Below are 72,089 nucleotides of genomic sequence, written 5' to 3' on the forward strand. Positions count from 1 at the left end.
GTTGACGTCGGCAACCTCGTCGGTGGAGGGAGCCAAAAGTGGAGTAGGTCAAGGCTGACCGAACCACTCTAAATCTCTGGTTTGCGATTATTTTTGAGCACTTTATCATTACTGCAAACCTCCTCCATTGCTACTGCTCTCTGCGCTTTCACGAACAAGTTCTAAGTGCTGTTCTTCCGAATCTGCATTCAGACGTAAATTCGTATTTTCATACATTACTGTTTACGTTTACGTTTGATTCTGCAGAACTGTCTTCCGTGCTTTTACGAACGAGCTTCTTTGCAGTTTACACTTACATTTTGATCCTATTGATAACTGCAAACTTTCCTCTACGATTTTACGAACGAGTTTCAACATTTAGACGTAAAACTGCATTCAGACGTAAATCGACTTTCCTCGCTCAATCATCAGATTTCAGTTCACGTTTACGTCTTGATTTCAACTGCATACTGCCTTTTGCGAGTATACAAACAAGTTTCAAAGTTTAGACGTAAATCTGCGTCTAGACGTAAAACTGCGTTTAGACGTAAATCTGCGTTTAGACGTAAATCTGAGTTTAAGACGTAAATCTGAGTTTAGACGTAAATCTGCGTTTAGACGTAAAACTGCGTTTAGACGTAAATCTGCGTTTAGACGTAAATCTGCGTTTAGACGTAAATCTGCGTTTAGACGTAAATCTGCGTTTAGACGTAAATCTGAGTTTAGACGTAAATCTGAGTTTAGACGTAAACTGCGCTTAGACGCAAAACTGCGCTTAGACGCAATCTGCGCTTAGACGCAAACTGCACTTAGATACAAACTGAGAATTTGCTTTTGCATCATAATAGTTTTTGAACGAACGCAGCTTTTGGTTTTTAATCGCTGTAAGATTTCCGGCGCACTAATTCACCCCCCCCTCTTAGTGCTCTCGATCCTAACAATTGGTATCAGAGCGGGGTTTTTCTCATTTCGGATTTACACCCGAGAGAAATGACTTTTCAGGAGGGCTGTTCGGTCTTTCGTCCACCGTTCTTTAACGGATTGGACTACACTTATTGGAAAACTCGAATGAGAGTTTTCTTAATTTCTCTAAATCTGGATTTATGGAATATCATTGAAAACGGTTTTCAACTTCCCTCCAAACCGATGAACGAATGGTCGGTTTTGGAGAAGAAGAATTTTTCTTTAAACGCAAAGGCTATGAATGCCTTATTTTGCGCATTGGACAAAAATGAGTTCAATCGGATTTCTACGTGTGAAACGGCTTTCGATATTTGGCGCACTCTTGAAATCACGCACGAGGGAACTAGTAGAGTCAAAGACTCGAAAGTTAATATTCTACTGCTTGATTTCGAGCTTTTTCATATGAAACCAAGCGAAACCGTTGTTGACATGTACACCCGTTTTACGGATGTCGTCAATGGTTTAAAATCACTTGGTAAAAGCTTTTCGGATTTTGAACTCGTTAACAAAGTTTTGCGCTCACTTTCTAAAACTTGGGATTCAAAAGTAACTGCTATTCAAGAATCGAAAAACTTGAACCATTTTCCACTTGAAGAACTAATTAGTTCATTGATCACATATGAAATGACGTGCAATGCACGTGAAGAACTTGAGAACCACCTTCCAAAGAACAGGAAGGATTTGGAACTCTGGACAAATGAATGCCACTTGAGCGATGACTCAAGTGATGAGGACAATGATGAACAAACCAACCTTCCAAAGAACAGGAAGGATTTGGGACATAGAACATTTGAAGACCACTCGAGCATAAGCTCAAGTGATGGTGAACTTAAAATGAAACGAAAATTAAAAAGCAAAAAGAATGGAACTACTTGCTTTAAACGCAAGAAGAAGAACAAAAATTGGGATGAATCGAGCTCCTCCGAAGAAGAGAAAGTCAACAAAAGCAAGGCGGCAAACTACGCCTTAACAGCCTACAATGATGAGGTAATCGAAATCCCCCTAATTTACTTCGAAAGTACATGATGCCTTTCATGATGCACTTTTCTTTTTCTTTAAATTTTGTTGAAAATTATATTTTTAATAATTTAACAATGAAAATGCAAAAATATGATCATGCTTGTAATCTTGAAAATGATAATGAAAATTGCATGTCTTATGTTAATGCAAGATAGAAATCTAATGATTTTACACCTAGTGAGATTAATCTTATAGAAGCAAGAATGTATATTTTGATGATTTTCATATTGCTTTTCAATGACGATACATGGCTTTTGTCTGGAAGGCTTGATATTTTTCATTGTCTTTGTTTATTAAATATAATGTATGGTTTTGACATAAAAATAAAGATTTGAGCATGCTATTATAAAGTCAATCATAAATTAAAACTAAAGAAGTTTTAGGCATTTATAAGAATCATTCAAAATTATGTTCAATGAAACCTTGCTTAATGTTGCAATGAAAATATTAAAGTTATACTTGATGATTTCAGATCTGACAAATGCTACACTTTAAATATGAATCATTCTTCAATCAGATTAAATGCTTCAATCATTTTCTATCTCTAAGAGTTTTCGATTTTGGTGAAATACAAGTGATACATTCATTTATGATATCTTGTAAATCACTTGAATTATGAATGAGTTTTTCTTTTTTATGATGTGTTAAAAGAATCACTTAAAAAGAAAATGTTTTTCCCATTTTATCGAGATTAATGATTTCATGATATTATGTGAATCTCGAAACTGATTTTGATGAAATAGTAATAACGTTATTCATGTTATGAATCTTAAAAATGATAATATGCTTCATGTGATAATATGGATACATGAAACACTTATGATTTTCTGTGTATTCATAAAATATTTATCTCATCATCCAATAACTCTTCTTGATATTCCTTATGAGATGAAATGAAATAATGCATGAAATACAAATGAGGAGTTAATAATCATGCATAATAGGATGTAATGAATTCTAGATACCATCGTTTGAATATCTATGATCATGCTGCCAAAATGATATATCACGAATGCTTGAATATCATGTTTGATATGCTCATGATGATGATTGATTTTTCGGTATCATGCATAAATTTTTTGAAATGTAATGTTAATGAATCTGTGCATTGAAACTATAATGATGCACAAATAAAAATGATTACTTACCTTTGTCATGATTTAGAAATTGATGTAAAGGGTTTTTCCCTTGTTGACAATGACAAAGGGGGAGATAGCTAGCTTGTACAAGTCAAGAAGATGCAAAAACTTGATTTGCTAGCTTACCTATTTTAAGAAGCAAAGATTGCTAACTTGCTTATTTCAAGAAGAAAAATTGTCTTCTTGAACATCACTATCTTGAATATCTCAAGAAGCAAAACTTGCAATTTGCACATTGCAATAGGAAACAAGAATCATGAGCTTACACAAGAAATTTATCTTGCATTTGCTTTCGAAATTTTTGCTAGCTTATATATTGTGAAACTTGTATATCGTAAAAATTGCTAGCTTGTTGGTCTAAAGAGAAGCAAAAAGTTGTTATCTCAAAAGAAGCAAATGTGCTATCTTGCCTATCTCAAGAGGCAAAAATGCTAACTTGCGCATCTAGCAAAGTGAGCAAAATTTTCAAGAAGCAAGAGTTGCCTTCTTGAACATCTCTAATTTGCTAGCTTGCATGATGTAGAACTTGCTATCTTGAACATTACCAAAAGTGCTATCTTATATGCTATAAAACTTGCATATCTAAAACTTGATAGCATGAATGTTCTAAGCATGATGTAACACTTGCTAAATCTTCTAGCTCCAAGATTGCATGATGATAAAACTTGATACTATGTTTTTCATGCAATGAGTTGAACCAATATCACACACACTTGATTGTAGTACTTCTCCTTTTTGTTGATGACAAAGGGGGAGAAGTATGTTGATGACATGACATGTGATGCATAAGTTTATGCATAAGTTAATGTTGACGTGTTGCAAGTATTCATGATGAATATTGCAATGACTTGAATTCAGTTTGAATTCAAGGTTCTATCAATATGGCATATTGATAGGGGGAGTTTGTTTAAACTCCGGGAGTTAAGTTTAACTCCGTCATCAAGTGGTTGTCATCATCAAAAAGGGGGAGATTGTTGAATCTCGTATTTTGATGATGAAACTACTTGATATATGTTTATGATTTAATCTGCGTTTTGAGTGACGCAGGATGCTTCGATCAGGATGAGACAATTAAAGCAGGAAAATCATATTGTGCCGAAGGAACATGTCAGAAGATTGGACGTCGGGCCAGTGGATCGGTCGACGTATCGACAGAAGGCTTCGGGCCGTGGACTCGGGCATCGGGCCAAGAAGAGCGGGTATTGTGCCAAGGATATCGGAGTTGCGGAGTCAACTGGCCGATTGGGCAATAGGCTGCACGAGAGGACGATGCGCCGAAGAATCGGACGAAGCGTCGAGGGACCAATGACATGTCGGACAACTTGGTTAATTGCTTAGGATTAATTGTCTCGATTGAAGTTTTGTTTTAATTGTGCAGGATTAACTATGATAACGATGAAGACATAAAGCGAAACAAAGTGTCGGAGTCAAGCGCGAAGGATTTGTTGCGAGTTCGAGAGTTCGACGGAAGTCCGAAGATTCGTTGGGAGTTCGCGGAGCTCGCCGAGAAAGATCAGAGCTTGCCGAAGAAGCTCGTTGGAACTCGCTAAGAACAAATCGTGAAGTCTAGGAGCTTGCCGGGAGTCCGCAGAATGGTTTCCGAGAGTTCATCGGAAGACCGCCGGAAGTTTGCCGGAAGCTCGCTAGAAGAAGTCTTGACTTGCGGACTTTGTAATAGCTTAGAAAATGTCTTTAAATTCATAGTTAGCACGTTAATTAGGGTTAGGATTAGGTGTTAATCCTATAACCCAAGTAGGGGCCAATTAGGCCCAAGTTCGGACTGGTTTGGACCAAGTTTGGAGCCAAACCAAGTGAGCTGGAATAGTGAAGAGGTGCCACCTCTCCAGCCTGGAGGTGCAACCGCCTGGGCTGTGGGGTTGGGAGGTGCAACCGCCCCAGCCAGGAGGTGCAACCGCCAGGGCTGCAAGGCTGGGAGGTGCAACCGCCCCAGCCGAGAGGTGCAACCGCCCAGAGCTCAGTCTTCGAGCTAGACTGGGCGGTGCAACCTCCTCTGCCAAGAGGTAGCACCGCCAGAGCTCAAGTTTCGAGCTCTGCCAGGCGATGGAACCACCGAGCTCAGTCTTCGAGCTCTGGCAGAGAGGTGCATCAGCTTGAGCTTAGTCTCGAGCTCTGCCAGGTGATGCAATCACCGAGCTCAGTCTTCGAGCTCTGGCAGAGAGGTGCATCAGCCTGAGCTCAGTTTGGAGCTCTGCCAGGTGATGCAACCACCGAGCTCAGTTTCGAGCTCTGCCAGGTGATGCAATCACCAAGCTCAGTCTTCGAGCTCTGCCAGGTGATGCAACCATCGAGCTCAGTCTTCGAGCTCTGGCAGAGAGAAGCAATCGGCAGAGCTCAGTCTTCGAGCTCTGCCAGGCGGTGCCACCTCTCCAGTCGAGAGGTGCAACCGCCTGATCCCAGAATTCTGGGATTTGATCGATTTGATCGTTTTGAGCTCGAATTTTGAATTGGGTTGGGGCCTATAAATACCCCACCCATTCAGCACTGAAAAGATACAGACCTACACCGAAATCTTGATCTTTTCTGTGATTCTAAGAGCTCAAAAGTGTTGTAAATCCTTTAAGTCTCCTCCTTCTGTTCTTCAAGTTTTCAATTGTAAAGTGAGGAGAGAAAGGTCTGTAAAGGTTGTCTCCTGAGCCTGTCAAAAGGAGAGAAACTGTAAAAGGGCAGTTAGCCTTCGCCCATTGAAGGAAGGCACCTAGTTGACGTCGGCAACCTCGTCGGTGGAGGGAGCCAAAAGTGGAGTAGGTCAAGGCTGACCGAACCACTCTAAATCTCTGGTTTGCGTTTATTTTCGAGCACTTTATCATTACTGCAAACCTCCTCCATTGCTACTGCTCTCTGCGCTTTCACGAACAAGTTCTAAGTGCTGTTCTTCCGAATCTGCATTCAGACGTAAATTCGTATTTTCATACATTACTGTTTACGTTTACGTTTGATTCTGCAGAACTGTCTTCCGTGCTTTTACGAACGAGCTTCTTTGCAGTTTACACTTACATTTTGATCCTATTGATAACTGCAAACTTTCCTCTACGATTTTACGAACGAGTTTCAACATTTAGACGTAAAACTGCATTCAGACGTAAATCGGCTTTCCTCGCTCAATCATCAGATTTCAGTTCACGTTTACGTCTTGATTTCAACTTCATACTGCCTTCTGCGAGTATACAAACAAGTTTCAAAGTTTAGACGTAAATCTGCGTCTAGACGTAAAACTGCGTTTAGACGTAAATCTGCGTTTAGACGTAAATCTGCGTTTAGACGTAAATCTGCGTTTAGACGTAAATCTGAGTTTAGACGTAAATCTGAGTTTAGACGTAAACTGCGCTTAGACGCAAAACTGCGCTTAGACGCAATCTGCGCTTAGACGCAAACTGCACTTAGATACAAACTGAGAATTTGCTTTTGCATCATAATAGTTTTTGAACGAACGCAGCTTTTGGTTTTTAATCGCTGTAAGATTTCCGGCGCACTAATTCACCCCCCCCTCTTAGTGCTCTCGATCCTAACAACCATAACTTCTCTACTCCAAGAAATCCTCAACAAAATGGGGTAGTAGAAAGAAAAAATCGAAATTTGCAAGAAATGGCAAGAACCATGTTGAATGAACATAGCCTACCCAAATATTTTTGGGCCGAAGCTGTAAACACTGCATGTTATATTTTAAATAGAGTCCTAGTAAGACCCTTACTCACCAAAACTCCTTATGAGTTATGGAATAACAAAAAACCCAATGTCTCATATTTTAAAGTCTTTGGGTGTAAGTGTTTTATCTTGAATGAAAAGGATAACTTAGGAAAATTCGATGCTAAATCTGATGAAGGAATCTTTCTTGGTTATTCTTCGGTTTCTAAAGCTTTTCGCATCTTCAATAAAAGAACCTTAATTATTGAAGAATCCATCCATGTTGTTTTCAATGAGATTTCAGAAATTAAGAAAAATGATCTTGATGATGATATTAATTTTGATTCCTTGAATTTAAACGAAACCCCGTCTCCAACTAGCAACTTGGTTGCATCCACTTCCAAAACATCCTTACCCAAGGATTGGAAGTATATAGATGCTCATCCTAAGGAGCTAATCCTAGGAGACACATCAAAGGGGGTTCAAACACGATCTTCTTTTAAAAACTTTTGTGCCAACGCCGCTTTTCTCTCCCAAATTGAACCCAAATGTGTTGATGAAGCCATGAAAGATGATTCATGGATTATCGCAATGCAAGATGAATTAAATCAATTTGAGAGAAATGAGGTGTGGACGCTTGTTCCTAGGCCAAATGACCATTTAGTAATTGGTACTAAATGGGTCTTTAGAAACAAGCAAGATGAAAATGGTATCGTGGTTAGAAACAAGGCTAGATTAGTGGCCAAAGGTTTCAACCAAGAAGAAGGTATCGATTACGAAGAAACCTTCGCACCTGTGGCTCGATTGGAAGCCATAAGGATGCTCCTTGCCTACGCTAGTTGCAATAATTTTAAGTTATTTCAAATGGATGTTAAAAGCGCTTTTCTAAATGGTTTCATTTCCGAAGAAGTTTATGTTGAACAACCTCCTGGATTTGAAAATAATGGCTACCCTAATCATGTGTTTAGATTAACTAAAGCTCTCTATGGTTTAAAACAAGCCCCAAGGGCTTGGTATGAGAGACTTAGCTCTTTTCTCATTGAAAATAATTTCATAAAAGGCAAGGTTGATACTACATTGTTTATCAAGAATTTTGAAAATGATTTTCTCATTGTTCATATTTATGTTGATGACATTATCTTTGGTTCTACAAATGAATCTCTTTGTGAATCCTTTGCGAAAACTATGAGTCATGAATTCGAAATGAGTCTAATGGGAGAGTTAACATTCTTCTTAGGCCTACAAATCAAACAACTAAGCAATGGCATCTTTATTAGTCAAACCAAATATGCTGAGAGTTTGCTAAAGAAGTTCAAAATGAATAATTCAAAAGCCATTGACACCCCTATGAGCACCTCCACTAAGTTAGAAATTGATGAGAATGGAGAAAGCTTCGATCAAAAAACCTATAGGGGTATGATAGGAAGTTTACTTTACCTCACTGCCACCAGACCGGACATCATGTTCAGTGTAGGACTTTGTGCTAGATTTCAATCAGACCCTAAGATATCTCATCTCAAAGCAGTCAAAAGAATACTCAGATATCTTAATGGAACTACCAATCTAGGATTATGGTACCCAAAATCAGAAAACTTTGAATTAACAGCCTATGCTGATGCGGACTTCGCTGGCTGTAAACTAGACAGAAAAAGCACATCAGGATCATGTCAATTTTTAGGACATGCTCTTGTATCCTGGTCATCTAAGAAACAAAACTCGGTTGCCCTATCAACAACCGAAGCTGAATACATTGCAGCAAGTGCATGCTGTGCACAAGTTGTATGGATGAAAAACACTTTAGAAGATTACAAAGTGAATCTTAAAGATATTCCCATTAAATGTGATAACACGAGTGCAATATGCTTAACTAAAAATCCTATACAACACTCAAGAACAAAACACATTGATATTAGACATCACTTTATACGAGATCATGTCACTAATCATGATGTAACCATAGAGTTTATTGATACCAAACATCAACTAGCTGATATCTTCACAAAACCCCTATGTGAAGAACAATTTGATTACATAAGAAGAGAATTAGGAATGTTGATGTGTCCGAATACTTAAATTTATTTTTCAAATGTTATTACTATTACATGCCTTGACAACGCTTGATCAAATAACATGTTGCAAATTATGTGACAAATATTTTTAAACCAAATGCATGTAAGAAGTTCATTTTTCGGGTTGTATGCTAAAAATGGGATGTTCCCGTACACTCTTATGAAAACTCTTTGGAAAATGACTTTCCTTCGTCAAGCAAAAAACAATAAAGAGATATATGTGTCATGACTTCCTTTATATGCTTGAAAATGCTATCATGCTTTTTGTTGATGACAAAGGGGGAGAAAAATATGAATTGATAAACACTATGTCATAGCTGAACTGCCATAATCATATCTATGTCATAGTTGCAAATACTTGAGTGATGCTATAAACAATGTTATGCCATCCTTGCATCACCAAGAGATATGTGAACATGTACTATAGTTTGCATCATATCTTGATTTGATATTGTGAAGAAAATGCAAACTTACTAGAAAATCTCAAATGTGAGCATCATGTAAAAAGTCCTTCGTAGCTTTATATGATTACATGATGAATGGTTACAAACACTATCATACAAACTTGATGATGTATGTCATGCCTTGACATAATTCTTGAAGAGATACATCATGATAGGCATCATGATGGGAGCATTGATAAGTTTAACTGATCTAACTTATCAATACGTCACTTGAATTCTTAGGTCTTGAATTCAAGGTTGACTTATCTCAACTATGGCATATAGATAGGGGGAGTTAAGGACAACTCCTTTATCAATTGATTGTCATCATCAAAAAGGGGGAGATTGTTGAATCTCGGATTTTGATGATGAAGTCAATTGTCATTTGTTATCTAATCTATGTGTTGAGATAAGTGTGCAGGATTAACTACGATGAGAGTAAGACAAGCAGCAGGAGTTGCGCCGGAGTCAAGATCATGATCACGTTGGGAGTTCGAGAGTTCGACGGAAGTTCGGACGGTCGTCGGAGGTTCAGAGAGAACAGATCCGAGAAGTCCAGAAGCTTGCCAAGCGAAGCTCGTCGGAACTCGCCAAGTGGATCGTCGCAAAGTCCAGGAGTATGCCGGATGTCCGCAGAAGGATCACCGAGGGTTATCGGTTGATCGACGGAAGTTGGCAGGAAACTCGCCGGAAGAAGCGATTGACGCATCGGAGCAAAGTTGCAGAAATTGTCTTAGAGTTAATCGTAGTTAGCATGATGATTAAGCATGAAAATGGGAGGTGATCCCATTAGCTTAATCCTGGGGCAATTGGGCCCCTGAAAAGATTCAAAGTGGGCCGAATGGAGTGAACCATTCGGACCCTGATTGCACCAGGAGGTGCAACCGCCCCAGCCAGGAGGTGCAACCGCCTGGGCTGTGGGGTTGGGAGGTGCAACCGCCCCAGCCAGGAGGTGCAACCGCCAGGGCTGCAAGGCTGGGAGGTGCAACCGCCCCAACCAAGAGGTTGCACCGCCAGAGCTCAAGTTCCGAGCTCTGCCAGGCGATGCAACCACCGAGCTCAGTCTTCGAGCTCTGGCAGAGAGGTGCATCAGCCTGAGCTCAGTCTCGAGCTCTGCCAGGTGATGCATTCACCAAGCTCAGTCTTCGAGCTCTAGCAGAGAGGTGGATCAGCCTGAGCTCAGCTTGGAGCTCTGCCAGGTGATGCAACCACCGAGCTCAGTTTCGAGCTCTGCCAGGTGATGCAATCACCAAGCTCAGTCTTCGAGCTCTGCCAGGTGATGCAACCATCGAGCTCAGTCTTCGAGCTCTGGCAGAGAGAAGCAATCGGCAGAGCTCAGTCTTCGAGCTCTGCCAGGCGGTGCCACCTCTCCAGTCGAGAGGTGCAACCGCCTGATCCCAGAATTCTGGGATTTGATCGATTTGATCGTTTTGAGCTCGAATTTTGAATTGGGTTGGGGCCTATAAATACCCCACCCATTCAGCACTGAAAAGATATAGACCTATACCGAAATCGTGATCTTTTCTGTGATTCTAAAGAGCTCAAAAGTGTTGTAAAGCCTTTAAGTCTCCTCCTTCTGTTCTTCAAGTTTTCAATTGTAAAGTGAGGAGAGAAAGGTCTGTAAAGGTTGTCTCCTAAGCCTGCCAAAAGGAGAGAAATTGTAAGAGGGAAGTTTGGCCTTCGCCCATTGAAGGAAGGCACCTAGTTGACGTCGACAACCTCATCGGTGGAGGAAGCCAAAAGTGGAGTAGGTCAAGGCTGACCGAACCACTCTAAATCTCTGGTTTGCGTTTATTTTCGAGCACTTTATCATTACTGCAAACCTCCCTCATCACTACTGCTCTCTGCGCTTTCACGAACAAGTTCTAAGTGCTGTTCTTCCAAATCTGCATTCAGACGTAAACTCGTATTTTCATACATTACAGTTTACGTTTACGTTTGATTCTGCAGAACTGTTTTCCGTGCTTTTACGAACGAGCTTCCTTGCAGTTTACGCTTACATTTTAATCCTATTAATAACTGCAATCTGTCCTCTACGATTTTACGAACGAGTTTCAACATTTAGACGTAAAACTGCATTCAGACGTAAATCGGCTTTCTTCGCTCAATCATCAGATTTCAGTTCACGTTTACGTCTTGGTTTCAACTGCATACTGCCTTCTGCGAGTATACAAACGAGTTTCAAAGTTTAGACGTAAATCTGCGTCTAACTGCGTTTAGACGTAAATCTGCGTTTAGACGTAAAACTGCGTTTAGACGTAAAACTGCGTTTAGACGTAAAACTGCGTTTAGACGTAAAACTGCGTTTAGACGTAAATCTGCGTTTAGACGTAAAACTACGTTTAGACGTAAAACTGCGTTTAGACGTAAATCTGCGTTTAGACGTAAATCTGCATTTAGACGTAAATCTGAGTTTAGACGCAAAACTGCGCTTAGACGCAAAACTGCGCTTAGACGCAATCTGCGCTTAGACGCAAAACTGCGCTTAGACGCAATCTGCGCTTAGACGCAAACTGCACTTAGATACAAACTGAGAATTTGCTTTTGCATCATAATAGTTTTTGAACAAACGCAGCTTTTGGTTTTTAAATCGTTGTAAGATTTCCGCTGCACTAATTCACCCCCCCCCCTCTTAGTGCTCTCGATCCTAACAAATCATACACATATAAAAATATACTTCGATCTAGACAATTAATACTATGCATGAATCATGTTGTCCGGCATGTCATTGGTCCATCGATGCTTCATCTGATTCTTCGATACATCATCCGCTCTTGCGGCCTATTACTCAATCGGCCAGTTGACTCTGCAACTCCGATATCCTTGGTGCAATATCCCCTCTTCTTGGCTCGATGCCTGAATCCATGGCCCGAAGTCTTTTGTCGATACATCGATCGATCCTCTAACTCGACGTCCAATCTTCTGACATGTTCCACCAGCCCAACATGATTCTTCCTACTTTAATTGTCTCATCCTGATCGAAGCATCACGCGTCACAAAAAATACAGATTAAATCATAAATACTATCAATTGGTTTCACCATCAAAATACGATATTCAACATTGAGTGCTCTCTTCTTCTTTGGTAACTTCTTTTTAAGTTCTTTTTTATTTTTTAGTTCTTGTTTAATAAACCTTTTAAATTTTATAGTGAGAAGTTCGAGTTCATCATCACTTAAGCTTTCACTCGAATGGTCTTCATTTGTTCTAAGCGCCAAATCTTTCCTGTTCTTTGGAAGGTTGTTCTCAAGTTCAAGCGTCACTTAAGTCATTTCATAGGTCATCAAAGATCCAATAAGTTCTTCAATCGGAAAATAGTTCAAGTCCTTTGATTCTTATATTGTTGTTACTTTATAATCCTAATTTTTAGAAAGTGATCGTAAAACTTTATTCACAAGTTCAAGATTCGAAAAAAATTTTCCAAGAGCTTTTAGGCCATTGACGACATCTGTAAAATGGGTGTACATGTCTCCAATAGTCTCGCTTGGTTTCATACGAAATAATTCAAAATCACATATCAAAATATTCATTTTAGAGTCTATAACTCTACTAGTGCCTTCATGTGCAATTTCAAGAGTGTGTCAAATATCGAAAGTCGTTTCGCAAATAGAAACTCGATTGAATTCAATTTTGTCTAAGGCGCAAAATAGATCTAGAATTTAAAGAAAAAGTTTTCTTCTCCAAATCATTTCATTCTTTCATTGGAGAAGAAGACTTTTCAAAATCATTTTCGATAATATTCCATAAATACAATCCATAGAAAGTAAGAAAACTCACATCCGAGTTTTCCAATAAATGTAGTCCGCCTCATTAAACATGGGAGGACGAATGATAGAAAAACCCTCTTGAAATCTAAAAAGAGCCATTTCTCTTGGGTGTTAAACCAAATAAAAAATAATATGGCTCTGATACCAACTATTAGGAACGAGTCGACACTAAGAGTGGGGGGTGAATTAGTATAGTGGATAAAACACATCAGGTTTAAAAAAGCTCGTACGATAAAAACTGATTTTGGAAATGTGAGTTTAACGTAAAAGCATACGAAAGAGTGTAATAAAAAGGTAAAGCAAGTAAAGCAATTTGCAAGGAAAGGTAAATTGCTCAAAATGAAATACAAACCAATTTATAGTGGTTTGGTAGTCGTGACCTACATCCACTCAATCGATTCCTCTTCCGTCGAGGCCATCGGCATCCACTAATGATTTTCCTTCAATGGGCAAAGATCAACTACCTTTTTACACACTTTCTCCTTTTCACGGGGTTAGGAGACAACCCTTATAACCTCTCTTTCTTAGACCTCACTTCTCCCTTTAGAAGAACTTTCTAAATACTAGAAAGAAGGGACTCTAAATCTTAAGAGAGTTTTCTATTTTTCTTTCCCCCATTTTCAACTCAATTTCATGCTCAATTCTGCTTATGTTAACCAAGGATAAGATGGGTATTTATAGGCCTCAAATGGATTCAAACTTAGAACCTAAAAGAGTCTCATCCCGGGTTTTCCAAGTCCTGACGGTACCACCATCGGGTCTAGCAGTACCACCACCTGGGAGACTGTGTTCGGGCGGTACCACCGCATGACATAGTCTTGGAGACTATGTCATGACGGTGCCACTTGTTGGGTCACTATTTGGGCCTGTCACTTAGCATAACACAGTCCATATATGGGCCCAACTGGCCCATAATTGGATTGGCCTAATTCTAATCCTAATTATGCGCTAGCTACAAAATTTAAGGCATACACTAAGCAAATTCGGTTCGATTAGTTTAGGTTTCTTCTGGCGAGCTTCTGGTGATCTTCTAGCGAACTTTCAATAATCTCTCGGTAATATTCCAATAGACTCCCGACAAGCTCCTGGACTTCACCATGATCTTCTTGGCGAGTTCTGATAAGCTTTTTTGGAAAGCTCCTGGACTTTTCAATCAATTCCGACAGAACTTTCGATGAACGTTCGGACTTTCGACGAACTCTCGAACTCTCAACGAAGTCTCGTTCTTAACTCTGGGACTTCATTTTGCTTTATGCTTTGATCACTATCATAGTTAATCCTATACAAATAAAACCTACTTCGATTTAGACAATTATTATAAAGCTTGAATCATATTGTCCGGTATGTCATTGGTTCATCGACGCTTCGTTGGATTCTTAAGTGCATCGTCCTCTCTTACGACCTATTTCCCAATCGGCCAGTTGACCTCCGCAACTCCGATTTCCTTAACGCAATTTTTGTTCTTCTTGGCTCGATGCCCGAACTCATGGCACAAAGTCTTCTACCGATACGTCAACCGATCATTCGGCTCAATGTTCAATCTTTTGACATGTTTCTCTCCGGTTCGACATGATTCTTTTTGTTTTAATTATCTATTTCTGATCGAAGCTTCCTGTGTCACTCAAAATGCAAATCAAATCATAAATACTATCAATCATTTTCATCATCAAAATATGAGATTCAACATATATAAATCTTGTATAATCATTTATGAATAAGATAAAATATCTATGACCATTAAGCGTCATTACATATTAGTATATATGATTTCTAAAGCTCGGAACTTTTAGTGGACTTGTTAGATAGTTTACCCTTTATACAATCTACCTAGGTTTCAAAAATCACTAAAATTTGAAGTTTTTAAAAATTTATTATTTATTAATCTCTTTTTTTAATGGAGATATGACATAATATATTATATCATAAATTAGAAGAATGATCATTTATAATACCATGCTTAAGTCCAGTATTTTGAACATGCATAATAAAATAGTTAAGTTTAAATTTTGAATCTAGATCAAATTTTAATAAATCATCAATTAAAGATCCAGTACTAATGACTCTTGTGAAATGCTAAACATAGAGTTTTGAAAAAGAAAATAAAAATCTACTTACATAAGTTTTAAAATAGAAACCAAATATCTGATAATACCCGTAGGTCTAAAAAAATTAAATACTCAAATTATCATCTTATTCCAATTAATTGATACAAGATAATTATCTCCTTGTAGAGCCAAGTGCTTATCCTTCATGAGTCAATTACAATCTTATTTGATGTCATTTATTCCTTTATAGTCATTTTAAAATAATTATTTTATAAAAGATGTGACTATCATCAATCAATATTACATTATGACTCTGCATGCTGTCGCTATTACTAAGTTACAAATATTAAAACTTTATATGATGTAGTCCTAAGTTACTAAGCCTTAAGGTATTCAAATAAAATTTTGATTCCCTTGATCTTTCCTAAACGAAATAGGTACATCACCATTAAACTAGTTAGAGTAGCTTTAGTATATGGCTAACGGAATAATAAATACTATAGGTAGAATAAGTTTTTAAGATTTTAATTTTTGATAAATGAATCAGACATTCACCATTAGATTAATATTTTATATATTAATTTATCATAAGCGAATTTGAATCCTCAGTCTATCGATGGGTGGATTGATATTAATAAGTATGTTAAATTTCACATTAATTGAAGAGAAATCAAAACCTTGTAATTGTTAGAGTCATCCTCTATTGTTAAATATAATTTTATTTAGGTCTTACCCTAAAAGGATAAAATTGTGTAAACTTATTTCAGGTACATAATTTTTTATTGGTCCTCGTGCTCATTCACAAATATAACTTATCAATTCTTCCCGAAGGGTCCATCGAGGCTACCCTCGTGCTCACATTGATGGAACAGCAAACATTATATATAAAGTTAGGTCCAATCATAAAAATATAAATTAAAGTCCACAAATTAAATAATTTTATTTTTTTTCCTATTGCCATCTCTTCCTGTTATATTTTGATCTCTTATTGTCATCTCTTCCTATTTATAGTTTGAAGTCCAATGGGATAACTCCTATTGTATATAAACACAGGAAAATTATAATATTGAGACATTGACATCCAAGGTAGATGAGGAGATGAAAGAATATGAAAAGAGCTATCTTCCTGAACGTTCTAAGATAGAAAGTTGATTTATTTTCTAATGAACTTAGTTTAATATTCTTATTAATTGTTGTTTTTTATAGGTTTACGAGAAACTTGATAGTGACGATGAATATATTTTCAAATTAGTTTCAAATATAAATAATTTTAAATTAAAGTTTGTTGCATATTTTTCTAGATTCAGAAAATGATTGGACATAACTGATGCAATGATAATTTTGATTAGGTTGACTGTGTAGTTTAAGTTGTTTAGGTTTTTATAATTATGATAAGCTCTGTCGTGAATATAGTTCTTTTATGAGTTTATTTGACGGTTTGCTTTCACTTTTTGATGAAGTTATTGATGCCTACAGATCCATAATATATCCTAATGCCTATGATTATTTGGTAAGGTCCGGACAGATGTTAGTTTCTTTGAATCCTCTTATTAAATTATTTACTGTATTAATATCATCACCTATTTTGTAAGATTGACTATAATTTTCAAAATGAAATATATAAATTACTTACTGTTAGGATCGGAGCGGCACTAAGAGGGGGGGGTGAATTAGTGCAGTGGTAAAGTGCGATAAACTTTTGACGATTTAAACACTTTCGGAAACTTCGTACGATAAAAGCAACATTTTCGTTTGAAACCGTTTCGATTGCGTTTTAACTTGAAGGGATAAGTAAGACGGAGACAAAGAAGTAGAGCATTAAAGTGCAAATGGTTTGCAGTAATATAAATGACAATAAGTAAATGCAAACCAGAGATCACGCCGATTTTACAGTGGTTCGGTCAAATGACCTACATCCACTTGCGAGGCCCCTCTTCGATGAGGCTCCCACCTTCCACTAGCAAATCTCTTGAAGGGGAAGGGTAAATACCCCTCTTACAACTTTTTACAAGCGGTTCACTCTCTTACAAATTTTCAGCAAGAAAGAAGGAGGTGAACACTAGCAAATTGAAAACAAGACTAGTAAAGACTTTTCTAAGATCTTTCTCTCAATCAATTGCTTCTCAAAAAGTTGTAATCTCAGCTGAGATTTGAGAGGTATTTATAGGCCTCAAGAGGATTCAAATTTGGGCTCCAAAATTTGAATTCTCTTTGGGTTCCCGATGCTGGCGGTGCCACCGCCAGACCCTTCGATTCACTGGTTGGGCTTCAAATTTAGCCCAAACCAAGTCTAATTTTGGGCTCAATTGGCCCATAACCAGGATATAGGATTATCTCTTAATCCTAATCCTAATTACAAGTGAACTACATAACAAAAAAACATCCTAAGCAAGTTTTCAACTACGAACGTCGAGTCTTGTTCCGGCGAGCTTTCCGACGAACTTCTTCCGACGGACTCCCAGCAACCTCCCGAACTTGTGATGACTTTAACAAGTAGCCGAGCCTTCTCGATGATCTCCGTGAACCTCCGACGATCTCTTCGGCGAACTCCCGATTTCTTCTCGGTTGGTTCCGGCAACATCTCCGACGATTCTTTGGACTCTTAAACGTCCATCGAACTTGACTCCGGTATTCTTGCTTTGTATTTTCTGGTTATCATAGTTAATCCTGCACACTTAACTCAATAATATGGATTAGATCAATTAACCCATCAATTGATTTTATCATCAAAATCCGAGATTCAACAATCTCCCCCTTTTTGATGATGACAATCAATTGATGACGGAGTTAAACATAACTCTCCCTATCTATATGTCATATTATAAGAAGATAAAAACACTTAAATTCCATCCCATTGAATTCAAGCATGAACCGATAAGTTCTAACCGTAGAACTTATCGTTATTCTCATTAAGCATAAGTAAATGCGAAACTTCGATGAAAATCATTTTCAAGTCGAATGATAAGAGACAATTTTTACTACGACAGGAGATAAAGATTTTCAACATGAATTTCATGATATAGATGTAAGGCATGCTTTCAATATGATCAATTAATCTTGTGATATTCTCAAGGATTTTGCAAGGCATATAAGACATTCATACAAGCTTTTGCAATTCATATAAGTCATGCTATCAAAATGGTATAAGTCATCACTTTTCTCCCCCTTTGTCATCAACAAAAAGGGAATGAGACTTGAAGCACATAATTTGTGATTATAATATTGATCATACAAAAATTTTATCATCCAAAATTAAGTATGCTAAAATATTTACGCAGAGTTCATCATAAAGGAAAATTCAACATTCATCCATTTTATCAAATCTCTTCTTTCTATAAATAACAAAAATTGTAGGTGTACAAGGAAGAGATTGTGATTAAAAAAAAAGTTTAAAGTAGTAACTCCAATAAGTCAAGATCATAATTCGAATACAAACTCATTCAAATTCAAATTGTCAACTTAAAACTCATAATCAAGCCATCAAAATCAATTTCGAGATTCACAAAATATCATAAAATCATTAATCTTAATCAGATGGGAGCGATGTTTGACTCAAGATATGATAAGATAATTTAACATGTCATTTAGAATTGAAATAGAAGGATTAGATTCACCGAGGAACGGAGAGAGGATGAAAAACTTTACGAAAAATTCATTCAAACAAGTTTATTCTTAGGGACAATTTAACATACCTAATTCCCTTCTAATGAATTCAAATTGGTCTTCATTCAAAGCTTTTGTAAATATATCTGCTAATTGATTCTTTGTGTCAATGAATTCTAGAACAACATCATTGTTAAGGACATGATCACGTATGAAATGATGCCTAACATCGATGTGCTTAGTTCTAGAGTGCTGAATTGGATTTTTAGTAAGACATATGGCACTAGTATTATCACATTTTATGGGAATGTTTTTAAAGTGAATTTCATAGTCTTCTAATGTATTTTTCATCCAAACAACTTGTGCACAGCATGCACTTGCAGCAATGTACTCGGCTTCGGTCGTAGATAGTGCAACTGAATTTTGTTTCTTGGAAGTCCAAGAAACAAGTGCATATCTTAAAAATCGGCATGTTCCGGATATACTTTTTCTATCTATCCTGCATCCACCAAAATCGGCATCTGCATAAGCTATTAAATCGAATTTTTCAGATTTTGGATACCACAGTCCTAGATTTGGAGTTCCTTTAAGATACCTAAATATTCTTTTAACACTTTTAAGATGAGATAATTTAGGATTTGTTTGAAACCTAGCGCAAAGTCCTACACTAAACATAATATCCGGTCTAGTCGCGATGAGGTAGAGTAGACTACCTATCATTCCCCTATATGTTTTTTGATCAAAATTTTCACTATTTTCATCCATATCTAACTTAGTCGCAGTACTCATAGGGGTGTTTATTGCTTTTGAATTATCCATGTTAAATCGTTTTAACAATTCTAATGTATATTTAGATTGGTTAAGAAATATACCATCCCTAAGTTGTTTGATTTGTAATCCTAAAAAGAAAGTTAATTCACCCATTAAACTCATTTCAAATTCATGACTCATACATTTAGCAAATGATTCATATAGTGATTCATCCGAAGAGCCAAAAATAATATCGTCAACATAAATTTGCACAATAAGAAAATTATTTTCAAAATATTTAATAAACAATGTAGTATCAACCTTGCCTTTGGTAAAATTATTTAAAATAAGAAATGAACTAAGACTTTCATACCAAGCTCTAGGAACTTGTTTCAAGCCATAGAGAGCCTTAGTCAATTTGAATACATGATTAGGAAGAAGAGAATTTTTAAATCCGGGAGGTTGTTCGACATATACTTCTTCGCAAATAAAACCATTCAAGAAAGCACTTTTGACATCCATTTGAAATGGTTTAAAATTATTACTACTAGCATAGGCAAGGAGCATCCTTATGGCTTCTAATCGAGCCACGGGAGCAAAGGTTTCTTCGTAATCGATACCTTCTTCTTGGTTGAAACCTTTGGCCACTAATCTAGCCTTGTTTCTAACCACGATACCATTTTCGTCTTGCTTGTTTCTAAAGACTCATTTAGTACCAATGACTAAATGGTCACTAGGTCTAGGAACAAGCTTCCATACCTTATTCCTCTCAAATTGATTCAATTCCACTTGCATTGCAATAACCCAAAAATCATCTTTTATGGCCTCATCAATGCATTTAGGTTCGATTTGAGAAAGGAAGGCGGTGTTAGCACAAAAATTCTTGAAAGAGGAACGAGTTTGAACCCCTTTTGATATATCTCCTATAATTAGCTCCTTTGGATGAGCATCTATATACTTCCATTCCTTGGGTAAGGAAATTTCGGAAGAAGGTGCATCCAAGTTGCTATTTTGTTGAGGGGGTTCATTTAAATTCAAATTATCAAAACCAAGATCATCATCAAAATTATTTTTCTTTAAATTAGAAATTTCGTTAAAAACTACATGAATAGACTCTTCTATTACTAAGGTTCTTTTGTTAAAAACCCGAAAAGTCTTAGAAACGGAAGAGTAACCAAGAAAGATGCCTTCATTGGATTTAGCATCAAATTTTCTTAAGGCATCCCTTTCATTCAAAATAAAGCATTTACAACCGAAAACTTTAAAATAGGAAATATTTGATTTTTTGTTATTCCATAATTCATAGGGAGTTTTTGATAGGGATGGTCTTATTAGGACCCTATTCATGATGTAACAAGTCGTATTTACGACTTCGGCCTAAAAATACTTGGGTAGACTATGTTCATTTAATATCGTTCTTGCCATTTCTTGTAGGTTTCTATTTTTTCTTTCAACTACTCCATTTTGTTGGGGATTCCTCAGAGTGGAGAAGTTGTGATTGTATCCATTAACTTCACAAAAATTTTGAAAGTCACGGTTTTGAAATTTGCCACCGTGATCACTCCGAATTGATGAAATCATGAAACCTTTTTCGTTTTGAGTGAGTTCACAAAATTTAGAGAAACACTTGAAGCAATTACTTTTGTGAGCTAAGAAATAGGTCCAAGTGTATCTAGTATAGTCATCCACAATTACAAACGCATATTTGCTTCCTCCTAGACTTGTCGTGTCAATTGGTCCAAATAAGTCCAAATGAATCAATTGTAATGGTCTAGTGGTGCTAATTTGAGTTTTTAGTTTGAAACTAGTTTTTATTTGTTTACCTAGTTGACATGCATCGCATACTTTGTCCTTAATAAACTTTATATTTGGAATTCCTCGCACTAATTCTCTAGATGAGATCTTAGATATTAGTTTCATGCTTGCATGGCCTAGTCTCCTATGCCAAAGCCAAGCATCATCATTTAAAGCGGAGAAGCACATTTCATTACTTAGTTCATCAAGGTTGATGGTGTAGACATTATTTTGTTTTAATGCAATCATAGTTATGTTATGGTTTGATTTTTCAATAATACACACATTTGATTCAAATCTAATGATATAACCTTTATCGCATAATTGACCAACACTCAAGAGATTATGTTTCAATCCATCAACTAGTAAGATATCATCAATAGAAAATTTTAATTTGTTACCTATGGTTCCCTTGCCAATGATTTTGCCTTGGTTATTGTCTCGGAAGGTGACGTACTCTTCTTCTTTGCTAGTGAGCATAGAGAAATGAGATGGATCTCTAGTCATATGTCTTGAGCATCCACTATCTAGATACCATCTCTTGCTCCTAGCTTGTGATGGGGTATGTTTCTACAAGAAGGGATTATTTTTAGGTACCCATTTTCTTTTGGGTGCCTTAAAAACTAATTTAACTTGTTCATCATATTGCATAGAATTGATCATGGTTCCTTTAGGAACCTAAATTAGTGTGTTCGGACTAATTTTCTTAAATGGACATTTATAAGTTTTATATCCATATTTGCAACAAAAGTTGCAATTGCTTTGGTGTCGAACATGTAAGATGGGGCCTTTAATGAAGGTGGTTGGTTTTTGGTGAGGACTTCTCACAAATCCGATTCCACTTCTTTTAGGAACATGACCCTTATTTGTAAGGATCATGTTTAAAGATTTGCTACCAACCTCGAATTTCTTCAAGGTGTCCTTAAGTAGCAAGTTCTCCTTTTGGAGAGATTCTAGATTATGGCATTTTATACATGGAGCTAAACTATCATGATATTCAGTTTTTAATTTATCGATATCACAAGTGAGACTATCATGCTCCTTTTTTAGCAATTTGTATTTTCTACTAATTGTCTTACATTCATCAAATAACTCATGGAAAACATTTAATAATTCATGATAAGGTAAATCTGCATCAATTAAATCAGTTACCTCTTCTCCGATGGCAATTAGGCGTAATGAGTAACTTGCTCGGTGTTGGACTCCTCTTCTTCGGACACGCTTGAATCATCCCACGTTGCCTTGAGCGCCTTCTTCTTTGATGTTTTCTTTTTTGCTTGAGGACAATCGTTCTTGTAGTGTCCCGGTTTTTTGCATTCATAGCAAATCACTTGGTCATTCTTTTGTTCGAATTTATTTTTTATATTATTTTTAAATTTATTCTTTCTTAAATATTTTTTAAATTTTTGAGCCAAAAGTGCAATGTCATTGTCACTGTCCTCATCACTTGATGTTCCTTTCAATGGTCTTCTTATGATTTGAGTGCCATATCCTTCCTGTTCTTTGGAAGGGGGTTCTCGAGCTCGTCATGAGCTTGACATGTCATTTCGTAGGTCATTAGAGACCCAATGAGTTCCTCAAGAGGGAATGTTTTAAGGTCTTTGGCCTCTTGAATGGCCGTAACTTTTGGATCCCAACTTTTAGGAAGGGATCTTAAGATTTTAGTTACTAGTTCAAAGTTAGTAAAATCTTTACCAAGAGCTTTGAGTCCATTGATGACATCCGTAAACCGGGTGTACATGTCTCTGATGGACTCACATGGTTTCATCCGGAAAAGTTCGTAAGAGTGCACAAGGATGTTGATTTTGGACTCTTTCACTCGGCTAGTGCCTTCATGAGTAACCTCAAGAGTTCTTCAAATATCAAAAGCCAAATCACAAATTGAAACACGATTAAATTCATTTTTGTCTAGTGCACAAAACAAGGCATTCATAGCCTTTGCGTTTAAAGCAAAAACCTTCTTCTCCGATTCATTCCATTCGCTCATCGGAAGAGAAGATTTTTGAAATCCGTTTTCAAGTCCAAAGTTCGAAATCCATGGAAATGAGGAAGATCCTCATACGAGTCTTCCAATAAGTATAATCTGACCCATTAAACAAGAGTGGACGTGTGATAGAATAACCCTCATGTATGCCGGAGTAAGCCATCTCTCTTGGATATCAAACCAAATATGAGAGTGAGCCTAGCTCTGATACCAATTGTTAGGATCGGAGCGGCACTAAGAGGGGGGGGTGAATTAGTGCAGTGGTAAAGTGCGATAAACTTTTGACGATTTAAACACTTTCGGAAACTTCATACGATAAAAGCAACGTTTTCGTTTGAAACCGTTTCAATTGCGTTTTAACTTGAAGGGATAAGTAAGACGAAGATAAAGAAGTAGAGCATTAAAGTGCAAATGGTTTGCAGTAATATAAATAACAATAAGTAAATGCAAACCAGAGATCACGCCGATTTTACAGTGGTTCGGTCAAATGACCTACATCCACTTGCGAGACCCCTCTTCGATGAGGCTCCCACCTTCCACTAGCAAATCTCTTGAAGGGGAAGGGTAAATACCCCTCTTACAACTTTTTACAAGCGGTTCACTCTCTTACAGATTTTCAGCAAGAAAGAAGGAGGTGAACACTAGCAAATTGAAAACAAGACTAGCAAAGACTTTTCTAAGACCTTTCTCTCAATCAATTGCTTCTCAAAAAGTTGTAATCTCAGTTGAGATTTGAGGGGTATTTATAGGCCTCAAGAGGATTCAAATTTGGGCTCCAAAATTTGAATTCTCTTTAGGTTCCCGATGCTGGAGGTGCCACCGCCTGTCAGTGTCAGACACTAACAGTGGACTAGCGGTGCCACCGCCCAGCTCTCGGGTGCTGGGCGGTGCAACCACCCAGTTTGGCGGTGCCACCGCCAGACCCTTCGGTTCATTGGTTGGGCTTCAAATTTAGCCCAAACCAAGTCTAATTTTGGGCCCAATTGGCCCCTAGCCAGGATATAGGATTATCTCTTAATCTTAATCTTAATTACAAGTGAACTACATAACAAAAAAACATCCTAAGCAAATTTTTAACCGCGAACGTCGAGTCTTGTTCCGGCGAGCTTTCCGACAAACTTCTTCCGACGGACTCCCAACAACCTCCCGAACTTGTGATGACTTTAACGAGTAGCCGAGCCTTCTCGGTGATCTCCGTGAACCTCCGATGATCTCTTCGGCGAACTTCCAAAAATTCTGACAGGTTCCCGATTTCTTCTCGGTTGGTTCCGGCAACATCTCCGACGATTCTTCGGACTCTTAAACGTCCATCGAACTTGACTCCGGTATTCTTGCTTTGTATTTTTTTGTTATCGTAGTTAATCCTGGACACTTAAATCAATAATATGGATTAGATCAATTAACCCATCACTTACATTTGGAAAAAGAAGCAATAGTCAAACAAGGTGATATATTGCTTTTTGTGTTGCAATGTAAGGGTGGAACTGAGTTTTCATCTATTGATTATTGGTGTTTACAGTCAAGCATATTGAATATAAGGTCAATTGTGCAATAGAGTATGATAAAAATATTGTTTATTTAAATCACTTCAAACTTGCACCAAAAGTGAACCTGATAACTTTTTTAGGTTGAATCTATAACAGAGTATAATACAGTCTATTTCAAGTCATTTTTGAGTGTAGTGAGAAAAAAATTCTCAAAACCCTCCAGAACTTTACCAGTGCCATAAGAGTCAACTATTTCAATTCAATTTTGGAGTGTAACAAGATGAAACTTCTCAAAATCATATGAAACTATCACCATAAGAGTCAACTATGATATTTATTTATTTATTTATTTATTTATTTTTTATATTTTAGGATATGTTTTATATCAAATTTAGCATGTTTTATGTTGAATTTAGAGTCAGAGTGCATTTTTGTTTATTTTCGAGTGTAACAACTTGAGTTGAAGTTTTTTTAAACCATTAAAACTTTTACAATAGAAGTCAAATACGATACTAACACTAATTTCAGTATTATTTTTATTTTATAACATTTTTTAAGTATTTTATGTCAAATAAAAATATGCTTTTAAGCTAAATATATAGTTAAGTATATGTCACTTTATTTTCGAGTGTAATGACATGATGTTTCTATAAACATCTAAAAATTTCATCATCTTTGTAAAATATGATACTAACATCATTTTATTTTTTCTAAATTTTGGAATGATTTTTATAAGTGTTTTATTTTGAGTTTGGTATATTTTCATGTCGAATATGTAGTCGAGTGTATTTCAATTTATTCTTGATTATAACGACATAAAATTTTCTTTAAAATACTTAAAAGTTTTACGAAAGAGTCAACTATTCATCATAATATAATTTCATTTGAATATGTAGTTGAATGTATTTCAACTCATTCTCGAGTGTAATGACATAAATTTTTTTTTAAAAAGCTTAAAAATTTCACAAAAGAGTCAAATATGACACTAATATCCATTATAGTATTTATTTTCTATTTTTGGATGCTTTTATGAATATTTTATATCAAATTTTGACATATTTTCCATATTGAATCTTTAATTGATTGTATTTTAGTTTATTTTCGAATGTGATGACATAAAGTTTCTCCCAGATATGATACAAATACCCTTTTAAATATATTTTTATTTTAGAATAATTTTAATGGGCATTGATACATTCTTAGTACTAAATTAAAGTTGAATATATTTCAGTTTATTTTTTAGCATAATGATACAAAGTTTGAGACTTGGTGTTCAAAACTTGAAAGATTTTATATGATCCGTTATATGCTCACACCTAGAAGAGTTTAAGAAGATTTTGTACTTGCAAAATCATTATTATCTCCAAAATGATGATCTTTTTTAAAACAGAAGGAATAAACGGAGAAGAAATGTAAGAAAAATATTAATTATAGAAAAACCTGCTTAGACTATGGACGGAAGACAAAGGATGAAGGAAAAAAACAACTAGGGAAACACATTTTACCTTCACAGAGATTGAAAGGGAAGAAGAAAGTGAAAAAAAAAAAAAACCAAAAAGAAAAAGGGTTCAAGAGGAAGAAGATTGGACCATTAAAATACACTCAAATTTTTTACCAATCATATATAATAAGACTGAAATGATAAAAACATATAAATATATATATTTTTTTGAGTCCTAGGAGTACCCAAACAAATTTTGAACAGAGGGGGCGCTCACACGTAAAAAGCCATTAAGTGAAGTTTTCGAAGGTAAATTACCCAAGAAATAAATAATATTTATATAAAACTTTAGGGTATATATATATATATATATATATATATATATATATATATATATCAACCCAGTTACCGTCAAGATCAGAGCGTGGGCGTTGCAAGATCAGAGCAGTGAAATTACCCTCGAGATATTAAGGAGTTCAAGATGTGGCAAGAACGCCTGCCTTGTTTTGACTATGATAGCAAAGCTTACATCCGTAGTTCCCATCCATAGCCTCGCTTCCGTGGGATCCAATGGATATGCCTCCTGTCCTTCCCACCCACAAACTCCGCAACAAAGCCCAACCACAACATACAACACAACCAAAATCTAGTGGTATGATGATAACAAGAATGGAGGACCCAAATGACTCCCAACAAATTCAAAACATTTGCAACAATGAAGCAGATCCTACAGATCCCCAATCCACCACCCCCAATCCCTCGACCTGCGTTACCACCACCCGACCCTTATTTCCATGTCGCTCCTCCAACTCCACTGAGGAGCTGCACCCTCTCTCGCCGAGACCTCGCCATCACTGCTTCCTCGCTGCCCCTCCTCGTCTCCTCCTTTTGGTCTCGACAAGCTCAGGCCATCGAAGCACCAACCGCCAGAATCAGCACCCAAGAAGCAGATTCTGCCACCGGTGACTGTGGCAACCAACCAGTTGCACACAAGGCATTCTTGGATATCTCCATCGATGGAGAACCCGTTGGCCGAATCATTGTCGGGCTCTATGGAGACACCATGCCCTTCGGGGCCTCCCGGTTCGCGACCTTGGTGACAGGCGCCGCAGGAATTAGCTACAGGAGAAAGGAGTTTGTCAAGATAGTTCCCAGTTATATCCAGCACGGGGGTGTGAGATCATATGGCGTTGATGCCGAGCTCGCAAAGAGGGCAGGAAGCAATTTGGAGGCAGATAACTTGGTGGCGGAGTGGGAAGCTTTGTGCAAGAAATGCCCAGGAACAAAGAATGTGGCCGGATCGCTGGGACTTGTCATCAGAGACCCGACAAAACCACCACCAAAATTGAAGTTGGTTGCGAGAAAGGGCAAGCTGGAGATTGATGAAGAGGAGGTCAGGACAGACCCAAACGGAACTGAGTTCGTGATCGCCATTAACGATTCTCCAGACCTGGATGCATCAACACTGGTAGTCGGAAGAGTGCTGGAGGGGATGGATGTGGTGGAGAAGATCTCCAGGGTGAAGACCGTGCAGGAGAATACCAGCTCCCCTTACTTCAGGTGATTGTTTGTAGTTGTGCCATTCCTCTGAATCTGCAAGTTGTTGCACCAGTCGATGCCATTTCATCTGAATTGAGTGTGCTGTTTCTTCTATGACGAGCAGGGTGGCAAAGCTGATTGGTGATAAGAGGGCTGTTGTTGCCGAGAGAGGATTTAACCGCCCATATTCCAAGGTTGTAGTCACCAATTGTGGCTTAGCAGATTAGAACAGTAACTCCGTCCTTGTTCTCATCCTCTATTCTCTCCCATTTTGTTATAGTTATAGACGATGAGAGAAAAAAAAAACTGTTTGATCCGTCACATGCTTTATTCAGTGAATTCCAAATAAGATCCTTTTTGAGCCAAAAATGAAACTATACTTCTGTCAGAATCATGATCAACTACAAATTGATTGGCTTCAGCATTGAACCGGTTTAGAGTGGATAAAAAAACCAAGGACCAAGGACCAAGGACCAAGGACAGTTTTTAGTTGTTAAAAAACAAAAAAGAAAAATATGGAAAATAATGCAGAAATTTTGCTGAAATAAGGAAAAGTAACTATTTGGTGAGATGTCAACTGTCTCGTCATCAGACTTGTTACCGCGCACTATATTCATTCATACTGGTCGGTCACGATATTTAGGATGATGTAGAAAATTTGTTGGAAGGAATCCAAGTATGAAAGGAGTTTTTGAACCTTAAAAATTAAGATTTGATTATTTTATAATGACTCTCTATGTATCCTTATATTTTACTGGTTGGAGGATGTGAAAAAATACATTGAATGTTTGCATCTCTTAAATTCAAAAAGTGCTAAAGATAAAACAAATTCTTGCTTGAGTTGATGTTAACTCACAGGTAATAATAAATTGATCTTATATAATGAACAATTTGTTCTTCTTTGCAGACACAAGCAGTGTCAAATCATGTGCATCTTATGTCGACTTTTTTTATTTATATTTGATTGTTAATCTTATTAACGAATAGTTCGATTTTCTTTGTAAATGCAGATAAGAAGTGTCGAACATACGTCTTATGCTGGTTTTTTCTGATTTATATTTGATTATTGATCTCCACATGTCAATGCATAAGAGGTGCAAACAAGCAGAAATGATGCCCAAAGACCATAACTGTTCACTTCTAACTTCATACTAATGTATACATACAAAGAGAATCAATAGCGTGAGGAGTTGGTCTTTGACATCACTCTGTTCCATATGCACTCTGACTGAAACCAAAGAGATTTTAACATGGACAAATTATCTACCAACAGAACTCATCAAAGGTTACATTGCTGAAGGTTCTGAAAGCATTGGCAGACTGAGGACTGAAGATCAAAGCTATTAATTACTACAGAATATTGCTTTGAGGTAACAAAAAAATTAACATCTTCAGATCAAATATTATTCCGGTGTGATTATTTGCAGATAGATCCGAACAATCATACTGATCATTCACGCATTTTTAACAGCTAACAAGGAATATGCACATTTTCTTTCGTTATTTTGATAGCATGAAACTTCCTGGCAAAAATCAGTATCTCCAAGAAGAAAGAAAAGAAATCGAATCTTAATCTTGTGAAATTGATGCACGGACCATCACATTTGTGTTTCAGCTCGAATCACCCAAGCAAAAAAAGGGACGCGACAATCAAAAGATAGCAGCAGCACATCTTCCACCGTAAGCTGGAAACAAATGAGAAAAAGGGAACAGAACAAGAAGAGACAGGGACGAACCCGTTTTGGTCTACCCACCTGTTGTTCGATGGAACGCCCATGAGGAGCAGCTTCACCAAGTCGTGCAGCTGTGCTAGGCGCGTTATTTCTTTTCCCAGTTTCGAGCTTATCCGGTAAGCTTCGGGCTGGCTTGTGTGTTATGAATCGACATTGCAACGTACTTGTACGACACATTCTCATTTTTAACGAACGATCTAAAAGGTTTGAAGTCGAGCCTCACGCGATAAGCACGTGGGACAAAGAGACGGCGATATCTCTCGTGATCCCCGGCTCCTTTCGGTGAATGGAATATTCCCCGCGAATCTCCTTTGCTCCGACCACCATGGACTTTATCCCCTTTGTAATTGCCACAAGTATCCCTCGACCAGTCACACTATTTACTGAACCACTGGGAACCCCAGCATGCGAGTGTCACCACTTTGCGTGCCGTGCCTCTGATAACGTGCGAAGGTAGGCCGCACGAGGCCTTTCGATGCATGCGCCAGCACACGTAGGGTCAATTCCGTCATTGTGCTGACTAAAAGTAGTAGCGGTCGCAACAGTCGTCAGGTGACGGAAAGTTCTTTCCGACCGTATCGTGCCAGCTCTGTCTCCACTAGCGGTAGCTGGAGGGAGATCCCCCATCTCCAATTCTAGGTTTCCGCGTCTCCCTCTCTTCGATCTCATTGTCTCTTCCACTTCCCGCGATTTCTATATTCCCTGTTAAGGTTTTATAAACGAATTTAGGGTTCTGAAGTCTTTTTTTGTTCTCTATTCCTTTCTTAGTCAAATCCTTGCTGGAATTCACGAATTCTTGGTCTCTTTCTTTCTAGCTTTCCGTTTCTTGATTTTTTCGGTGGCAGATATCTTTCTGTGTGTTCTTAAGGTCGGATTGGGGTGATTAGGGTTTGTGGGTATTCAATTTTGGACCAGGAGGTGTTTCGGTTGGTGGTGGTTCAGGTTTGGAAGTTCGTTGATGAGGAGCAGGGGTTCCTGATGTTTACGCCGCAGAAGAAAGGGTGGCCCGGGTGGTCTCCTTCGCCGAGGGTTGGTGACGGGGTTGATAATGGAATGACGACGCCGGTGGTGAACACTAGGAGTGGCAGTGTACTGGCCTTCCTAAAGGGGAAGGGGAAGGGCAAGGGGAATAACACAGCGGAAGCGCTGCCTCTACCCTTGCCGCTGCAGGCTTCGCTTGGAGAGAACGGCGACACAGTGGTTGTGGGTGGAGGCGATGCAGAGGTCTGGCGCAATTTCAGGGAGGCAGGATTGCTGGACGAGTCTGCCTTACAGAATAAGGACAGGGAGGCTCTCGTTCAAAGGATTTTAGCACTGGAGAAAGAGGTAACCGGTGACACTGGGTTCATCCATTAGTAAATACTTTTATCTTCTTGCTGTCGCAATAGTTTGCTTATCGAGACAACTCTAGTTGTACTGATTATTAGTATTCAAATTCTTCCACTAATTCTGGATTGCCTTATAAATTTTGATGGTTTGTTTCTGGAGCTGGTTAAGTCCCCGTTTGAGGTGTTTTTTTTTCCTAATGAGTTAGAGACTTCAAAATCTTATTCTTTAGTAATTTTATTATGATCTTCAGTGCTGCCCCCTGCCTATTTCCATTTTAGCTGGGCTGTAGTGGGTCTTTACGGTCCAATTAGTGTGCCTTATTTTTGGCAAATAATGTGTAAACTATCAAAAACTCTTTTGACTCAAGAACATGAAGCAGATGAAAAGAACACATGCAGCAAAATTCATCATCATCGTGAGCGAGAATATGGATGACAAGTCTTAGATACCCGAGCAAAAGTAGACTTTTAAGTTTTATCCACTTTTGCTTTTGTTTGAACTAGTTATTGACTTGTGCTTTGCAACTTTTAAATAGATGTTTAGGAATAACACACAGATTTTGCATCCTGTAGGATTAGCAAATGTTTAATTAGTTTGGGTCATCACATCAATCTTTCTTTTTTTTTTGAAGCTTTAATAGAACAATACAAAAGTCTTGATGCAATAAAAAAATGACAAGTGACATCTAAAAACATTGTAGCATGATCTCTGCAGTGATACCCTAACAGTTAAGGTGCAGGACACATGCTATATAAGCATGTCACACATTTGAGTCTTGTAAAAGTCAAGTACACATGCTATATAAGGTTTGAATGGAAACAAGTAAATTAAAAAAAAAACATTGTAGCATGATTTAGCAAGTGCATGTGGCAAGGATTTAACATAGTATTAATGTATAGGTGTGGAATTTTGAAGAGAGTGCCTAAATTTATTACATTGTATATATTAACTTGTCATGGTCTTAGTGCTAGACACATGGCTTTAAGCTAATGGTGAGTACCTATCTGCTGCTTCCTGTCTCTTCTTCATGCTCATATTTACAAGTTTTCCAAGGCCAAGCATTCATGTCACAGTAAGAGAGGAGTGATGAGCGTGAGGATGAAGTCTGAGTAGATGGTGAAGTCATGACAATCTCCTTCCATTTGTGTCTCTTTCTTGAAAACTGGGAATGAAATGGAGCAAATAGATAAACATGATTGGTTTGAATACTGATCTCACTTATTTGTTGTTCTTAGGAGTTAAAAGATAGAAGGTGGGAGCTTTCTGGCTTCATTTACTCCAGGAGATAAAATAGAGGGATTACAAATAAGGGATTGTGGAAAATTTTCCCATCTATATCGAATTCTTGTAAAATGAGAACATATAAGTAGCACACATTTTTTTTGGATTTTAGTTGGACTAGATTGGTCTTTGTGTAGATTGCAAGAGCAGGATACATTTTGTTGCTTTGATCTTGATGAGTATCCACTTTATTTATAGGTAATACTCTTCTGGAGTACACTGACGTAGTTCTGCAGGAAAATACTGGAATTAAATTTTCTTCTATACTGGATTTTGCTACTTATCTTAGGAGTAAGGAATTTATGCATCGAGGAATCTGGAACATCTTTGTTTCCTTGTGGATGGTTAATGTTATCAATATCCAGATGAAGTGAACTTGTTTGGTGATCTTTCTGTCTACTTTGTATATATTTGGTTTTCCACTATGAAAATAAAAAGGTTCACTTCAAATTTGTTTCTTAACTAGCATGTTTATTTGGTTTCAGAAATGTTATTGTCCAATTTATAAATACAAACTTTATTCTGAATTTTAAAGTAAAATATATTCATTATTTGATGTTTTATATGCAGCTTCATGAATATCAATACAATATGGGTCTTCTTTTGATGGAGAAGAAGGATTGGGCTTTGAAGTATGAAGAAATTAGGCAAGCACTGATGGAAGTAGAAGAGACCCTGAAGAGAGAAAAATTAGCACACTTGGCTTCCATTTCTGAATTTGAAAAACGTGAAGAGAATTTGCAGAAGGCCTTGGGAGTTGAGCAACAATGTGTTTCAGATGTATGGGTTGAATTCAATTCTCATTTATCTTCAAAAGTTTTTTGTTGAACTAGTTATTGGAAGTTGTACCAAAGCCTTTGGGGCCGTGTTGCACTCATGTATCTCCCTGAAGAGTTAGAATGATAATCGATTTTTAGCAGACTGACTAGCCTTATAGACTTGCACTATTGAATATCATCTTACTTCAAATGTTTTTTGATCTAGTAATTCACCATGGATAAACATGAACGGGTTCCATAATTTGACTTGAATAGTTAAAACAATTGTGGTTCATACCAAGGCTAAGTACTGATACCTTTGCTGGAATCTTATTGGATATATACCTATCAATCTGGTATGCCTTTGTCTATGGATAAAAAGAATAAGTAGTTGAGATATAGGTACTAGATTTGACTTGTACATACGATACTCTGTTGTAACTGTACTTATTTCCCCTTTACCTTGTATATTTCTCACCCTTGATGTTCTTTGGGTACTTCATTTCTTTTTTCTAATTGATATGTGTCTTTGGGATTAGCTTTAGCTTTTACTCATGGTAGTCTTTGGATGAGTATGTTTACCAATTTACTGAATATATTCTGATTGTTTCTGTATCTTAACAATAAGAAGCTGTTGTTCCCAAATATTTGGAATCAGCTGCATGAATTCATTTTCTTCATTAATCAGGGATACTGTTACTGGATAATTTATCTCCTAGTTTTCTTTGGATACTTTTAATCTCCTAGTCTTCACCACCAAAATTCTTGTGTGGTCGCTGTTCATTACTTTTTCCGATATTTTGTGTGGTGATTGTCCTTAGCTGGTATACACTTATATCCCTTTGTTGTTTATGGATTCGCAACATTTGCAGCTTGAAAAAGCTTTGCGTGAGATGCATTCTGAACTTGCAGAAGTCAAATTTACATCCGATAAGAAGTTAGATGATGCTCATGCTCTATAGGCTGGGTTAGAAGAGAAATATTTGGAAGTTGAACAAAAATTGCGCTAGCGGAAGCAAGTCATAAAAGTTCTGTTGCTAATAGAAAACTAGAGGATGTGGAAGTGCGTGAACATAAACTTCAGAAGGAGTATCTCTCATTGAGTTCTGAGTATGATTTTCTACCCAATTTAACCAATTTGAGATTGGTCTGCCTCATTTACTTCAAAAAAATGGATGTGGGTATTTTCTGTTTGGATTATAATTTTTCTCTGGTTGTATGTCATTTTTTGAATGATACTTTTCGTGTAGATGGAAGTTGCATGAAAAGGGATAACTGAACAAAGAGAACACTTGTGTTACTGGGAAAAAAAGCTTCAAGATAGTCAGAAGCGACTTGTTGAGTCTCAGAGATTTCTTAATCAAAGAGAGGATCAAGCTAACGAGGCAGATAGATTTCATAAGAAGAAAGAAGCAGAACTTGAAGAGTCTCGGAAGATGATTGAAGCTACCAAAAAGTCTTTGAAATCAAAAGAAGAAGATATTACAATAAAATTAAGATCCATAGCTGCTAACTAAAAGGTACAGACTTATTTAAATTTTTTTGGTACTGATATATAGTTTGCCTGTAATGGGCACCATTGTCTTTGATTCAATTGCAGGAAATAGATGTTAAGATTGAGAGCTTGGGGAAGAAGGAGAAAGACTTATTTTCAAGAGAAGAAACACTTAATGCTAGAGAAAGAGTGAGTTTTTCTCGAAGTGACACTTTATGCTTTGTTTTGAATGTTCTGTTGATTGCAAATGTTTTGTGTTCTTTCCTTTACGAGGAAATAGATATCCAGGTCTATGATATTATGATCTGAGGGTACGATACTATAATAAATTGTCGAGAATTTGAGGACAAGGTTTATACAATATCCTTCTAAATTAAATTCTACTAAGACAAATTCTTGTGTTCAATGGCTGCTGCCATTGTATATAACCTTAGAATAGTTGTACCATGATTGTAGGGGTGCCAGGATTTTAATGAAGGTTCAACACACTATTATTATAAAGATGGTTATGTAGTCATGGGTTGCAGTCATGCTCGTAATTAACGTATAAGGCCTACAAATGAAAAAGTTTTCCACCATTGGGATTTTATTGTCTGGAGATTATGCTTAGTGCATCTTGGCTGTACATCAAACTTCTTGGGATAGGTTGATTGCATTAGGGTCTGTCGTACCGAACCATACCGTCCGGTACAGGCGGTACGTACCGGTCCCACAGGTTGTCGGTACGTGGACCACCTGTTACCGGTCCGAGTGTACACATCTCGTGTCCACCTGTTAAGATTTGCATGTGGACACGAGATGTGGACACTTGGATGCCACCCACTTGCCACCATTGGACTACCTGGCACTCCTTGCCATCTCTTTCTCCTCTTTTCCTTAACAGTGTCTCGTGGATCAGGACACGCATGGAATGGACTTGCACCTATATATATATATATATCGAGTGGTACACCAGAGCATACCGCTCGGTATACTCGTACCATAGTATACCGAGCTGAGCTCGATACTTCGGTACGGTACAAAATTTGCGAACCTTGCTCTATATAGTAGTATATACATTTCTGCATGTAATGGCTGACATAATCTGTCCTGTGTATAAATGATGTTTTGGCTATACAGGTGTGTTTCATGACCTCGAATCCGGTCTGGACTGGTTCACACCAGTCTATACAACCTAATAAGGGTATTTTGTTATTTTAAAATTTTCATTAACAAAAGGTTCTCAAGAAGGCAAAAGTATCATATGATCTGAAGTAAGGTATGCAATTTCGTACCATACCGGAGTTTCGACGTTCGCTTGGTACGGTACGAAACTGTATACCGAGCAGTATATCGTTCGGTATACGGCTCGGTATATATATATACATATATATATATATATATATATATATACATATATATATATACATACATATATATATATTCTTATATATAAGGCGACGTCGTCGAAAAAGGCGACGCAACGTCACTTTTTATAAAATATTTATAAATAAATAAATAAATAAATAAATAAATAATATATATATATATATATATATATATATATATATATATATATATATATATATATATATATCGTTCCGTTCGGTAATGGACGGTCCGTGTACCGGTAAGCTGACAGACCGGTATATACCACCCGTACCGGGTGGTATTATTCTGTATTATTCTGAAGAGCTTTATACAAAAAGTGTAGTGCTTCAGAATATAGAAAAGGACATAGGAATGTTTTTGAATAATGGCAGAAAGTATATGCTGACTTTACTGTAAATTCATAACCAGAATATGGCTCCAATCTTCATTGTGTCGGTAACTTGAATATGTTGTTTTGTTGTTAATGTATTGTGTGGTTGGTTGGTCTCTCTTTCTCTACGTATATGTAGTTCTCAAAATGACCTTTTAGGTTATTGGGTGTCCAAAGACCTGAGTATGCAATTATACCATTTAAGTGTCACATTGGGATACTTGATCTTTACTCCATATATAGTCGATGTTGCATAAGTTAATTATCTATTCCATCATTATGTGTTCAGGCCATTGATAATCTTATAATAGAGTTCTCTCTTCTCTGTCAATTGCCCTCTCATTATGAATTATACTTGTCATGAGTTGTATAATTTGCATTTATTTCTTTCCTGAATTGAATTCTTAATTTCTATCCTTCAAAAAAAATTTTTTTTTATGAAGATAGATGATATTTTAATTTAGTCTGGTGATGGCCTCTTTGTTAAATTTGCATTTTCAATTTATTCTTTAAAGGTGCTCTTTAGTTCAAAGACTGAATGGTTTAATCTGGTGTTCTGATTCTTTTCTATATCAAGTGATGTCTTGTGTGATTCTCTCTTACTTCATGTTCATGTCATTGTTACTATCTTTTTCTTTTACTTGGTTTTTTATTTGAAGGTGGAGATTCAAAAGCTTCTCGATGATCATAATGCATTATTAATTTCCAAGAGAGAGGAATTTGAATTGAATTTGGAGAAATGGAGAAAATCGTTTGATGCAGATCTAGAAGGCAAGGTACATGAAGTGGAGGAGAAGAAAAGGGAAATTGACTGTATGGAGGACCAAGTGAAAAAAAGAGAGCAGGCTTTAGAAATAAACTTGCAGAAATTGATGGATAAGGAGAAGGAACTTGATTCAAAATCAAAAGCTTCAAAGAAGTGGGAGGAATCTGTCAAAAATGATGAAAGGAAGTTGGAGAAAGACAGGCAACATCTAGCCAGTGAATGTGAGGAGTTACTGAAGTCTAATTCTGAACTTGAGAGTCTAAAGGCTGCAATAGAATCAAGCAAAAAGCAAATTATTAATGAGGAAGAAAATCTTAGACTGACTAAGGTTGAGAGGGAAGACCATCTCCTGCTGCAGTCCAATTTGAAGCAAGAAATTCTAGATTGCAGGCTAATGAAGGAATTACTTCTTAGAGATACTGAGGATCTTCAACTGCAAAGGAAGAAGTTTGAAGAAGAATGGGAAGTGCTAGATGAGAAAAGGTTAGCATTAGAAGCTGAGATAAAGAAATTTAATGATGAAAGAGAGAAGTTTGAAAAATGGCAATGTCATGAAAAAGAAAGGCTGAACAGTGAGGCTCTGATAGCAAAAGCAAATTTTGAGAGGGAATTGGAAGAACTTAGTCAGAAAGAAGAAGCTTTGGAGAAAGCAATGGAGCATGAGAGATTGGAAGCTTTTGAGTTGCTCAAGAGGGAACATGCTGACATGGATCGGGAACTTGAGCTCCGCAAGCATGAGCTTCAGATGGATATGCAGAAAATGCAGGGCATGGAGAAGAAACTGTTGGATAAGGAAAATGAATTTCAGATAACAAGGGATTTAGAACTAAGCCAAATGATATCTTTAAGCAGTTTAAATCAAGGTTCGCCGTACCGATGTGTACCGCCCGGTACGGGCGGTACGTACCGGTCCGAGAGGCGACCGGTACGCGGACCGCCCTCTACCGGGCGGTACACCAAAAAAAGCCTGTATCGGGCGGTAACGGTCGAAATTTCGACCGTTACCGCCCGGTACCATTCGGTAACGGTCGATTTCGACCGTTACCGCCCGATACCACTCGGTAACGGTCGAAATCGACCGTTACCACACTGTAGCAGTGCTACAGTGCTCCAACGGTCAAATTGACCGTTGGAGCCATTTCTCCTCCTATTTAAACTAATCTTCTCTCCCCTATTTCATTATACACTCTTAAACTCTCTCTCAAACATTTCTTTTCTCTCATAAACTCTATAAAACAACGATTTATGAATTCAATCGAGGTAAATTTGGGAAGATTAAGAGGAAGAACTTTCTAATCAAGAGGTATGAGTCAAACTGCTTGAGGAACTACCGATACCCAACGGTCACACTCATCCGCCCAACGTGCAAAGGCAAAGGGGAAGGCAATAGCATCAGTTGCATCGTTGGAAAGAATCGAGTCGGGCGACGAGACACCTTCACAATCACATTCTCTTTCTCGTTCGGTCCAGAGACATGACAGCAACACGGACAGCAGTGCCTCAACAGATGATGGCGGTGATACCGGGCAGTCGTTGGTCTCGTCTGCACAACTTGAGGGTGGTGAATGGACTGAGGAGCAATATTTTACACATGCCACTCAAGATTCAGATCATGGAACTCGACAAGGTACTGGTTAAGTTTATGCGCGGAAGGGAAAGGAGAAGGGGAAGGGGAAGACAATGGATGAATATGAACAAATGCGATAGAGCATACATGATATAGACACAGAAAGAGACTCATCGTATTCACAGCCATCGTATTATGAAGAATCATATGGGCAACAACAGTATGGTGATAGTTGATCATCCTTCTCTGAGCAACAGCATGATACAGAACAACACCAATATATGCCTCAAGAGCTGCCTCGGACAAATATGATTTATGACGATCAATCTACGATCAGTACCACATTGATGCATCAATGGCATACGGTGTATCAATACACTATGTCATGGGATCAATTTCATGATTGGGTCCAACAAACGTATCATATTGATATGTATCGGATCGAGGACCCCGATCCACCACCCGTGGAGGCCCGTCGTTCGTTTTGGTGGTAGAATTAACAATCATGTATATCTAGATATATGATTATTTAATTCATTTAAATTTTAGAGTTTATATTGTAACAAAATAGTCCAACAATTCAACTGATTTTTCTATAGATATTTCAATCTATAACGAGCTGAAATACGAACCTCGAACAAGACTACCTTAAAGCCCGAAAAAGATATGTGATGCTATTTTTATCAAATTTACATTGATTTTGCTAAACTTATACTATTACTATATTTATTTGTAACTTGAAAACTCTATCCTAACTTTTTTTTTAATTTTCAGGTATTTTCGGAGGGATAAATCAGTGAAATCAGGTGTACCGAGCGGTACACCTCGGTATACCGCTCGGTACGCCGTACCGTACCGTACCGAGCCAGCGTCGAAACGCCGGTACGGTACGGTTCGGCGAACCTTGGTTTAAATGATTCAAAAAGTAAGCGGTTAAAAATGGAAGAAGATAGGTTGGAAAGAGAAAAAGAAGATATCTTGTCTCACAGAAAAAGATTGGAAGTTGAGCAACTTGAGATTGAGAAGGACATTGATGCTCTTTGTATGCTAAAAGCAGGAATCTAAAAGAACAAAGAGAAGAGTTTATGAAGGAGAAAGAACATTTCTTGGCTCAGGCTGAGCAGAAGACATGCAAAAACTGTGGGCATCCACTTGGTGATATGGGTACTTATTGTATCCAAGATGCTGGAAATGTTCTACTACCAAACCTGGTTTTTGAAGAGCGTTCAAATAACATGAATGCTAAGAGCTCCCCTAATGCTATGGTGTCTGTACCTGCAGCTTCTGGTGGCCGCATGTCATGGCTGCAAAAGTGTTCAAGGCTTTTTTCCCCAGGGAAAAAGGTTGTGGATTCTTCTGAACTTCCAGTTGACAAGTCAACTGTTGGTGCCAGACTCGACCAAGAAGCTTTTGATGCTGAGACAAGTTGTAAACCTGTATCATTCCATGGTGTTGCTGATTTTTCTTATCGCCAGGAAAACAAAGAACCAAAAAGGTTAGGTGAAGCTGGAGAGGAGCCTGAACCTTCTCTTGAAGTAGCAGATAATTCTATTGATATTATGAGGACCTGGATGGATAATGGTGCCAGGGAGGTAGTAGACGATTATGTTATGCCTTCTTTTGCTCAAAATGAGAGAGAGAATTTTGCGCCTGCCGAAAGTGACACCCTACCTGAGTCTTTGAAGCAGAGACGATCTCAACCTCGCAGGAGAGGGAGGCCTAAAGCTGTAAAGAGAACAGGCACCACCAAGGCAGTTGTTACAGATGTAAAAGCTATTCTTGGGAAGAGTTCTAATCAGAAAAATCATGGATCACAGGATCTGGTTCTTGCTGGTGGAGTAAAATCAAACCTAAACTTTTCATGACTAGATAAGATTTTGATTCAATAGCCTTGGGTGGTTAATATACGAGTTCGAGGGTCAATGTACTGATTTTAATATGACAACAAAGAGAAGAAGAGAGGAGAGAAGAGGTAGAGCCAAAAAAGATAAATTATAAATTATTATGTTGAATAAGAATCTTTTAGTTTTGAAATCTCTATGTGCTTCTCCTCTATAGTCTATAAATTTCTCTATGTGCCTCACCTCCCCGAAAAATTTTCCAACAAGAGACGAACATATGAGTCCTATCAGTGAGACGACCTGTTGTGAGATGTGTTGGTCGTCCAAGCAGCATAGTTTCAACATGCAACTATTTTAAGCTTTTATGTTCTGTATACCTTCTGTTCTTTTCAGCGAGTGAGTAATATTTTTATGGCCACAACCTCAACTACATAATGATCCAAAACTCATGTTCCATGAGACCTCAGCACATTTTTTTTAGTTGATTTTTTGTTTAAGGTATTACCTAAACCTTGACATCGCCATTAGGTCTATGACAGTCCATATTGGTCAAAGCAGAATCCGAGATGGTTATAGCATTGCCAATGTCGAACCTAATGCGATCAGTCATTCGAGACGTCGTGTTTAGGCCATCGTTTGATTTGTTGCTGAAAGATTGAAATGCTAATTATATACTCGAAATAAATAGAATTCGCGAGCAGTACCTCCAGCAACGTGCAGGTGAATCATTGCTTTTTGTCTCTTTTACTCTTTCTATCACTGTTAATGAAAATACTAATTATCATAAAAATGGGTTTGAGGTTAATAACTTCATATATTATAATGCACCAAGGTGCTCATCAATTCTACTTCTTGGTAAGCCTACCAATTTGTTATTATCACATTAGAAATTCTTCCAGGGGTCCTGTCACAAAAATTGAGTTTTCATCACTCGTAGGTCCACTCATGGACCTACTAGTCGCGACCACCTCGATGACTTGTGGACCCTACTCTCATTTAAACTTTTGTAAGACAAATGTAACAATAGGATAAGGTTGAGATCCCACCATTTGGAAGGTGAATTATGGACTCAAACACCCTAGTCTTATTTAATAAACCTTTTGTAAGACAATAAGTGAGATTGTGTTAAGTTTTTTCCTATAGTTTAATGCAATATGAGAATGTTTATTATGGTAGCCAAAGTGATTTTGTCTTATATTTATTTATTTAGAATTCTTTAGTTTCTTTTTACAAATTTCTATTACAACTCTTGAAGTGCAATGGATTGATATTGGTGGCATATATGATAATAACAAAGGCAAAGTAGATAAGGATTTTTAATCTATTCAACTTCAAAACGTGTGTATCAAGTGTAATCAATTCGGCTTCTATAGTATTCCCGACAATAATAGTATAATTAGCTGATTACCAAGAAATTGTATTATCACATAAAAGGAAATAGATCTAATCTCAAGATGATACAAATTCAATTGACATCACCATAATCCTAAAGTATAGAAAGATAATCAATAAATCTAAGATCACAATTGGAGTTAATTTTAAATTACTTAAAAGACTATCCAATGCTCTATTATATCTACTCAATCTAGATATGGCATAAGCTACATAAGCTCTAGTTTTATTTGTTAAAGTGATCAAATAATTTAAGAATATTTCTCTTGATCCAAAGCTGTATTATTCAAGAGATACATACTAGGGTCATAGACAGTAGATATTGATGAATAATTTGAAAACCTAAATTTTTTTTATCTTTTCGGATATAATGAACATTGGAATAAAGTGATCAAATTGAATTATTTTTATCTTGAATAATCTTTTCGGATAAGATGACATTAGGAGCTTTCATTTCAAGGAGTTGTTTAAAACAGGTTTTGATATGATTTAGGAGGGAATTATCATCTACATATTAGCAAAGAAGAATCAATATTTTATATACCTTTTTTTTAAATAATAGTAGTTATCGGTGTTGGGCACATGATGGATTTTAATAATTGACAGCCCACTTTAATCATTTAACTAGTTTTTTAGTAACCTAGAGAGGAAAACTACAGTAGGGTTGCTAGAAAAAACTATAGTGGCGGCTATGGGCATGGCTAAAAAAAATAAAACCATAGCAGCTGAATAAGAAAAGAAGAAAAGGGAAGAAGGCAAAGGCCATTCTTAATTATCCGATGATAGTATCATAAATATCATCGATTGATGAGTTGGCTCGATTGGTTCACTACCCAATGTGTAGGTCTATCTTCGCACCTTCTTTGTGCTGACGTAGGACTGTTAATATGGCGAACTGGCATAAGAGGTCCACATGGGAGGTCGCTTGTCGGGGAGGCTCTGGCTTGGGAGCGAAGAGGTTAGATAAAGGGATCGGTATCTTCTTGGCTACATGGTCATTTTTTGGTCGCTGGGTCACCTTCTAGTAGCGGGATCATCTCCTCGATGCCAGTGGTCCTACACGATAGGTCGGCCCCAGGTGGGCTTTCTAGCTCGACTCCTCTGATACTTAAGTTAGTGCAAGATAGAGGGGGAAAGAGAGAGTGAGCTGTTGGTGGCTTTTATACTTAGGCACTTGGCTGAGCCGATTGACTTTCGTACTGGTTGATCGAAGACAAGATTTGTTTAATTGACTGATCATGATAGTTGAAAATTTTCTCTATCCTCTTATCCTCTGATCCTAGTGCGGTGGGAGAGTTAAGGCAGGCAGCTTACTAGCGAGCTATGCCCGAAAGACTATCAGGGCTATTGCCTTGTGGTCAAACTCCCTCCTTTCATACAAGTAGGGAATGGTCTTTACTAGTCATAGTTGTTGAATCTTATATTTTGATGATGAAACCAATTGATAAGTGTTTATGATTTGATCTACGTTTTAAGTCATACAGGATGCTTCGATCAAGGAGGGACAATTAAAACAGGAAGAATCATGTTGGGTTAGAGAAAAATATGTCAAAAGATTGGACGTCGGATCGGAGGATCGGTCGACGTATCGACAAAAGACTTCGGGCCATGGATTTGGGCATCAGACCAAGAAGAGTGGATATTGCACCAAGGATATCAGATTTGCAGAGGTCAATTGTCCGATTGGGCAATAGGTCGCAAGAGAGGATGATGTGCCGAAGAATCAGATGAAGCGTCGATGGACCAATGACATGCCAAACGACATGATTCATGCTTAGCAATAATTGTCTAGATCGAAGTGTGTTTTTATGTATGCAGGATTAACTACGATAGTAAGACATAAAGTAAAATGAAGTCCCGAAGTCAAGAACGCGATTTCATTAGGAGTTCGAGAGTTCGTCGGAAGTCTGGATGTTCATTGGAAGTTCTGCCGAAATTGACCGAAAGTCCTGGAGCTTACCAAAGAAGCTCGTCGGAACTCGTCAAGAAGATCGTCATGAAGTCCAGGAGCTTGCTAGGGGTCTGCCAGAACATTACCGAGAGATTATCGGAAGTTCGCCGAAAGATCACTAGAAGCTCACCGGAAGAAACCAGACTTTTTTTGCTTAGAATATGTCTTAGAAATTGTAGTTAGCACATAATTAGAGTTGGGATTGGGAGGTAATCCCATCAACTCTGTTAGGGGCCAATTGGGCCCAAAGTTGGGCTGATTTGGGCTGGATTTAAGGCTCAACCAGGATGTTGAAAGCTTGGCTGACGGTGGCACCGCTTGGGGAACAACACCCAAGGAATTATGAGCAATGGTACCGCCAGTGGCAAGGTGCCAGGTGGTGGCACCGTCTAGTGTAGTGTTAGTGTCAGACTGACACTAGCGGTGGTACCGCTCATACCCGGGAGACCCGGGATGAGATGTTTTTAGGCTCCAAGTTTGAATTAACTTGAAGCCTATAAATATCCATCTCATCCCTAGTTAAAAAACACACAACTGAAAGTAAAAAAGAAAGAAAACTCTATTACAATTGCATGTGAAACTCCTCTCAAAGTTCTCAGTGTTAGAATAATTTAAGAGAGGAGTAAGTGGGGATATAAGAGTTATCTCCTAAACTCGATAAAAAAAGAATCGAGTTGTAAAAGGTGGTTGGTCTTCGCCTATTGAAAGAAGACTGATAGTGGATGCCGGTGGCCTTGACGAATAAGGAATCGGGAGTAGATGTAAGTCACGACGACCGAACCACTATAAACTTAGTTTACATTTACTTTCAGCAATTTACTTTTATGGCAAACTGCCTCTCCTTCTTACTATGCTTTTACTACGCCTATGCTCACATACACTTTCAAGTAAACACCTTCCAAGATCGATTTTAATCGTACGAAGATTGTACGAAATCGATATTTTTACTGCTGCACTAATTCACCCGCCGACTTGTTCATAACAGTTGGTATCAAAGCCTCGTAATTTCTCATTTGATTTAACACTTAAGAGAAATGACTCTTTTCAGCTTTCAAGAAGGTCAGTCTTTCATTCATCCTCCCTTATTCAATGGGACGGACTACACATATTGGAAAACTCGAATGAGAGTTTTCTTACTTTCGTTGGATTTAAATTTATGGAATATTATCAAAAATGGATTTCAAAGGTCTTTTCTTCTAATGAACCACTAGAATGATTTGGAAAAAACGATTTTTTCTTTAAATGCGAAAGCTATGAATGCTTTGTTTTGCGCTTTGGATAAAATTTAGTTTAATCATATTTCTACTTGCGAAACGACTTTCGATATATGGCACACTCTCGAAATCACATATGAAGGCACTAGCAAAGTTAAAGATTCGAAAACCAACTTTTTAATGTATGATTTTGAACTTTTTTGAATGAAGCCAAGTGAAACCATTGTTGACATGTACACCTGTTTTATGGATGTCATCAATAGTTTAAAAGCACTTGGTAGAAGTTTTTCAAATTTTGAACTTGTAAACAAGATTTTACATTCTCTTAATAAGAGTTGAGATTCAAAAGTAATGACTATTCAAGAATCAAGAAACCTGAACCATTTACCAATTGAAGAACTTATAGGGTCTTTGATAACCTATGAAATGACGTGCAATGCACGTGAACAACTCGAGAACCACCTTCCAAAGAACAAGAAGGATTTCAGACTTAGAACAATTGAATACTACTCGAGCATAAGCTCAAGTGATGGTGAACTTGAACTCCTCATGAAAATTTTAAAACAAGAATCAAAAATTAAAAATAAACTTAAAAAGAAGAAGAAGGCAACTTAAGATAAATCGAGTGCATCCGAAGATGAAGAGGAAATCGATGAAGAAGAAACGACGAACTTCACTTTGGTGACTCTCGATAATGAGTTAAACAACTCAAACAAAACTCCTTTAATTTATTTCAAAATTACATAATACTTTTCATGAGTTATTCTTAAATTAGTTTTTTTAAAAGAAATTTTTTTTTTAATTACATATTTAATGAAAATATAAAAATAAAATTGGATCATGCTTACCTTTCTAGTAATTTTAAAAATAATCATGTTTTATGATAAACAAACAAAATGATTTTGATTAAAAATTACCTTATCATGATGAATGTTTTGAAAAGAAATGTTTATATCATACTTGATGATTTTTATGCATGAGGACTTGAAGTAATGATTTAAAATCATATGTTTTGGAATTATGTGTTACACTTTTTGATCTTGATGATTTATGATCTTTCCGCTTTTAACATTGATGTATAGTGTTGACATAAGAACAAATATTTAGGCATGCTAATATAAAGTCAATCACTCAAATTGAAACTAAAGAAGTTTAGATATATTTAAGAATCATTCACTATTATGTTCAACGAAACTATGCTTGAAGTCTTAATGAAAATATAATAATGATTTGAAAGCATGCTTAACAAGTTTATATTTTGAACTTATGCATGATAACTTTTGTGACCTTTTGAAAGTTCTTTTTTGTTGTTAATGAATGATGCATGGATTTGAAAGAAAAAAACATTAAATCAATTAACAAGTTGAAACAAAAGGAGGAAAGCATTTTTCTTGAATTTTTTTTTTTTGTTTCTATCTTATCGATTTTTCACTAAGAGACCAATAAAATTATTTATGTCATTTTGAATCTTTTGAAAGAAATGTTGGGATTTTGATGATTTTGATGATTTGAATTTGAATGAGTTTTATCCAAATCATGATCTTGGTTTCTTGGAATTACTTGAGATTTTTTGAATCAAGATATCTTCTTTGTACACCTACAATTTATTATTCTTGGTATTTTATTTAAAGAAAAGATTTATTATATGAATAATGTCTTTTGGTATTCAAGTGGTCTTATCTTTCATGATATGATCTCTTTGTATTTATAGCTTGTATGCCTTGAAATGATTGAAATATTTTACCCCATTATGTTCTTCCTTTATTCTTTCTTGTTTACAATGACAAAAGGGGGAAAGAAAATAGCTAACATCTCAACAGAACCAAGTTTGCTAGCTTAAATGATAAACTTAGACATGTTAGATCTCTCAAATGCATAAATTCTTCTTATATTTTTTCGAATTATGATCTTGATTTCTTGAATTTTAGACTTGATCTTTCATTTTTGATGATTGAAATAATGATTGAAATATTGATGTAATTATGAATGATGATTTGGAATCATGTATGTAATGATGATTTTATATTTTAAAAATATACATGATAATTTGGTATTATGCATGCAATACTTCAACTTATAATAATGATGCATGCAATGATGAAATATTCATGATGAAAAATTGTTTTGACATTCATGACTTGAATTTTCATCTATGCTATTTACCTTTGTCATAGTTTAGAAATTAATATAAAGGGAAAAAGAGATATAAAATTGTATGCTTCCCTTCTTTTTGACAATGACAAAGGGGGAGATAGCTAGGTTGCACAAGTCAAGAAGATGCAAAAACTTACTTGCTAACTTGTTATCTTGTAAACTTGCTATCTTACTATCTTGCATATTTAAAACTTGATAGCTTACATATTTTCTAGCTTACAGCATGATGTGGCACTTGCTAAATTTTCTAGCTTACATATTGCATGATGATAAATGTAATGTTTGACATTATATCTCTAAACACTTGATAGTTGTACTTCTCCTTTTTGTTGATGACAAAGGGGGAGAAGTATGATGTTATGCATAAGTTTTATGATAATATGTTGCTTGGATTTTTGAATCCAAGGTTCTATCAATATGACATATTGATAGGGGGAGTTAAGGTTAACTCCGTTATCAATTAATTGGTTGTCAACATAAAAAAGAGAGAGATTGTTGAATCTCATATTTTGATGATGAAACCAATTGATAAGTGTTTATGATTTGATATATGTTTTAAGTGATGTATGATGCTTCGATTAGGGAGAGATAATTAAAGCAGGAAGAATCATATTGGGCCGGAGGAAAATATGTCAGAAGATTAGACGTTGGGCCGGAGGATTGGTCGACGTATTGACAAAAGGCTTTGGGCCATGGATTCGGGCATCGGGCCAAGAAGAGTGGATATTGCGCCAAGGATATCAGAGTTGTAGAGGTCAATTGGCCGATTGGGTAATAGGGCGCAAGAGTGGACGATGCGCTGAAGAATCGGATGAAGCGTCGATGGACTAATGACATGCCGGACGATATGATTCATGCTTAGTAATAATTGTCTAGATCAAAATGTGTTTTTATGTGTGCAGGATTAACTACAATAGCAAGGCATATAGCAAAATGAAGTCTCGGAGTCAAGAACGCGATTTCGTTGGGAGTTCGAGAGTTCGTCGGAAGTCCGAACGTTTGTCGGAAGTTCTACCAGAATTGATCGATAAGTCCTAGAGCTTGCCAAAGAAGCTCGTCAAAACTCACCAAGAAGATGTTCGTGAAGTCCAAGAGTTTGTCGGGAGTCCGCCGGAACATTACCGAGAGATCGTCGGAAGTTCGCCGGAAGATCGCTAGAAGCTCGCCGAAAGAAACCAGACTTATTTTGTTTAGAATATGTCTTATGAATCATAGTTAGCAGATAATTGGAGTTAGAATTGAGAGGTAATCCCATCAACTCAGTCAGGGGCCAATTGGGCTCGAAGTTGGGCTGGTTTGGGCTAGATTCAAGACCCAACCAGGATGCTGAAAGCCTGGTCAGCGGTGGCACCACTTGGGGAACAACACCCCAGGAATTCTGGGCGGTGGTGCCGCCCAGTGGCAGGGTGCCAGGCGGTGGCACCTCCCCTGTCAGGCGGTGATACCGTCCAGTGCAGTGTCAGTGTCAGACAGACATTGACACTAACACTGGCGATGGTAGCACTCGTACTAGGGAGAATCGGTAGTGGATGCTGGTGGAGGAATCAGGAGTGGATGTAGGTCACGACGATCGAACCACTATAAACTTGGTTTGCATTTACTTTCAACAATTTACTTTTATAGCAAACTGCCTCTCCTCCTTACTGTGCTTTTACTATGCCTATGCTCGCATACGCTTTCAAGTAAACAACTTTCGAGATCAGTTTTAATCATATGAAGATTTTGCGAAACCGACGTTTTTACCCATTGTTGTGCAACTATTCAAGCTCTGAATAGTTGCACAACAAAGGGTAAAATGGTCCATTATAGACCGAAAAAGCTCTCGAACGTGTCCACATGACACAACCTTTATTTACAAGCCTAAAGAGGCCACCAACCCAACTAAAATGGGACTTATAAGCCTTTGGCCGCCCCTCTACCTGCTATACAAGGCATGAACATGCCAAAAGACAACGGACAGACATAAGCATTACATCCAACATCTTGTTTAGAAGTTTGTCCGTTACATTCTCCCCCACTTATCCCTTCGACGTCCTCGTCGAAGCCTTTGTGAACACTGCAACTCTTCGCCCTTGCTGAGTCTTCAATCTTCCGCTCCAGCTGCAATGCGCCTCCTGGCTCCCAGCTGCTCTACGCTGCTGTTTTTGAGTAGTCGACCCTTTAATCCGCCATGCTGCTACAACTCACCAATGACTCTGACTCTGTTGGGGGGGTTGGCTGAGTTGTGTTGATCCTTGTCGATTCTTGCGGATCCACCAAATGAAGGAAAAGACCATCTTTTCTGCGCCAGTCTCTCAAAATTTCCACATGCTGCTTGAACTGGGTGGATGCTTGTTGGAGCTTTAACGAGCATCGCCTCGCAAACTTCTGAAGTTTTGGGTCCTTCCTCCACAAAATTTGCTCATTGACTCTTCTTTCAGTTAGTTGTCACATCCAAGTAGGTTCGCATCACTTCCGCTTTCGATTGGCATTTCGTTGGGAAATGAAGCGGACGATCTACTCTCAGTAGCACTGATCACCGTTGGTGAGGATTTGACAACTATTGTCTTCCATTATCTTCGAAGGGTCTTTGAACTTGTGCAGAGCTCCTCTGCTGGATAGATAAGAGAACTGGGGTACTCGGTTTCGCCCATTCTCTTAAGAGTTGAGAAGGCAAAGGTTACTTTGACTTCGCCCGCCTCCTCGAGGTTGTACTTCATGCATCGAGCTGGTTACTAGTCTTCGCCTGCTCTTTGCTCACACTTCTGAAGCACTTGAAGTGTTTGCACTCCTTGCGTTGAGTTGGCTACTGTGATTCACCTTCTCAATGCCATCGAACTTCTGGAATGCGGGAAGTTTTCACCCCAACGTGGAGTAATTCTCTGATAGATGAGGTCGCCTTTGGGATTGTACCGTCTTCTCCATCAACCCTGCCGCCTACTCCACCGAGTAGCAAAGGTACAACACCGCGTACTGCCTGCTTCGTTCCTTGGTCGTGCACTCTTGCTTGACCCGAAGTCCTTCACTTACGACTATCTTGATGAGAAACTTGTTGACACCGGTCTTACGAAGTTTCTTGGCCTCTGCCCTTCAGCCTTGTCTCGGTACTTGGAGATTGCCTCTGCATGCTCCACCTCCTCGGCCCCTTTTACGACCAAGCGCTCTCCCTCCATGAGAGCAAGGGATCAATGACTTGCATGGAAGTCCCGCCTTTGCGGTACCATGGCGCTGGCATGCCCATGGCCCTACTATCCGTCGCCTCGCCTCTGTATCCCTTTTCTATATGATCAGTAGAAATGTCTCTGTGGCACTCCTCTGAGTCCACCTCCATTCTGACTGATGCTTGATTTTGGGTAGCTAAGTCCCTCTGGACTCGTCATCGCTTCCTCGCCCCTTTCGACCCCCTGCTTCAACACCTCTGTGTTCTCCAAGCAGTCTGTTTGGTCGATGGAAAGACAGACTGCAACTCCCATGCATGGCCTCTGCCATCACGTTGTAGAGTTTGCACCGATTCTGTTCTCCTTAGCTTCCTTGGTAGCAACGTTCGCTTACTCGACCTTGTCCTCTGACTTGTCGGGCTCCCTTAAGCGAATATGAGCTCTGGAGCAGTCCAACTCTCCAGCTGCTTCGATCATACTTCTGTATGATCAAGTCCCTCCCATGGAACTCACTGGTACTTGCATTCGAACTTTTCCCTTGGTGGAACACAGCCCCCATATGCTGATGACCAAGGCTTTCATCCGATGCAAAATTCGATGCACGCCCGGAAGACCCGCCTCTGCGGTACCATGGCCTTCACTCCTTGAATTCATAGCCCTTCTTGCCGTCGTGTTGTTCACCGAAGTGGAGCTTCCAGTAGCTCCCGATCATACCTCCATATGACCTCATCCCTCACGGGACGGATTGTGTGTATCGCATTGCCACGAACTGTTCCACCACGATCCGCTGCACCATGTCGCCTCCTGGTGACATCTCCATTTCATTCTGATCCTTGTGGAATAAACTCCAAGTTGTGAACCCTCCATGTGTGGCCTCTGCCAATACATCGCAGGGTCCCTTCCACCTTCGATTTTGTTCGCTCCTCTGGCAATCGACCTTCATCCACCCACTCTTGGGTCACACCTAGATGAAGCACCGCTCTAGGACAGTCCGTCGCCTAGTAGCTCTCGAAGTCCACCGACTTAACTGTAATCTGTGCACCATTGTTTGGATCCTGGGCCTCTACCCCTACCAGCACAATCTCCACTGCGCACTGCTTCCTTCATAGCAACTTGAATGGCAACACTGTGGCATATTCTTCAAGAGTACCCGCCTCTGCGTCCTCTTGCCCCGTGCTAAGGCCTTCTGAACCCAACTTCGCCTCCGCAAGTTGAGTCGCCTTAGTTCCTCCATCAAATGCTCTTCCGAGTTAAGGTGCATGTGCCGCGAAGCTCCCTTCGTCTTTGGCACCATGCAAGATGAGTCCGCTCCGTCAGGATGAAGGACCCATGGAACAACATGATCCTACCCTTGCCTCTGCAAGAGTTCATGTCTTTGACCTCTGTCTAAGGAAAGCACTATGCTTCTGCTCCATGTTCCAACTTCTCTGCTGGCTCCCTTCGCGGCTTGGGTACTTCGCCAAGTTACACCCAAGTTGCTCCGCTCCTCGTTTTTGCATTGAGTCAATGGTGGCCCTCGCGCCCACCATTCCACGGGTCAACCCTCCCTTGAGTCCGATCTCCATATCGACTCTAAGTGTGCCTTCATTTAAGTTGCTTCAGGTCGCTCCCCCACTTGATCTCGCAATGCATCCACCAATGCATTCTCTCGAGCGAGATCATGCGGCAACTCCTCGCTGCTTGCTCGGTCCATTGAGCTTCGTGGAGTTGTTGTTCGTGAGGTACTCCTCCTCAACATGTGAAGTCTGTCTCACATGATTCTCCCTCTGGAGTGCCGAGACTTATCCCTCCTGGATAACTATCCCGTTGGAGCAATATCTCTCTTCGTTTTGGAGACCACCATCCCCTTGGACTACTCCGATCTGCTGAACAAACTGTGCATTGTTCTGCCTCTTGCAAACGCACTTGCTAGATTGCGCCTCCACATCAATACAGCCACCACTGCACCCCTCAAGGCCTAGCAACATGCTGAACTCGTTGCACACTTCAGCCTTCTACGGACGTATCCTTTGCATGCCGAAGAGAAAGTTTTAATGCTCCATTGGCGCCGAGTCTCGGCCGCCTTGGGATGGCCACGAACATTCCATCGTTCGCATACAAGCCCATGCATGAGTACCAAATTCTTCGAGTTAGCAATTCCCCTCACCTCTGTGAGCTTTGCATAACTCTTTTGGTCGTTGAGCAACTCATTCCACCTTGGATGGTCTCATTCTTGCCAAGCGCCTCGCCTGCCTAAAGCACCATCAAGTATAGTTGTCAACGTTGAGCCGTAGCTCAAACTCAGCCATCCCAACCTTTGTGCGCTCCAAATTCTTCCAAGCTTGCCTGTTCTCGTGGTGCCTCTGGCGCGAAGGGTTGGCCATTCCTCTGAATGCCAATCTCAGATGCTCGCTCCTCTGAGCGACTCTTTTCCCTACATCTCCATGCCCGTTTTCCCTCAAACGGTCGCGCGTGTGCTGACTGCCCTCGACGCAGCCCCGCTAGGTCCCCCACGTTTGCATGTCAAGTGTTTCTATGAGTGCTTGTCCCGACTCAACAAACAATTTACTCTTAGTGCCGACTCATTCCTAACAATAGGTGCCCAACAAGTCAATCACGAGTGATGACACATATGATATGACACACACTCTTTTTTATTATTATATTATTTGATTTTTATCACTATATATTGTTTGTTGCATATATATATATATATATATATATATATATATATATATATATATATATATATATATTGTTATGTCTATTGATCTGTGTAATGAGAATCAGATCGTGATGTGATCATGATAATGAGACTGATTCACCTTTAAACACAAACCTTAAATAATCCTGGTCATAGGTTACTCGAGAAAGACATAAATAACTAGACATACTAGTGTGCTGTATACCCATCCATATGATAGAGGCAATTGGTCTGATTGTGGGGACACTAGGGCTACAATGCAGGTGTTCATTGGAGAATGAGTTCATTGATTAATTCGCTCACGAAATGTTGGATGGTTAATAATACTTTATTGTCAAATAGCGATTCCGTTATTCTAGTGGTGTACTTGATCCTTAGACTTAAGATGTCATAGATGTCCTGTATGAGTACTCCATTCTTTGATACCGGACTTATAGGCCTAGAAGTTCTAGATCTAGTACAACCAGTTATCTAGAGTGATAACAAACCTTACGAGGACTATTGAGTGTCGATAGAGGATCATCCACTGTCAGTGTCATGAGAGAAATATTCCATGTGTTCTTACTGTTAGGACTCTAGCTAGGAGAGTCCTATTTGAGAGGGACATTCTGTTAGGACTCTAGCTAGGAGAGTCCTAATTGAGAAGGACATTCTGTTAGGACTCTAGCTAGGAGAGTCCTAATTGAGAGGGACATTCATGTAAGAGGTTTTTTCTTAGAGAAGAATTAGGAGTTGTAAGGGAATAGGAGTCTTCAGTAGGAGTCATATTAGGAGTTGGTTAGAAGTAAGAGTTTTAAGTAGGAGTCGTATTAGGAGTTAGGGTTTAGAAGCCCTATAAATAGTCATATATTTCTCCTCTTTTGATAAGCAATAGATGAATCTTTTCTGCAGCCTTTGAGCAGCAACTTAGAGGGAGGAACCCCTATAGAGTTCCAAGGAGGCCGATCCCCTAAAGAGATCAACCCCAAGTTTAGAATCTGCAAGGGTTCTATCACTTAGACAAATCCTTGGCTAGGGGCATTCAAATTGAGAGAGAAAGAGTTCTCTGGGAGAATTCGATTAGAGCAAGACTCGAGTAGAAACTATATGGGCCTGACAATACCATGCCCAGTATACGATCTCTAGGATATTAGATGGATGAGCGACTATAGGCATCTGGTAACTAAGGAGAAATAGGTCCAAAGGATTAGATTCCCTTGTATCGTTTAGGGGTTACGGCGTAGTGGCCTAGTACATCTGCAGTCGATTAGTCGAGTGAATTATTATGAAGATAATAGTTCACTAAGCTATAAGGAGTTCTGATAGGTAAGACTCATGGCCAACTCAATATTGGGCCTAGAGGGTCACATACATATGATAGACGTTGCAACAAGTAGAGGTTTAGATATAAGATATCCGTCGAAGCCCTTATCTTATTGGATATCCAATAAGCCCCTGAATTATTGGATCCTATGAATGAGATCTAATAAAAGCCAATGAGAGATTATTGGATAGAGATCCACAAATCTAAGAGGCCTAGGTAGTTGGATGAAGATCCAATACCCAATAGGCTAGGATCCATTAGGGTTAAGAAGTTAAGGGACCTTTATAAATAAAAGAGAACCAAAGACCCATAGGCCAGAGGCTTCTTGGTAGCCACCTCCTATTCTCCTCTCCCTTTCTCCTCCTCAGATAGTAGGTGTGGCGATTTAGGCAATGATTTTACAAGCGTCATAGCAGCCATATTGTGTAGATCACTACTAGAGAGGAGGACGCTTGACCTCCTTCATCCTCTCCTACAGATCTGCAGGGATTCAGGGATATACGATCTCTTTAGGTAACACAACTATCTCACATATGGTTTTCAGTTTTACGAATTTTATGCACAAATCTTCACATGATGATGACTATCTTTTTGAAAAATTTGGGGTTTTTATTTTCTATTCTTCCACAATGCATGTGATGTCGCCCCTAGATTTCCCTATAGTCTTCGTATCCTTCATATGGTAGGAAGGATTACTAAGGCCGTATCATGCCACCAGCCATTAATACGGGGCAAATTAGGGCATGCTCATGATGTGGCATTATCGAGGAGTTGATGACTTAGAGTCCTGCTTAGGTATTTGCTTCCATAGTGGATGATCTGGTATGGGATGATTATCCCTATCATTTGTTGCCCCTAGAAAGGCATCCTTCAGGGCTTTAAATGGAGTCTATGAAGGATGCTATTGTATAACTCAAGCATGGTCTTTTTCACTAAGGTGCATAACTTGGATGGACATTTGCCTTAGTGTTAGGACCGAAATCGGCACTAAGGAGATGGGGGGGAGTGAATTAGTGCTTTCAATAAAATTATCAGTTTGAAAATCTTTTTATTGGATAAAGCTGTATCAGAAAGATATTTAACTTGAAAACGTTCATAAGCATAGTGAGTAAGTAAATAAGTAAATCAGTTAGCAATACAAATGAAAAGCATGAAGGAAATGCAAACCAATTTTATAGTGGTTCGGTCGTGATGACCTATGTTCACTCTTGATTCCTCTTCACTGGAGGCCACCGGCTTTCACTACCAATCTTCTTTCCAATGGGAGAAGATTAACTACCATTACAATTCTTTCTCTTTTTTACAAGCTCAGGAGAGAACCTTTACAAGTTTCACCTCTCTTGGAATGAACTCTAAACTCTAAGAGGTGGAGGGGAACACTAAACACTTTTCAAGCTTTTTCAACTCTTTTTTATCAAGGATTCTTTCTCCCTTTCTACCCTTTTTTCTTCCTACTTCAAGCAGGAATAGGTGATACCACTGTCAGTACTATCTAGTGGTATGAGATAGAGCCTTGTACATTAGGCTCTGGTGGTACCATCGCCTGCTTAGGCGATACCATTGCTTGTAGGCATTAATGATTGACGGTACCACCGCTTAATCTATGCAAGACCACCGCCCAAACCACTTGGGAGGCTAAGCCTTAGGCAGTACCATTGCCAGCCCTGGTGGTGCCACCATTTGGGCCAGCTAAGGGTCACTGAATGGGCCTTTCTCTTGGCTCAAAACAGCCCTAGCTCCGACCTAATGGGCCCCTAATTGAGTTAGCCTGATTACATTTGAAACTAACTCAATTAGACTTAAACTACTTTAATCTAGATAAATTATTACAAGCATGAATCCTATGTTGTCTAGCATGTCATTAGTTCATTCGGTGTTTCGTTCGATCTTTTGACGCTTCATCCTCTCTTTTGGTGTATTCCTCAATTGGTATGTTGACCTTCGCAACATCTGATCTCCTTGGTGCAATGTCCGATCCTTCGGCCTGATGCCTGAACTCATGACACGAAGTCCTTTTGCTGGTACATTGATCGATCATCTGGCTCAACATCCAATCTCCTGACATATTTTACTCTAGCCCAATATTTGATTCCTTCTACTTTAATCGATTTATCTTTTCTGATCGAAGTTAGTCCTACGCCACTCAAAACACAAATTAGATCATAAACCTATCAATTGATTTCATCATCAAAATTCGAGATTCAACAATCTCTCTCTTTTTGATGATGACAACCAATTGATGACAGAGTTTAAACTAAACTCCCCGTATCAATATGTCATATTGATAGAAACTTTGAATTCAGAAAATCATGACAATCTCATTATTGCATGCATCATGAATATTGAAAGAACCAATTAATAACATCATTGCATGCATCATTCCAAATCATAAATATTTCAAATCATCGTGGTATCAAAATATCAAAGTACATTACATCCTACCAATTTATGATCATCATAACTTTGTTAAGATCGGGGTCGGCACTAGGAGGGGGGGTGAATTAGTGTAGCGGTAAAAATTATGTCTTCAAAAACTTTCATACGATTAAAACCAATTCCAATGAAAATCCATTTCGGAAACTTAACTTTAAAAGTGTATGTTTATGAAGTGAATACAGTAGGCAAGTAAAGATTTTGTTTGCAGTATGTAAATAGCAGGAAGTAAATGTAAACCAAAGAACACTCCAATTTTATAGTGGTTCGGTCATCGTGACCTACATCCACTTCGCCGATTTCTCCTCCGTTGAGGCCACCGGCATCCACTATTGATTTTCCTTTAATAAGCGAAGATCAACCTCCTTCTTACACCCCTCTTCTTCTTTTACTAGGTTTAGGAGATAACCCTTACAAGCACTCATACTCCTCTCTTATAGAATTCTAAACTTAGAGTGGAGGAGAGAATTTCTAAAGAGATTACAGTAGCATTTCTTCACTTTTAAACTCTCTGTGTTTGTATGCTTTAACCAAGGATGAGAGGGGTATTTACAAGCTTCAAGTTGATTCAAACTTGGAGCCTAAAAACTTCTCATCCTAGGTTTCCCAGGTATGGGCGGTACCACCGCCTACCTTGGGCGGTACCATCGCCCAGTATCAGTTTGACACTGACACTGCCCTGGGCGGCACCACTGCCTAGTTTGGCGGTACCACCGCCTGGGGGGCAGTGCTGGGCGGTACAGCCACCCAGACTGGTGGTACCATCGCTTGGCGCCCTACTAGGGGCAATACAACTACCCAGGCTGGCGGTACCACCGCTTGACATAGGCTCGAAGACTATGCCAAGATGGTGAGACTTCTTGTGGCACTATTTGGGCCTCTCATTGAGCCCAACACAGTCCTTACATGTGCCTTGCTGGCCTCTAATTGGGTTGGCCCAAATCCAAACCCAATTATGTGCTAACTACGAAATCTTAGACATAATATGAGCTAAACAAGTCCGTAAGTCTATTCTTCCGACGAACTTCCGACGATCTTCCGGTAATGTTCCGGCAGACTCCCGGCAAGCTCCTGGACTTTACGACGATCTTCTTGGCGAGTTCCAATGAGATTCTCTGGCAAGCTCCGAGACTTCTCGGCTGGTTCCTCTAGAACGTCCGACAAACGTTTAGACTTCCGACGAACTCTCGAACTCCCAATGAAATTGCTTCCTTGACTCCGAAACTTCATTTTGCTTCATGCCTTGCTATCATAGTTAATCCTGCATATGTAAAACACACTTTGATCTAGATAATTAATACTAAGCATTACTCAAGTTGTCCGGTATGTCATTGGTCCCTCGACGTTTCGTCTGATTCTTCAGCTTATCGTCCTCTCTTGTGGCCTATTGCCCAATCGGCCAGTTGGCTCCACAACTCCGATATCCTTGGCGCAATATATTGAATCTCATATTTTGATGATGAAACTACTTGATATATGTTTATGATTTAATCTGCGTTTTGAGTGACGCAGGATGCCTCGATCAGGATGAGACAATTAAAGCAGGAAAATCATGTTGTGCCGGAAGAACATGTCAGAAGATTGGAGGTCGGGCCGGTGGATCGGTCGACGTATCGATAGAAGGCTTCGGGCCGTGGACTCGGGCATCGGACCAAGAAGAGCGGGTATTGTGCCAAGGATATCGGAGTTGCAGAGTCAATTGGTCGATTGGGCAATAGGCTGCAGGAGAGGACGATGCGCCGAAGAATCGGACGAAGCGTCGAGGGACCAATGACATGCCGGACAACTTGGTTAATTGCTTAGGATTAATTGCCTCAATCAAAGTTTTGTTTTAAGTGTGCATGATTAACTACGATGGAAGAAAGACATGCAGCAGGAGTTGCGCCGGAGTCAAGACAATGATCACGTTGGGAGTTCGAGAGTTTGACGGAAGTTCGGACAGTCGTCGGAGGTTCTGCGGGAACAAATCCGAGAAGTCCATTATCTTGCCAAAGAAGCTCGTCGGAACTCGCCAAGTGGATCGTCGCAAGTCGAGGAGTTTGCCGGAAGTTCGTAGGAGCATCACCAAGGGTTCATCGGATGATCGATGGAAGTTCGCCGGAAGCTCGCCGGAAGAAGCGATTGATGCACTGGAGCAAGTTACAGTAAATGTCTTAGGGAATATCATAGTTAGCACAATGATTAAGTTGGAAATGGGAGGTGATCCCATTAACTTAATCTTGGGGCAATTGGGCCCCTGAAAAACCTAAATTAGGCCGAATGGATCAACCCATTCGGACCCTGATTTCTACTGGGAGGTTCAACCGCCCCAACCAGGAGGTGGCACCGCCTGGGCTAAGTCTCCGAGCAAGACTGGGCTGTGCAACCGCCCCAGCCAGGAGGTGGCACCGTTTGGGCTTAGTCTCCGAGCGAGACTGGGTGGTGCAACCTCCCCTGACAAGAGGTGGCACCGCCTGAGCTCGGTCTTCGAGCTTTGGCAGGAGGTGCAACCGCCTCAGTCAGGCAGTGGCACCGCTTGAGCTCAGTCTTCGAGCTCTAGCAGGAGGTGCAATCGCCCCTGACAGAGGTGGCACCGCCCAGAGGCTCAGTCTTCGAGCTCTACTAGGCGGTGCAACTGCCTCAGTCAGGAGGTGCAACCGCCTGATCCCGGAATTCTGGGAATTGACAGTTTTGAGCTCCAAATTTGAACTAGGTTGGGGCCTATAAATACCCTACCCATTCAGCACTGAAAGGGCATTAACTTATACCAAAATCCTGATCTTGTTCTGTGATTTTTAGAGCTCAAAATTGTTGTAAAGGCCAAAAGTTCTTCTCCCACTTTTCTTCCAAGTTCTGAGTTGTAAAGAGAGGAGAGAAAATTCTGTAAGGGTTGTCTCCTAAGCCCGTCAAAAGGAGTGAAACTATAAAAAGGTGGTTGGCCTTCGCCTATTGAAGGAAGGCCTCTAGTTGATGTCGGTAACCTCGTCGGTGGAGGAAGCCAAAAGTGGAGTAGGTCAAGATTGACCGAACCACTCTAAATCTCGGTTTGCATTTACTTTGAGCATATTATCTTTACTGCAAACCTTCTCAAAAGCTTATTGCTTTCTGCGCATATACGATCAGGTTTCAAGCTTTGCACTTTCCGAATCGGCGTTTAGACGTAAATCAGCTTTTTCGTACGATCATCATATTTCTGTTTGCGTTTACGTTTTGATTTCTATCATAACTGCAAACTGCATTTATATCCTTGCTTAAACTGCATCTCGCTTAATCAAGTGATTTACGAATCATCATTTAGACGTAAATCAGTTTCTTCGTACAAATATCATATTTTAGTTTGCGCCGACTATCTGATTTGAATCATAACTACAAACTGCATTTATATCATTGCTGCATTTTGCTTAATCAAAAGTTGAAGTGATTTACGAATTGGCTTTCTTACCGAAATCACTTTTATCGAACAAATGCATTTTTTATCGTAAAAGGTTTTCCACTGCACTAATTCACCCCCCCCCCCTCTTAGTGCACTTGATCCTAACAATTGGTATCAGAGCGGGGTTTTCTCATTTCGGATTTACACCCGAGAGAAATGGCTCTTCATGGCTTTCAAGAGGGCTTATCATTTGTTCGTCCACCGTTTTTTAACGGATTGGACTACACTTATTGGAAAACTCGAATGAGAGTTTTCTTGATTTCTATGAATTTGGATTTATGAAATATCATTGAAAATGGTTTTCAACTTCCCTCTAAACCGATGAACGAATGGTCAGATTTGGAGAAGAAGTATTTTTCTTTAAACGCAAAGGCTATGAATGCCTTATTTTACGCTTTGGACAAAAATGAGTTCAATCGGATTTCTACGTGCGAAACGACTTTTGACATTTGGCGAACACTTGAAATCACGCACGAGGGAACTAGTAGAGTCAAAGACTCGAAAGTTAACATTTTATTGCATGATTTTGAGCTTTTTCGAATGCAACCAAGTGAGATTATAGGCGGCATGTACACCCGTTTCACGGATGTCGTCAATAGTTTAAGAGCTCTTGGAAAATATTTTTCAGATTTTGAACTCGTAAACAAAATTTTGCGTTCTCTTTCTAAGAAGTGGGATTCAAAAGTAACTGCAATACAAGAAGCTAAAAACCTAAACAACTTACCACTTGAAGAACTGATTGGTTTGTTGATGACATATGAAATGGTGCACAATGCACATGATGAACAAAATCACCTTCCAAAGAACAGGAAGGATTTGGAACTCCGGACAAATGAATACCACTTGAGCGATGACTCAAGTGATGAGGACAATGATGAACTTGAACTTCGAACATTAAATCTGAATAAATTTATTAAACAAAAATCTAAAATAAATAATAAACTTGAACGAATGAAGAGGCCAAAGAAGAAGAACACAAAGTGGGATGAATCGAGCTCCTCTAAAGACGAGGATAAAATTAAGAAAGGCGAGGTGGCAAACTATGCCTTAATCGCTTTCAATGATGAGGTAATCGAAATCCCCCTAATTTATTTTGAAATTACTTGATGCTTTCATGATATATTTTCTCTTTTAGTTTAGAATTAATTTTCTTAAAAATTACATGTTTTAAAAAAATTATGATCATGCTAAGTAATTTCGAAAATGATAATATTACATATTTTATGATAAACAAATAAAATGATCTTGATTGAAAATATGAAATCATGGTTAAGAAGTAATAATGTGTATTACGCTGATTTCCATTGTTATTTCTCGATTTTGATTAAAAAAAATCATGTTTGATTTGAAGAAATGCATAATGATGAAATTAAATATTTTGATTGACAATTTTATGCATGAGATTTTAAGCTATACATGATGATAAGCATGTGTTATTTTCATGAGTGTATTTGAAAAACTATGGCAAAAATGTGCTCGCATGAACTTATTAAGATTATTTTTCGGACTTTCTTGATTCAATGTTCAAATCACTTAATTGCCATGACGATTTTACACTATTACATGCCTTAATAACATGTTGGAAATTATGAGTTTTTATGATCATGAGCATGTTTTATCTTCATGATTGAACTTGAAAATCTATAGCAAAATCTTGTCCGAATGCATGAAAGTGTTAATTTCATTTTCGGATTCGCTTAACAATTGGTATCCTAACAATCGAATTTTCTCATACACTTATGAAAAATATTTTTTTGAAATGGATTTGATGAAATGATTCTTACTTATAAATTTCATCTTGAAATATGGATGATAGTGTTTTTTGCAAAGATTTATTTCACATACATATCTCCTATGATTCATGTGTAGAGAAAGAATTTATAAATCATAATACAATGAGATTTCTTATGCAAAAATAAAGTGCTTTTGTGATTCTTTGCATTGTTGTCTTGTATGCTTCATGTGATAATATGAATACATGATACACTTATGATATGATTTTTATGCAATTCCTTGTATTCATGAAATGTTTATCTCATCACCTAATAATTCTTCTTGATATTCCTTATGTGATGATAAGAATACATGAAATATTCATTAATTTGTTTTGATACAAATAAGATGTTTCGATCATGTATGGTAGGATGTAATTTGACAAATTTGGTACCATTATGTTACAAAATAAATGATGATTAGGAATCATGCATTAATGATGATTGTATATTTTATGATTTGGCATGATGCATGCAATGATGAAACATTCATGAATTTGAAATGATGCATGCAATACTTATGACAATGATGTACATGATGTATTGCATATGATATGTATCATGAATGCTTTAAATGATGAATGTTTGGTATCATGATCAACATGTTGATAAATGCTTAAAAATTTTAATGTTTGAGTATCATGTATGATATACCCATTAATGATGATTGATTTTTCGGTATCGTGCATGAAAAATAAGGTTTTTGAAATTGTGTATGTTTTAATTTGAATATATAATGGTGCACAAATAAAATTGATACTTACCTTTATCATAATCTGAAAATTAAAAGAAAAAAAGGGTCTTCCCTTTTTTTTGACAATTACAAAGGGGGAGCAAGAATTTCTAACGTGGATATCATGAAAAGAGGCAAACTAGCTAGCTTACACAATTCAATATGAAAGCAAAAATTACACTCCTGATGCAAATGTAACACTTGCCAAATTGTTTGCTTGCCTCATGTAAAACATTATCTCTTGCTAGTTTGGCATTTTGCTAGCTTGCACTTTGTAAAGAAAGCAAAGATGACACTTCTCAAAAGAGAAGGAAGAGCTTGTTATCTTGAACATCACAAGCTTGCCAAACAAAAATTGCAAAAGTGCTATCTTGCCTATCTCAAGAAGCAAAACATGCTAAACTTACACCTTGCAATGGAAGCAAAATTGCGAGCTCAAACATTGCAAAGGAAGCAAAAATTTGCTAGCTTGCAACTTGCATATTTCAAGAAGTAAGAGTTGTCTTCTTGAACATCTCTAAATTGCTAGCTTGCAAGTTCTAAAATGTTGTAACATTGCTAGCTTGCATGTTCTAAAAGTGCTATCTTGTATGCTGTAAAACTTGCATATTTAAAACTTGATAGCTTGAATATTCTAAGCACGACGTAACATTTGCTAAATTTTCTGGCTTCAAAACTGCATGATGATAAAACTTGATATTATGTTTTTCATGCAATAAGTTAAACTAATATTCCAAAAACAAGAATAGTTGGACTTCTCCTTTTTGTTGATGACAAAGGGGAAGAAGTATGATGTTATGCATAAGTTTATGATGACGTGTTGCAAGTATTCATGATGAATATTGCAATGACTTGAATTCAGTTTGAATTCAAGGTTCTATCAATATGGCATATTGATAGGGGGAGTTTGTTTAAACTCCGGGAGTTAAGTTTAACTCCGCCATCAAGTGGTTGTCATCATCAAAAAGGGGGAGATTGTTGAATCTCGTATTTTGATGATGAAACTACTTGATATATGTTTATGATTTAATCTGCGTTTTGAGTGATGCAAGATGGTTCGATCAGGATGAGACAATTAAAGCAGGAAAATCATGTTGTGCCGGAAGAACATGCCAGAAGATTGGATGTCGGGCCGGTGGATTGGTCGACGTATCGATAAAAGGCTTCGGGTCGTGGACTCGAGCATCGGGCCAAGAAGAGCGGGTATTGTGCCAAGGATATCGGAGTTGCGGAGTCAACTGGCCGATTGGGCAATAGGCTGCCGGAGAGGACGATGCGACGAAGAATCGGACGAAGCGTCGAGGGACCAATGACATGCCGGACAACTTGGTTAATTGCTTAGGATTAATTATCTCGATCGAAGTTTTGTTTTAAGTGTGCAGGATTAACTACGATGGAAGAAAGACATGCAGCAGGAGTTGCGCCGGAGTCAAGACAATGATCACGTTGGGAGTTCGAGAGTTCGACGGAAGTTCGGACAGTCATCGGAGGTTCTACGAGAACAAATCCGAGAAGTCCATGAGCTTACCAAAGAAGCTCGTCGGAACTCGCCAAGTGGATCGTCGCAAGTCCAGGAGTTTGCCGGAAGTCTGTAGGAGCATCACCGAGGGTTCATCGGATGATCGATGGAAGTTCGCTGGAAGCTCGCCGGAAGAAGCGATTGACACACCGAAGTAAGTTGCAGTAAATATCTCAGGGAATATCGTAGTTAGCATAATGATAAAGTTGGAAATGGGAGGTGATCCCATTAACTTAATCTTGGGGCAATTGGGCCCCTGAAAAACCCAAATTGGGCCGAATAGATCAACCCATTCGGACCCTAATTTCTACTGGGAGGTGCAACCGCCCTAGCCAGGAGGTGGCACCGCTTGGGCTAAGTCTCTGAGCGAGATTGGGCGGTGCAACCGCCCCAGCCAGGAGGTGGCACCGACTGGGCGTAGTCTCCGAGCGAGACTGGACGGTGTAACCTCCCCTGACAGGAGGTGGCGCCGCCTGAGCTCGGTCTTCGAGCTCTAGCAGGAGGTGCAACCGCCTGAGCTCGGTCTTCGAGCTCTGGCAGGAGGTGCAACCGCCCCTGATAGAGGTGGCACCGCCCAGAGGCTCAGTCTTCGAGCTCTGCCAGGCGGTGCAACCGCCTCAGTCAGGATGTGCAACCGCCTGATCCTGGAATTCCGGGAATTGACAGTTTTGAGCTCCAAATTTGAACTGGGTTGGGGCCTATAAATACCCCACCCATTCAGCACTGAAAGGGCATGAACTTACACCGAAATCCTGATCTTGTTCTGTGATTTTTAGAGCTCAAAATTGTTGTAAAAGCCAAAAGTTCTTCTCTCTCTTTTCTTCCAAGTTCTGAGTTGTAAAGAGAGGAGAGAAAATTCTGTAAGGGTTGTCTCCTAGGCCCGTCAAAAGGAGTGAAACTGTAAAAGGGTGGTTGGCCTTCGCCTATTGAAGGAAGGCCTCTAGTTGACGTCGGTAACCTCATCGGTGGAGGAAGCCAAAAGTGGAGTAGGTCAAGATTGACCGAACCACTCTAAATCTTGGTTTGCATTTACTTTAAGTATATTATCTTTACTGCAAACCTCCTCAAAAGCTTACTGCTTTCTGCGCATATACGATCAGGTTTCAAGCTTTACACTTTTCGAATCGGCGTTTAGACGTAAATCAGCTTTTTCGTATAATCATCATATTTCTGTTTGCGTTTATGTTTTGATTTCTATCATAACTGCAAACTGCCTTTATATCCTTGCTTAAATTGCATCTCGCTTAATCAAGTGATTTACGAATCATCATTTAGACGTAAATCAGTTTCTTCGTACGAATATCATATTTTAGTTTACGCCTACTATCTGATTTGAATCATAACTGCAAACTGCATTTATATCATTGCTGCATTTCGCTTAATCAAAAGTTGAAGTGATTTACGAATCGACTTTCTTACCGAAATCACTTTTATTGAACGAACGCAGTTTTTGTCGTAAAAGGTTTTCTGCTGCACTAATTCACCCCCCCCCTCTTAGTGCTCTTGATCCTAACACAATATTCGCTCTTCTTAGCTCGATACCTGAATCCATGGCCTAAAGCCTTCTTTCGATATGTCGATCATTCCTCCGGCCCGACGTCCAATCTTCTGACATGTTTTCCTTTGGCACAACATGATTTTTCCTGCTTTAATCATTTCATCCTGATCGAAGCATCCTACGTCACTTAAAACGTAGATTAAAACATACATACATATCGATTGGTTTCATTATCAAAATTCGAGATTTAACAATCTTCCCCTTTTTGATGATGACAACCAATCGATGACGGAGTTAACCAAATTCCCGGAGTTTAAACAAACTCCCCATATCAATATGCTATATTAATAGAAACTCTTGGATTCAAAAATCCAAGCAACATGTCATGATCAAATTATGCATAACATCAATATACTTCTCCCCCTTTGTCATCAACAAAAAAGGAGAAGTCCAACTATTCATGGGTTTGAGATATAAATTCAAATCATTGCATGAAAAACATAATATCAAGTTTTATCATTATGCAATTTGAAGTTAAAAAATTTAGCAAGTGTTACATCATGCTTAGAACATTCAAGCTATCAAGTTGTAGATATGCAAGGTAGTACTGTTAGGATCAATAGCACTAAGAGGGGGGGGGGGGGCGGGGTGAATTAGTGCAGCGGAAAACCTTTTACGATAAAAACTGCGTTCGCTTGATAAAAGTGATTTTGGTAAGAAAGCCGATTCGTAAATCACTTCAACTTTTGATTAAGCGAAATGCAGCAATGATATAAATGCAGTTTGCAGTTATGATTCAAATCAGATAGTAGGCGCAAACTGAAATATGATATTCGTACGAAGTAACTGATTTACGTCTAAATGATGATTCGTAAATCACTTGATTAAGTGAGATGTAGTTTAAGCAAGAATATAAAGGCAGTTTGCAATTATGATAGAAATCAAAATGTAAACGCAAACAGAAATATGATGATCGTACGAAAAAGCTGATTTACGTCTAAACGCCGATTCGGAAAGTGCAAAGCTTGAAACCTGATCGTATATGCGCAGAAAGCAGTAAGCTTTTGAGGAGGTTTGCAGTAAAGATAATATGCTCAAAGTAAATGCAAACCGAGATTTAGAGTGGTTCGGTTAATCTTGACCTACTCCACTTTTGGCTTCCTCCACCGATGAGGTTACCGACGTCAACTAGAGGCCTTCCTTCAATAGGCGAAGGCCAACCACCCTTTTACAGTTTCACTCCTTTTGACGGGCCTAGGAGACAACCCTTACAGAATTTTCTCTCCTCTCTTTACAACTCAGAACTTGGAAGAAAAGAGGGAGAAGAACTTTTGGCCTTTACAACAATTTTGAGCTCTAAAAATCACAGAACAAGATTAGGATTTTGGTGTAAGTTCATGCCCTTTCAGTGCTGAATGGGTGAGGTATTTATAGGCCCCAACCCAGTTCAAATTTGGAGCTCAAAACTGTTAATTCCTGGAATTTCGGGATCAGGTTGTTGCACCTCCTGACTAAGGCGGGTGCACTACCTAGCAGAGCTCGAAGACTGAGCCTCTGGGCGGTGCTACCTCCTGTCAGGGGCGGTTGCACCTCCTGGCAGAGCTCGAAGACCGAGCTCAGGTGGTTGCACCTCCTGGCAGAGCTCGATGATCGAGCTCAAGCGGTGCTACCTCCTGTTAGGGGAGGTTGCACCGCCCAGTCTCGCTCGGAGACTGAGCCCGGGAGGTTGCACCGCCCAGTCTCGCTCGGAGACTGAGCCCAGGCGGTGCAACCTCCTGCCTTGGGCGGTTCAACCGCCTGGCAGAAATCAGGGTCCGAATGGGTTGATCCATTCGGCCCAATTTGGGTTTTTCAGGAGCCCAATTGCCCCAAGATTAAGATAATGGGATCACCTCCCATTTTCAACTTAATCATTGTGCTAAGTACGATATTCTCTAAGACATTTATTGCAACTTGCTCCGGTGCGTCAATCGCTTCTTCCAGCGAGCTTCCAGCGAACTTCCGTCGATCATCCGATGAACCCTCAGTGATGCTCCTGCGGACTTCCGGCAAACTCCTGGACTTGCGACGATCCACTTGGTGAGTTCCGACGAGCTTTTTTGTGCAAGCTCATGGACTTCTCGGATTTGTTCTCGTAGAACCTCCGACGACTGTCCGAACTTCCGTCGAACTCTCGAACTCCCAACGTGATCATTGTTTTGCCTCCGGCGCAACTCCTGCTGCATGTCTTACTTTCATCATAGTTAATCCCGCACACTTATCTCAACATACATATTAGATAACAAATGACAATTGACTTCATCATTAAAATTCGAGATTCAACAATCTCCCCCTTTTTGATGATGACAAGTAATTGATAATGGAGTTAACCTTAACTCCCACTGTCTATATGCCATACTTGAGATAAGTCTTTCTTGAATTCAAAACCTTTGAATTCAAGAGACATATTGATAAGTTAAAATCATTTAAACTTATCAATACTCCCATCATGATTTCCATCATGATGTATCTCTCTAAAGATGATGTCAAGGCTTGACATTCATTTTCATTACATGTTTGAATGATGGTAGTAGTAGCAATTCATCATATTGTAAGATATCAACATGTGAAACTACGAAGTAAGATTTTGATATCATTACATGATGCATGGCATAAAGCAAATCATAGCATCTATTCATATATCTCTTGGTGATGCAAGCATGGCATTAATACTCATATATTTCTCCCTCTTTATCATCAACAAAAAGCTTGGTAATTGTGATACCAGGAGGACAATATAAGCAAATTTTGAGCATAAGTGCGATAATTGTTCATGCCTTTACTCGGTTCATTAATACTCATTATTTTCCAATAGTAAGTGATAGGAAATGAATTATACAAGCATATAAAGGAAAGCATGATACGTAGATTGCTTTGAATACTTCTTTCTTTTTATTTGTTATAATCTTTTTGCATGAAGGAGGAAAGCCATTTGTGATACCAGCTATTTGTGAGTTTACTTTGAGTCAAGATATGTGTGTGAAACAACTCTTTGCAAGTAAAAACACTATCATCCATATTTCAAGATGGAATTCATAAGCAGGAATCATTTCATCAAATCCATTTCAGAAAAATATTTTTCATATAAGTGTATGAGAAAATTCGATTTTTAGGATACCAATTGTTAAACGAATCCGAAAATGAAATGAACACTTTCATGCATTCGGACAAGACTATGCTGTAGATTTTCAAATACAATCATGAAGACAAAACATGCTTATGGAAATTTTTATATTCAACACATAATTTCCAACATGTTATTTAGGCATGTAATGGCAATCAAGTGATTTGATCATTCAATTAAGTCCGAAAAATAATTTTAACTAGTTCATATATTCGGACACATCAACATTCCTAATTCTCTTCTTATGAAATCAAATTGTTCTTCACTTAGAGGTTTTGTAAAAATATCGGCTAATTGATGTTTCGTGTTATGACAATAATAATATCATGGCAACGTCATGACTCATCAACTGCATTGGTATATCAATTTCTCAAATTATATTTATCATGGAAATCAAGGCACAAGGTTTTCAAAACATTTAGTTTCAATGTAAAATCCGAGATAAACAAGGAGAGATGTTTGTTACTCTACATATGCTCACAAATAAATATATCAGGTAACCATATCAAGGATCAAGGCAAAGCCCATCATGGTGAGTAACATAAGGAGTTTACAATAACAATAGGTGATTGTGTTCATACAAGCTCATTCATGAGGTGAAAAATTAAAGTGCCTAAATAAAGAGTCAAATTGTCGATGAATTTGCTGCAGCTCAGATAGGATTTGATCTTGTCAATGTTCAAGCCGTTCTTGTCTTTGTTCGAATCGGTCCATCCGAATCCCAATATCTTCGACAGATGATGTATGAGTTTGCTCAAATGGATGTGTTTCCTCAAAGGGACAGATCGGAGAAGATTGGGTACCCCTAAAAACTAGTGTTTCCGGTTCTGGTTCAAGTTGAGGGGGATCGGTTCTTCTAGGCATTCTAACCCAGTTACCGTTTCTATAAACACATCTTAATCGGTGAAGTAAATTTTTATTTATTATGCTAAACCTATCTACTTTTATTACTTCTTCTTCCGGTGGTATTAGAATATCGTAGGCTTTCATTATTCTAGTGATTATACCACCATATGGAAGCATCATGTCTTTCTTAGATAGTTCTAACATGTTTTGTTGGATAAGATAACCAAGACAGATGTCATGTCCTTTCATGATCAAATACATAGTTCCTAATTCTAATTGGCGTACTTCATCATGATGGTATTGTTTAGGGAGAATGATGCTAGTTAGGATATGATGAAGTACCTTATTGTTTAGAGGCAGTAGATGTTCACAACTTTTAGGAACAAATGCTAAGTTGGGATTGGCGAAAATTGTTCCTAAGGCTTCAACATATGTTGTTCCAATAGTTTCATCATCCCATGATCCTCTAAAGAAAAGTCCTCTACTTTTTATGGGAATGCCTATCATGTCGTAAATGAATTTATCCGTAATAGAGATGTGTTGTCCTAAAAGATAGGTAGACATTCTTTCTTCTTCATCTATTTGTATGTTGTTGTAAAACAATCTAACAAGTCTTGGATAGATGGGTTCATTAATTTGTAAAATAGGGAGTAGATCTAAGTTTGCAAACCATTGGATTGTCTCTAAGTCTCTTAGTTCATTTAAATCTACATGTTTTCCCTTATTGACACTCCTAAGTTCGAAAGAGGAAAACTTTTCAGCATGGTATTTTGAATCGAAAAGGGTAAGATCAAAATCTTCCACTAATCTCCTCTTCCCTTTGTCCCTTAAGGATCTTCTAGACCCCATAACTACTGTTGTTTAGGAGGATAGTGATGAGCAAGAGTAAATGAATCAAAAACAGAATTTAAGGGCTTCTTAGAGAATACCTTAGTGAGATCTTTAAGAGAGGGAAGGATTGTTGATCTTTTGCTCCGAAATGAGGAGTATTTGGGATGCTATGAGGGGAGAAATGGGGGTGGAGGAGCTTTGGAAGAGTAAAGAGGGGAAGGGAGTAAGTTGGGGTCGGTTTCACCGCCGGCCCTAGCTTGGGTTAAAAAGGGCAGAGTTGCAGGCGGTTGCACCTCTGGCTGGGGCGATGCAACCACTTGCAACACGTGACAGCCGGAGGTGCTACCTCCAACTGGGGCGGTGCAACCGCTGCAGGCAGTGAGCATAGTCTTCAATGTTTTTGACTTTTTATTTGTGGAACAATCAACTTCACTTACGTAATTACGTAAGAATAAGAATTTTTGCACGATCTGTTGAATCTCAGATTTTGATGATGAAACTAATTGATTGTGTTTAAATGTTTGACTACATTTTGAGTGATACAGGTCTACTCGATCAGGATTAGACAATTAACGCAGGAGGAATTGACGTTGCGTCGGAGGAGATCACGTCTGGATATTGGATGGCAGAAGGCTTCGGGCGTCGGGCATCGGGCCAAGGAGAGCGAAATTGCGCCAAGGATATCGGGGTTACGGAGGTCAACCGCCGATTGGGCAACAAGCTGCAAGAGAGGACGATGCACCGAAGAATCGGATGAAGCGCCAACCAATGACGTGCCGGGCAACAGAATGTCAATTTGCGTTATAATAATTGTCTAGATCGGAGTAGAGTGTTTGCTTGTGTGTGCAGGATTAACTACGATAACCAGAAAACACAAAGCGAGAATACCGGAGTCAAGTTCGATGGACGTTTAAGAGTCCGAAGAATCGTCGGAGATGCTGCCAGAACCAACCGAGAAGAAATCGGGAACTTGTCGGAATTTTCGGAAGTTCGCCGAAGAGATCGTCGGAGGTTCACGGAGATCACCGAGAAGGCTCGGCTACTCATTAAAGTCATCACAAGTTCGGGAGCTTGCTAGAAGCCCGTCAGCAGAAAGTTCGTCGGAAAGCTCGCCAGAACAAGACTCGACGTTCGCGGTTGAAAATTTGCTTAGGATGTGTTTTGGTTATGTAGTCCACTTGTAATTAGGATTAGGATTAAGAGATAATCCTATATCCTGGTTAGGGGCCAACTGGGCCCAAAGTTAGAGTTGGTTTAGGCTAAAAATTAAGATAAACCAGCGAACTAGAGAGCCAAGATTGAAGCCCAACTAGTGGCTGAAAACACTATAGTCGGGCTGAAAACACTGTAGGCGGTGGCACCGCCCAACACCCGAGAGCTGGGCGGTGACACCTCCTGGCTGGGCGGTGGCACCGCCCAGCACCCGAGCCCTGGGCGGTGGCACCGCTTGGCTGGGCGGTGGCACCTCCAACAGCGGGAACCCAAAGAGAATTCAAATTTTGAAGCCCAAATTTGAATCCTCTTGAGGCCTATAAATACCCCTCAAATCTCAGCTGAGAGAACAATTTTTTGAGCAGCAAGTGTTTGAGAGAAAAGCCTTAGAAAAGTGTTAGCTTGTCTTGTTTTCAATTTGCTAGTGTTCACCTCCTTCTTTCTTGTTGAAAATCTGTAAGAGAGTGAACCGCTTGTAAAAGTTGTAAGAGGGGTATTCACCCTTCACTTTCAAGAGATTTGCTGGTGGAAGGTGGAAGCCTCATCGAAGAGGGGCCTCGCAAGTGGATGTAGGTCACTTGACCGAACCACTTTAAAAACGACGTAATCTCTGGTTTGCATTTCTTATTATCATTTACATTACTGCAAATCTTCTTACTTG

At 38.8% G+C, this 72,089-nt stretch overlaps 1 protein-coding gene and 1 pseudogene across 1 annotated transcript; both read left to right on the forward strand.

Annotated features, from left to right (window-relative positions):
- The first annotated feature begins 26,805 nt into the window (after window positions 1-26,805).
- On the forward strand, window positions 26,806-27,985 carry LOC135618171 (peptidyl-prolyl cis-trans isomerase CYP26-2, chloroplastic-like). The gene is made up of 2 exons (XM_065119030.1): window positions 26,806-27,685; window positions 27,789-27,985. Exons 1-2 carry the CDS (start codon window positions 26,808-26,810, stop codon window positions 27,889-27,891), a joined length of 981 nt encoding a protein of 326 aa, XP_064975102.1. The 5' UTR covers window positions 26,806-26,807; the 3' UTR covers window positions 27,892-27,985.
- Window positions 27,986-29,808: 1,823 nt separating this feature from the next.
- On the forward strand, window positions 29,809-40,514 carry LOC135619323 (nuclear matrix constituent protein 1-like; annotated as a pseudogene).
- The last annotated feature ends 31,575 nt before the right edge of the window (window positions 40,515-72,089 follow it).

The sequence above is a fragment of the Musa acuminata genome, chromosome BXJ2-8, assembly GCF_036884655.1.
Source record: "Musa acuminata AAA Group cultivar baxijiao chromosome BXJ2-8, Cavendish_Baxijiao_AAA, whole genome shotgun sequence".
Taxonomy (NCBI): Eukaryota; Viridiplantae; Streptophyta; class Magnoliopsida; order Zingiberales; family Musaceae; genus Musa; species Musa acuminata.

Excerpts from the sequence above, each read along its gene's own strand:
- LOC135618171 (XM_065119030.1), top strand. The coding sequence starts at position 26,808 with ATGACTCCCAACAAATTCAAAACATTTGCAACAATGAAGCAGATCCTA. Across the intron at positions 27,686-27,788 it reads ACCAGCTCCCCTTACTTCAG|GGTGGCAAAGCTGATTGGTG; the intron begins GTGATTGTTTGT and ends TATGACGAGCAG.